General features: G+C 40.0%; 2 protein-coding genes and 2 long non-coding RNA genes across 4 annotated transcripts in view; 2 read left to right on the top strand and 2 right to left on the bottom strand.

Annotated features, from left to right (window-relative positions):
• On the bottom strand, positions 35,171–37,569 carry LOC109835483 (premnaspirodiene oxygenase-like). The gene is made up of 2 exons (XM_020403460.1): positions 36,673–37,569; positions 35,171–35,945 (listed from the first exon to the last, which is right to left on the bottom strand). The coding sequence occupies exons 1-2, from the start codon at positions 37,567–37,569 to the stop codon at positions 35,337–35,339; spliced, it is 1,506 nt and encodes a 501-aa protein (XP_020259049.1). The 3' UTR covers positions 35,171–35,336.
• On the top strand, positions 40,704–41,854 carry LOC109832408. Its single transcript, XR_002244755.1, has 3 exons — positions 40,704–41,308; positions 41,481–41,587; positions 41,664–41,854. It is a non-coding gene; the product is annotated as an uncharacterized LOC109832408 (long non-coding RNA).
• LOC109834904 lies at positions 56,448–63,636 on the bottom strand. The gene is made up of 4 exons (XR_002245605.1): positions 63,156–63,636; positions 62,751–62,855; positions 56,599–56,847; positions 56,448–56,466 (listed from the first exon to the last, which is right to left on the bottom strand). It is a non-coding gene; the product is annotated as an uncharacterized LOC109834904 (long non-coding RNA).
• The window catches only part of LOC109835482 (probable CCR4-associated factor 1 homolog 6), an 852-nt gene continuing 761 nt past the window's right edge, over positions 71,999–72,089 (top strand). Inside the window, exon 1 of the mRNA XM_020403459.1 lies at positions 71,999–72,089. This exon is cut by the window's right edge and continues 761 nt beyond it. Coding sequence (XP_020259048.1) covers positions 71,999–72,089 — 91 coding nt within the window.

Genomic DNA, 72,089 nt, shown 5'->3' with positions numbered 1-72,089 from the left:
TCGTCCAATTCCTTATTTCATTGCCCGAATCTTAGCCTATAATAATGTTTCCAAAAACTGGGAGTTTCCATTTTATTTTCCTAGATTGGGTTGAAGTTTATTATGACAATCTTTTGACAATACCAAAAGGATTTCTTTCTTATGGTGCTTTTTTAACAAAAGTCTTTGATGAATTTCATGTCGATCTTGAGTCTGAAAATTTTGTTGTTCTTTCCATTGAGTTCTTTGACTCCAATGCCCTAACTAGGATGAAGTCAATCAATTTTAAAATTCACCAAGATGAACCTCAATCTCAATCAAAACAACACCCCCAACATATACCACAAGCCATTGATGAAGCTGGACCCTCTTCTACTCACATTCCACCACCAATGCATGAATCTTCTTGTTTCTCCGATGCACAATACAATACAATGTCCACTAGAATACTTGATTTGGAATCGGGATAAAAAGCTTTGTATGATCAAAATGTGCTTATGCTGAAAATCAAGCATTAACCAACAAATTTGATATTCTGGAAATGAAGTTTGACACAATGAATATGAAGATTGATACCTTGGACACGAAGCTCAGTGCCTACTTCCAAGGAAATCAACTTCCTCCAAGACCTTCATATTAGAGGAACATGCATGCATCATGTAGTGTTTGGCTTTAGTTTCATGTTTATGTTAAAAACTATGTGTTAACTTGGTTTGTTTAAGTTTATGTGTTAAAAAAACTATGTGTTAGTTATTTGATTTAAGACTTATGTAATATGTGTCATTTGTTGCTATTATGTTTATGTTGCTTAAGACTATGTATGAATTTATGTTTCTTTTAATCATGTTTACAAGGTTTATTTCTCATATTTTGTGTTCATGAGATACTTCTATTACAAACAGATTGTGAAGATGGAAATCGTCGAAATGTTGATATTTATGGCAAGTCTTTCCTTACCCATATGGATGGGGGAAGTGATGGACTATGTTCACAAATTGGAAGATCTTTTTGAAGTATTAGCTCATGAAGAGGAAATCATGACATGCTTAAGATAGATGTGTATTTCTTTTTGTTAATGACAAAGGGGAGAATGATATTAGAATTATGTTATATAAACTCAAAAATATGAATTGAAGACTCTAATATGCTATTATGCAGGGGGAGTACGTATATTTGTTTATTAATGTCTATTTTTTTAAAAATATACTTACATATGCATAAATTGTTTGTCATCGTCAAAAAGGGGGAGAATGTTGGATATCATGTCCCTATGATGTACTTTTGATGATAACTATTTATTCATAATGTCAATCACTATGTGTATGTACAAACATTTCAATGTAGTTATCAACATGAACAAGTATAAGATGAGTTCAAGGCATCAAGAAGTAAAGAAGATGAAGAGCTTATGTATCAATGTAATTTTTTATATTTTCTTTACTTAGAAATATTGTACAAGCCTTGATCACTCACATATACACACACATAGAGATTAGAACACATTAGCACAAGCTTAATGTGTTGGTTAACATTAGAAATCCCCTATGTTAACCATTAGAGTATTTAGTTAATCATTGAGTCTAAAATATTTCATACATAACATTTTCACCCCTTAGTAGTTGACTAATTAGATTTGTAGTCAACTACTGAAGTCTAAGATCAAAATACAAGTTTCTGTAAAATTACAGAGTAGTCGACTACTAAAGATTATAGTCGACTACTCAGCTTTAAAATTTGATTTACAGAACTTTTGTTTTACAGAGTAGTCGACTACAACTGATTATAGTCGACTACTGAGCTTTAAATTTTTATTTCCAGAACTTCTGTTTTACAGAGTAGTCGACTATAACAATTTATAATTGACTACTCATCTTTGATTTTTGAATTCCAGACTTTCTGTTTTACATAGTAGGCGACAAATGATCATTGTAGTCGACTACTAAGATAGTTTTCTCACATATTTGAATTCAAATTAAAAATAGTTTATAGCCGTTTTGTGTATGTTTTGAGGGTTTGAAAACCTATCTTTTCAAGGCTATAAATAGGTTATATGTTCAGAATTTTGAGTCACATCTTTTCAAGGCTATAAATAGGTTATATGTTCAGAATTTTGAGTCACGAATTTATATACATAAGATTCAAGTTTTGTGCATATTTCAAAAGAAAATTTGAGTCACGAATTTATATACATAAGATTCAAGTTTTGTGCATATTTCAAAAGAAAAATTTCCAGATTTCACTAAGTGATGAGAAAAATCATTTTCTGATTTTGCCTTTGATCCTCATTCAAAATACAATCAAGATAGGTAATTTTTTAGAGATTCAAAACATTCCTAGCCACTGCTATACATTACAATACTATCAAGGCTTATAGGAATCAAGTTGTATCAAGACAAGTGTTCTCTCAAGTGCGAGAGGTGTAATCTCTTGGTGAAGAGATTGGTTGCAATTTACATGTTCTTGTAAATTGGTCAGGTTTGCATTTTGATTTTGTAAGTTTATTCAAAATCATAATGGAAACTCTCAAGCGGGATTTACTTCGGGACTGGATGTATACCTGGAAGGTGGAACCAGTATAAATCCTTGTGTTTGTATTGTTGATTTTCTGTGATTGTTATTTTTTCTTTGTAATTTATTATCTACTTTGCATAAAGTTTTATAAAACGATATTCACCCCCCTCTAGTGATTTTAGTGTGATTAGATCGGATCCTACAGATAGCCAGAGCACTTTGCCAAGAATCTAGTATATCATGTCAGAAAGAAGCACATCGACGTGCGTTACCACTTCATACGCTCGCTGGCTGAGGACGAAAAGTTATTGCTAGAGAAGATTTTGGGGAGTCAAAATCCTACGGATATGTTGACAAAAGCTGTGACCATCGACAAACTGGAGTTGTGCACAACTTTAGTTAGCCTTCAAGCGTAAGAGTCGAAGATGAAGCCAGGATCGGCGGGATCGCCGAGATGATGATGATTGAAGAATAGATTTTTTCGGATAGGAGAAGATGCTTGAGAAGATGACAGGAGTTCGGGAGAGCTCGTTAATGACAGTTTGATCTCCAAGTGGGAAATTGTTAGTCTTGAGAGTGTAGACCAAACCTGGAATCAAATCAATAAAGAAAACAAGCAAAATCCAGTTCGGATGACCGACAGGCTTGGTCCGGTCGACCACGACGCCTGCAAAAAAAAGCATGAGAAACTCGCTCTGCTGGTCGACCAATAGGGATGGTCTGTCGACCAAAAACCCTGTAGAGCCCAGAATCGAGCTCTGGTCGATCGACCGACACGAGGACTCCGGTCAACCGATAATGTGCACGAGCAAACCCTATAAAATTGACACTCTGGTGTCGACCGAAGTCATTGGTCCGGTAGACCTTGTCAGGATTTTTAGTTTCCTGATTCGCTTGGGATTTTGTTTTAGGCTGGGATCCTATATATACCTAAACATTCTTAGGGTTTATAGAATACGTGAAAAAGAGGGTTTTGTTTCAGAGAGATCTCGGAGAGATAAAAACCAATTTGTGGGCATTGTAATCTTCTTCAATTAATCAAAGAATTGTGTGGTGTAGCTCTCGAGGACGTAGGCACGTTGTCGAATCTTGTTAAATATGGTGTGTTCTTTCTTGTTTATCTTTCCTGTAATTTTTCTTTTATTTACGGTGATTTTTCCTACTTGCTAAACTCTTAGCACAAGGTCCAGAATGGCACGTAATTTTTCTTTTATTTACGGTGATTTTTCCTACTTGCTAAACTCTTAGCACAAGGTCCAGAATGGCACGAGTTCGATTGATTGTTTCGAATCCCTTTTCCTACTTGCTAAACTCTTAGCACAAGGTCCAGAATGGCACGAGTTCGATTGATTGTTTCGAATCCCTAACACAAGCAACGGGCTCATGGGACATATCTTTCTCATAAGCCCAAGTGCTTCCTCTTCCCTAATGGATGGAGATGATTAACTTCTTTGGTGTTCAACATCTCTATTACAAAGAGCTCGTGAAATAGTCTCCAGTATTCTCCATAAGGAGCAAAGGTTAAATCAGTATGGTCATAAAGCACGATTTCGGCAGAGAGGATGTTGGACCTGGATGAAAAGTTAATGTCATGGATTTTCGTTATCTCTCTAGTTATCTCCTTGTAATAGTTGAGACTTCTCCAAGCTTTAAGTGAATGAGAGGGCCACAGGTTTTGGCTATGTCTTGGAGGACATGATGGGGACAAGGATTCAATGAAATGGTGCATGCTACCGATAATAGGTTCCTTGGTCTAGGTGAGAGTTTAACATTTTGAGATTTAAGGGGTTTTAGGAAGTACAAGATGAAGCTGGTGATCAAGAGAAGGGAAACCTGGAATAGGAGTTCCATGATGATTATGACTCCTTAATTAGGAATGTGAACGCGCTGAAAGTTGGTTAATATTTATAGACTTACTGCCTTAGAATTAAAATGAGAAAAATCTAGATGATGTAGTGGTGATGGTTTAAATCACACAGTTGAAAGAGAAGATAATAGGTGTCGCGCGCCTATGCGGAAGCGTGCTCGCTCACCAAACAAGTTGTAAGCACGGGAGAAGAATAACCAATCATACACGAGCGCATTCCAAAACTAAAATATGACAGATCAATCACAAACACAAAGATATACGTGGTTCGGCAATTTGCCTACGTTCACGGGGAGAGGATGGGGAGATTTCACTAAATCAAGGAGAGTACAAAGGGTTACAATCTCACAAAACTCACAAACTAACCATCAACCAAAGTTCTCAACTTGCTCACAATATCTCTCTCTTGTAATGCTCAAAAGTCTCTCTAATCTCTAATTACAACTCTCCTATTTTTGATAATCCTAATCTCTTCTAAGATTTTCCATATATATAGAAAATCTAAAACCAAAATAGACTAGGAATTATAAAACCAAAAGCAAAACAAATTAGGAATCCTAATAACCTGTTACCAAAACAGGTTAAGAATCATGTTACCAAAATAGATTAGGAATCCCAATAACCTATTACTAAAACAGATTAGAAACCTGCTATCCAACAATTCTCCACCTCGGTAAAGTATTCCCAAAACTGAGCCAACACCAACATGACCACCAATACGTCGTCTCACCAAATTTGGCTGCACCAATATGGTTGTCTACGTACCCCCTCTCCCAAGGGATCAAGCCACTCACCAAATTTGGCTGCACCAATATGGTTGTCTACGTACCCCCTCTCCCAAGGGATCAAGCCACTCGTAGTTCATCCAAATGGCCGTCAACGGACTCAACAATCACGAATGTGCAACAAGCTTCTACAATGATCAAACTTGTTGTTCGAAACTACCTTAGTGAGCATATCCGTCGGATTATCCTTCGTGTGGACCTTCACAATCTCCACATCGCCATCTTCAAGAACATCTCGAATGAATTTATAACGAACATCAATGTGCTTTGTCCTCGCATGAAAAATCTGATTCTTCGCTAAATAGATAACACTCGTACTATCATAATAAATAGTGACAGACCGCTGCGATATACGAAGTTCCTCCATAAGTCCTTGAAGCCAAATAGCCTCCTTCACAGCCTCTGTTATCACTATATACTCTGCCTCCATTGTAGACAAAGTCATCATAGACTGTAAGGTGTATCTCCAACACACTGGTGCACGGATCAAAGTGAACACATACCCCGTAGTAGACCGGCATTTATCCAAATCGTCGGCATAATCCGAATCAACATAGCCAACGCACAACTGCCAACCTGTAGTGTCCCGCTCATAAACCAAACTAACATTGAGCGTACCTCGAATGTACCTCAAAATCCATCTCACGGCATCCCAATGACCCACACTCCTGGATCGTGGATATATATCGAAACCATGCTCACCGCCTGTGATAAATCTGGTCTCGTATATACCATCACGTACATCAAGCTCCCAACTGTGCTCGCATATGGAGTCTTTGACATTAACTCTCGATCTTCAACTGTCTTTGGTGAGAGGTCAGCTGAAAGCTTCAAATAGGCTCACAAAGTTACACTAACTGGCTTCGTATCCATGCTAACATAAAATCGCTGTAGAACCTTCTTCAAATAAGTCACTTGTGTCAAACAAATTATGTCTTTCTCTTTGTCTCTGCCGATCTCCATCTCCAAAATATGCTTAGCCTCACCCAAATCTTTCATCTCAAACTCCTTTGAAAGCTGTACCTTCAACTCATCTATAGAAGACCATTGTCGAGGAGACTGATTCAAATCGTATAACAATTTCTTCAATATGCAAACTAGGTTTTCGTTTCCTGCAGTTCAGAATCTCAATGGCTGAGTCATATATATTTCTTCATTAAGATCACCATGAAAAAATATCGTCTTCACATCCAACTGATCTAACTCCAATCCATACTGTGCCATCAAAGCTAGCAAAATCCGAATCGAAGAATGCTTCACCACCCGAGAGAAAACCTCATCATAATCAATATCTTCCTCCTGTGCATAGCTCTTCGCAACCAACCTAGCCTTAAACCTCAATGGAGTGCCCTCAATGCCCTCCTTCTTCGTGTATACCCACTTACAACCAATTGCATTCCGCCTCTTTGAAAGCTCAACAAGCTCCCATGTATCGTTCTTGTGAAGAAAGTCCATCTCCTCCTGCATAGCCACCTGCCACGAATCAGTCTCCGAACTCTGCTCGGCCTCTCTAAATGTAGTAGGTACCAACTCATTGATATTCTCCACCGAAAGTGCATATACAACTACTATATCGGTATACCATACTAGCATCTGTATGTCTCTCCTCTGTCTCTGAACCGTAAAATAGAATCCTGAACATAAGTCGTCGGTCCCTGATCCTACACAACTATACTTGTATCCTCCTCGTCATCATCGTACTCGCCTGACATCACCTCAGTTGGCACTCTAATGGATATTATACCATCTGGACAATGTGGAGCTGCATCGATCTCCATCACATGCGATATTTCCTCCGTCGGGTCGCTCTCCACCTGATGAGAGCTGGGAAGCTTCAAGATAGAATCCTCATCGAACGTGACGTCTCTACTCAGCACAATCTTCCTATCAACTGGATCCCAAAGCTTGTATCCCTTGACACCCCGCTTGAATCCTATAAATATGGCATTCCTAGCTCGAGATTTCAACTTATCAGTCTTCACATGATAGTATGCAGGGCACCTAAATACCTTGAGCTAGTCATAATCATATACTAGCTCTCCTAACCACATCTCCATAGGGGTCTTCCCCTCAATCGCAGATGAATACAGCCTGTTAATGAGGTGGGTCGCATATGAAAGTGCCTCAGCCCAAAAGATCTTCTCCAAACCACTATGCGCTAACAAACGTCGTATCTTCTCCAACAAAAACTGATTTAACCTCTCTACCATCCCATTCTACTGCGGTGTATGACTAATTGTGAAGTGTCTCTCTATGCCCTCGTCTTGACATAGCTGCTGAAAGGGGTTGATGTGTACTCACTACCGTTGTCGGATCATAATGTCTTGATCTTTCTCCTGGTCTGTAGTTCCAACCTCTTCTTTCACTCTATAAATATATCTAGGACTTCACTCTTCTTCGCTATGGTGTACACCCAATAACGTCTAGAATAGTCATCAACAAACGTGACGAACCAATGTCTACTACCAAGTGATGCAGTCTTGATGGGACCCCAAACATCTATGTGCACATAATCTAGGATGCTTCTCATCCTATGAATGGCTATCCCGAACTTCACATTCATCTTCTTATCAAGAACACAATGCTCACAGAACTTAACTTTTCCACTCTTTGCTCCCATCAATAGCCCCTGTTTGTACAGCGCCTATAGTGACTTCTCTCCTGCGTGCCCCAATCTATAATGCCAAAGTCTGCTAATGTCTATCTCTGAAATAGCTGAAGCAACCTGGCTAATCACAGTTCTCCCCTTCAGATAATACAATTTCCGACTGCGGACTCCCTTCATCACCACCAAAGACCCCTTAGTAACCTTTGCTACATTATCCTCAAATGTTACCTTGAATCCCTTCGCCTCCAAAGCTCCAACTGAGATAAAATTCTTCTTCAACTGAGGCACAAATCTCACCTTTTTTAATTCACGGACAACTCCATCATGCATCCGAATTCTCACAGTACTTATCCCACAAATGCCACAGGATTGATTATTTCCTATAACAACCACACCCCCATCGAGTCTCTCAAATGATGAAAACCAATCTCGCCTAGGAGTCACATGATAAGTAGCGCCAGAATCAAGCATCCAATTTGATGCATCCAAGTGGTTCACCTCTGGAGTAATCAATAGAGAAAAGCTCGAATCATCGGAATCATCACCTTTCGTAATATTCATCTCATTAGCCTTCAGGCTCTTCTTCTTGCTATTCTCCTTCTCCTTGATCTTTGGACAGTCTCTCTTCCAATATCACTGCTCCTTGCAGAATGCATATTAGTTCTTTCCTAGCTGGTAACAACCTCTTGACTTTGACCTTCCTCTATTACCACCTTTTAGATATGGGCTTCTACCTCTCGTCGACAAGGCCTCTCCTGAAGTATTAGCGTAGGAAATCTCTTTGTCATTCCTCCTCAAATCACAATTTGTCAAAGTCTTAGTAACTTTATTATAGCTAATAGAAGATCTCTTATTTAACAAAGTGAGCACAAATGTATCATACTCCTCATCCGGTAAGGAGCCCAACAAAATAATCGCCTTGTGCTCATCTGATATCTTCTCATCAACATTCGCCAAGTCTGACAACAACTTAGTATAGTTGTTCACATGAGCCGCTAGTGAGGTGCCTCGGGATATCTGAAATCTGAATAATCTTTAAAGCAAGTGCAAACAGTTCTCAATACTCTTCGTAAGGTAGTTATTGTTAAGAATTTCTCATATTTTTATTGCAGACGTCACCCCAATCATATCATACTTTAATTCTTATTCTAAATAAGATCTGATCACCCCACAAGCGTTTCTATTCATCATTTCTCATATTGCCTCTTCATATTTTGGTGGTCTCTCTTGGATCATGATGGTCTCCTCAAAATTCTGAGCATTGAGCACATCTTGAACGTTTCTCATCCACAAACAAAAGTTGATCTTGTCGTCATACTTCACCATACTAATTTTGGTGTTCTGAAAACCAACTTGGACTGTACTCGCCATCTTGCTGCTTTCACCAACTTCTTCACCCATACTCACAAACTCCAAATTATAAAAAAAGATTCAAACTTTAAAAGGAATAAGAAATTACCTAACTGAACCCTAGATTGGATTCCAAATAGAACTCCTAACCACACGAGGAAAGCGAGATCTCCAATGGTAACTTCAAATCCTATCTCCTAGCTTAGAACTCCAAGAACCAAGCTTTGACGACGAATCTTCCTCCACCTAATGTCAAAATCCTAGATCTAAAATCTGAGTTCTGATACTAATTGTCGTGTTCTGATACCAATTATCGCGCGCCTATGTGGAAGCGTGCTCGCTCACCAAACAAGTCGTAAGCACGGGAGAAGAATAACCAATCACACACGAGCATAATCCAAAATTAAAATACAACAGATCAATCACAAACATAGAGATATACATGGTTCGGTAATTTGTCTACGTCCACGGGGAGAGGATGAGGAGATTCCACTAAATCAAGGAGAGTACAAAGGGTTACAATCTCACAAAACTCACAAACTAACCCTCAATCAAAGCTCTCAACTTGCTTATAATATCTCCCTCTTGTAAAGATCAAAAGTCTCTCTAATCTCTGATTACAACTCTCCTTTTCTTTGATGATCCTAATCTCTTCTAAGGCGTTCCATATATATATATAAAACCTAAAACCAAAACAGACTAGGAATTCTAAAACTAAAAACAAAACAAATTAGAAATCCTAATAACCTGTTACCAAAGTCTTGTTACCAAAATAGATTAGGAATCCTAATAACCTATTACCAAAACAGATTAGGAACCTGCTATCCAACAATAGGGACTGGGTTGATATAAGGGCCGCTCACTTTTTCAAATATCCGATAGGGAGTTGGGTTGTTCGTCCCTGTATGTGTAACAACTCGTAAGAGGACGGGGACTAGTTCCCTCATTGTTCCTCCAACGATCAAGTCAGCTAGGTGCTTGAGTGGAAATATCAGAAAAATGTTGTGAGATGGAGAAAAATGCTGAGAAATTGCTTAGCCTTGTAGTTGGAATAATTTTTCTTTTTATAGCCAAGCAAGAGGGGAAGTCTGATCTTTTTGGCCGAGCTTGAGTTGGCGGCTAAGTTAGCATCTACTTTATAGGTGTCGATCGTGGATTGGCTACAGGATGGGCGATGCCATTTCTCCATTAATTAGATGAGATGAGCGATGCACGAAGCCGGCATGGTCCGATGTGTCATAAATAGTATCGGGGATGGAGAAATAATGATGCCTACCAAGCATTTAATGTGATGCCGACACGCTGTCAGCAGGGGGGTTCAAGATGGAAGTCGACTTTTGGCTTGTAGCGAGGGGTGTCGAGAAGTAAACCTTTCGAGTCGATCCCGCGAGGTGTCGAATAACTGATCGAGTGAGCTCGTAGAGAGTCGTCTTCAACAAGAGGACCGACAAGTACCGCCCTTCGAGTCGACCTAAGTAGATGTCGATGTTGTGCGCAGCGGAAATTTCGACAGAGTTTCTGGTGCACAATAAGAGAGAAAGATCGATAAGAATTCTTGTTTCTCAAAGGGAACAAGAATCTGAAGCCTAATATCTCATCAAAGTGAGATATTAGCTCTTCCTCTCGTCAGCTCTAGGACTGCGCGTCGAGGGATCCTAAAACTATTACAATGGCCACAAACTCAAACAACCAATTTTACGTGGTTCGGCAAACTGCCTACGTCCACGGGGCAATGAGGGGGATCTACTATTAAAGAGAAAAAGAATACAAATAGGTTTACAATTCTCACAATCTAAACCCTTAAATATTCTCTCAATTTCTCTCTCAAAATCGGCACAATAAATTACAAAAGCTGCCTCTTTTCTTCTGCTCTTAGCCGCTGCACTTGCACCCAGCCGTTTTCCCCCCTTAGCCTTCGCACACAGTTCGAAAAATACCCTAGCTATCGTATTTATAGGAGAAAAAATAATCCAGGCCGAAAACGAAACTGGGCCTCACTCGCACCGCTTGCCGAAATCGAAACTGGGCAACTCACGTGGGCGTGGCCCCACAAATTCCCACGAGTTCACAATTCTCCACCTCGGTGAAGTTTTCCCAAAACTGAGCCGACACCAACCAAACCAAATGTCTCACTTGTTGTGTCCAGTATACCGTGAAACAATTCACGATAACAGACTCAATCCATAACAAGTCGAGAGCCCAAATGAGAATGCAAACACTCTCCAAATATCGGTATCAACTTACCAAATCGATCTCACCCCCATCAAATAATCCAACCCGGCTGCATCATAAAGACTGCCTATGTATCCTCTTGCCCAAGGAATCAAGCCTTACGTAGTTCACCCAAATGGCCGCGAACGACCTCAAAACAATAGAAGAGTTCGTAACCCTTCTCCAATATCATCAACTCTGCGGCTGATAGCACCTCCAATGGCCTCAAACACCTCCACCTGAGGTGAACCAATGGTCATATCCAAACTGTATCTATCAGCTGCACTCGAGTCAAAACCTAACTCATCATCTGCATCCGAATCCAAATGACTTCCACGCTGTGTCACCTCAGCTGGAATCCCAACCAATACAGAATGATCTGGAGTAATCTTCACCCGATGTGGAGTAGCATCCATCTCCACCCGCTGCGATACCTCTAAGGTCTGTCCAAAACTCTCCACCTGCTGAGAGTCAATTGGCTTCCTCATCGAAGCCTCAACCAAAGTGACACTACCAGACCTATCTTCCAATGGAGTTTTACCTCCAATCACAGCAGTTGACAACTCTTTAATAGGATGACCCAAATATGTCGAAGCCTCTGTCCAGAAACTCTTCTGCAAACCATTGCTCGACCACAAACACCGACCCCCCTCCAGCAAGGTACGGTTCTCCAAATTTGTCACCCTATCTAGCTGCCCTAAGATTTCCTTTCCAACGAAGTGTCTCGAAATGCCGTGAGCTCGGCTCCAATACAGAAACAGGTCCATCATGGAGTACCTTCACCTTTCTGTTTATTACACACTTCTTCAATCTGTTAGAGACTACTAGGACTTTCTCCAATGGGGATTTGGTTGCAACCCAAACACGCCTAGAACAGCCACCAACAAAGGAAACCAAACGCCTATTACCTCCCAATGATGCCCCCTTGGAAGGCCCCCAAACATCCACGTGAACTCCTCCAGAACGACCCTTAGCACGGTGAATAGAGGTGCCACACTTCACCTCGGTCTTCTTGCTCACATCAACATGTTCACTGGACTTCAAACTGCAGGTCTTCACACCCTCTTTCAATTTATGCGAGGAATCAATACTGGAATGACCAAGCCCCAAATGCCGCAGTCTAGTCGAATCAATAGAAGTCGCCAGTTCTCCACCTGCCACTATACCTCCAGTCAAGTAATATAGGTTATTCCTCCTGACACCCTTCACCACAATCCGAGAGTCTTCCACAATCTCGAGAACCATGTCCTCAACACGAACCTTCAGACCCTCTCCAGCCAAAGCTCCAATCGAGATCAAGTTCTTCCTCAAAGAAGGAACATATCTCACATCATTTAACTCTCTAACAGTCCCGTCAAACATCTTTATGTGAATTCTTCCTATCCTAAGGATCTGGCATGCATGGTTATCAGCCATGTACACCACACCACTATCCACCAGCTTCTCAAAACTGGAGAACCATTCCCTTCTAGGGCACACATGATAGGTCGCACCACTATCCAACATCCATTCAGATTCCTCCGAATAGCTATCTGTAGGACTGATAGAAAGCGAATAAATAGAAGAGTCAGAATTATTACCATCCGATACGATGTTTGCTTCTGATGATGGTTGCTTCCCTTTTCCCTTCTGCTTATTCTTCATCCATTCGTCGAGCTTTGGGCAGTCTTTCTTCCAATGACCAGTCTCCTTGCACCAAGCACACTGATCTTTTCCTACTCTAGACTGTGACTTCCAATTCTTTCGGTTTGGACCCTTCCCTCTTGCGACCAACGCCTCCGCTACCGGCTCAACTGAAGCCTCCTTATCCTTCTTTCGAAGCTGATAATTCACAAGTGCAGCGGTGACCTCACTATACGAAAGTGATGCCTTCCCATTAATCAGAGTAAGAACGAAGGTCTCATATTCCTCGTCGGGCAAGGAACTCAACAACAGCAACGCCTTGTCCTCATCTTCAATCTTGACATCCACATTCGCCAAATCCGCAAGAAGCTTTGTGTAGTGGTTCATGTGATCTCTAATGGAGGTTCCCTTCTTCAACTGGAAACGATAAAGTCTCCTCTTCAAATGCAAGCGATTTTCCACACTCTTGGTCAAATACTTGCTTTCGAGAATCTCCCAAATCTTCTTCGCAGAAGTCTCATTCATCACATCATATTTTAGATCTTGAGTCAAACAAGACCTAATCACACCACACGCCGTTCGATTCATCTTCTTCCAAACCTTCTCTTCAATCTCATCTGGCTTGCCATCTAACTCCAATGTATCCTCCAAATTCTGCGCGTTCAGCGCATCCAAAACCTCGCATCTCCATAATCCAAAGTTGTTTGTGCCATTAAATTTCTCCACATCTATCTTCATAGAGTGGATATTCAAACTCTGAATAGTCTTCACGCCAGAAGAACCACCCTCGACTCCCGAAGCACCTTCTTTCCCCGACATCTTACGCACCAACGAACAAAGAATAGATCCAAAACTGAAAGATAGAGTCTTTACCAAAAGATCCCACCTTTATCACCAACGAAGTCCTAAACGGGCCTCCAAATTGATCTACTCCTCCAACCAAACCCTAGATCTGGAATCTGGGCTCTGATACCACTTGTTGTGCGCAGCGGAAATTTCGGCAGAGTTTCTGGTGCACAATAAGAGAGAAAGATCGATAAGAATTCTTGTTTCTCAAAGGGAACAAGAATCTGAAGCCTAATATCTCATCAAAGTGAGATATTAGCTCTTCCTCTCGTCAGCTCTAGGACTGCGCGTCGAGGGATCCTAAAACTATTACAATGGCCACAAACTCAAACAACCAATTTTACGTGGTTCGGCAAACTGCCTACGTCCACGGGGCAATGAGGGGGATCTACTATTAAAGAGAAAAAGAATACAAATAGGTTTACAATTCTCACAATCTAAACCCTTAAATATTCTCTCAATTTCTCTCTCAAAATCGACACAATAAATTGCAAAAGCCGCCTCTTTTCTTCTGCTCTTAGCCGCTGCACTTGCACCCAGCCGTTTTTCCCCCTTAGCCTTCGCACACAGTTCGAAAAATACCCTAGCTATCGTATTTATAGGAGAAAAAATAATCCAGGCCGAAAACGAAACTGGGCCTCACTCGCACCGCTTGCCGAAATCGAAACTGGGCAACTCACGTGGGCGTGGCCCCACAAATTCCCACGAGTTCATAGTCGACTCGGCGAGCTGGCTAAGTTGAGATCTTGGTGGTCCTGATCGTCAATTCGACTTGAGCGATGCATGTAGGGGGACATTTGTCTGTTGCCGGTAAAGGGCCACATTTTTGCGACTGAAAACACCATAACACGTGGATTGCTCAATTAAGCGGCCAGCTATATCTTTGATGAAATTAATAGGTTTTTTATGTCTTGTAAGGTAACTGATGGGGAATTGATACTTAGTGTTTCTTGAACGTGGGACTTGTTCCACTGATGCGAGAAGCTGCTCTATATATTATGTTAAATCGATGTTTTATTTTTTAACATCGGTAGTTTCATCTTCTTCGTAGATTCTGTATTTGACTAATTTAATTTTCTTTTAATTTCGTAACACATGTTGTGCGCGGCGGAAGCTTTCTAGGGCAACACGAACAATAACTAGAACTAAACCACAAACAATATGCAAACCACAATCACAGCAAGAACACACAATTTACGTGGTTCGGCAAGTTGCCTACGTCCACGGGGCAAGGAGGGGGGAGTTCTTTCTACTAGAAATCAAGAGAATACAAATAGGGTTACAAATCTCTCAGACCAAACCCTAAAACAAAGCTCTAGATCTCTCAAAGCTCTCTCACAATTGGATGCAATGATTCTCTCTCTTTGGCTGCTCAAATTCGTCCAACCTCACCCTAAACAAACAGGTTTAGGTATATATAGAACTTACAAAACGAACCGGGTCGAAAACCTAAAAAACTGATATCCGCTTCGTCGGTCGACCGGCCCGGTCGACCGCGATCAATTCCGGTCGACCGGCCCGGTCGACCGATCACCATTCAGCAGAAGCCCCAAAAATCCAGAGAGCCGTTCCTCAACAAGTCCAGGAACAATACTCGAGCTGAAACACGATCTCCCCCCATCTTGATCAACTGATCAAACCGGCTGCATCTAAAGACTGCCTACGTATCCTCTTGCCTAAGGAATCAAGCCGAACGTAGTTCACCTAAATGGCCGCCAATGGCCTCAGCACTGAAGGATGTTCAACAACTTCAAACAATGACCAAATTTCACTCCTGAAACAACTTTGGTCAACATATCTGCAGGGTTGTCATTTGTGTGGACCTTCTCTAATATGACATCTCCATCATCCAAGACGTCCCGTACAAAGTGGAATCTGACATCGATGTGCTTTGTGCGCGCATGATAAACCTGGTTCTTTGCCAAATAGATAGCCGACATACTATCACAATATATCCGAATAGTCTCCTGAGCAATCCCCAAGTCCTCCAATAATCCACGCAACCATAAAGCCTCCTTAATAGCTTCAGTAACTGCCATATACTCTGCCTCTGTAGTAGAGAGAGCCACTGTGGACTGAAGCGTGCAACGCCAACATACAGGTGCACCTGCCAATGTAAAAGCATAACCTGACGTAGACCGGCGTTTGTCAAGATCTCCAGCATAATCTGAATCCACATAACCAATACAAGCCTGCCCGTCCTTCTCATCCTTCTGAAACACTAAACCAACATCCACGGTGCCTCGAACATACCGTAGAATCCACTTCACGGCCTCCCAGTGACCCTTCCCGGGGTCATGCATGTATCTCGATACCATGCTCACGGCCTGTGACAAATCTGGCCTCGTACACACCATCGCATACATCAAGCTACCTACTGCACTAGCATATGGGACCTTCGACATATAATCTCTGTCCTTAACTGAAACAGGTGACATCAACGCTGAAAGCTTGAAGTGGGGAGCCAATGGTGTGCTAACTGCTTTTGCATTGCCATCAAAGCTGAATTTCTTCAACATCTTCTGCAAGTAGCTCTTCTGTGTAAGCTTCAATTTCCCCTTCACCCTGTCTCGCTCGATCTCCATACCCAATATCTTCTTTGCCTCTCCAAGATCCTTCATCTCAAACTCGGATGATAACTCCTCTTTCAGCTTTCGAATAGCTGAAGAATTCCTGGAAGCAATAAGCATATCATCAACATATAAAAGCAAATATATGAGCTCACCATCCTGTAGCTTGTGCATATAAACACATGGGTCATATGGGCTCCTCGTGTACCCTCGGCCAATCATAAAGCCGTCGAATCTCTTATACCACTGTCTTGGTGACTGCTTCAAACCATAAAGAGACTTCTTCAGCTTACAAACCAAATTTTCCTTTCCTGCAGCTTTGAAACCCTGTGGTTGTGTCATGTAGATCTCCTCATCTAAATCACCGTGTAGAAAGGCTGTCTTCACATCCATCTGGACCAAATCCAAATCCAACTGTGCCACCAACGCCAATAAAATCCGAATCGACGAATGCTTCACAACGGGTGAAAATACCTCGTTGTAATCAATGCCCTCAAGCTGTGCATATCCCTTGGCAACTAATCTGGCTTTGAACCGAATGTCCCCAATAGAAGATCCCTCCTTCTTCGCATATACCCACTTGCAACCAATAGCTTTCTTACCCTTAGGTAGATGTGCAAGTGTCCAAGTGTCGTTCTTCTGAAGAGACCGCATCTCCTCCTCCATAGCTTCCCTCCACCTGATCGAATCGGGGCTAGACTCTGCCTCCCTGAATGTGGCTGGAACCATATCATCAACGACCTCCACTGATAATGCATATGCGACCATGACATCATTATACCTAGCTGGCCGACGAATCTCTCTCCTCGGTCTATCTGCTGCAATGGTCCTCTGAACATGACCCTGTTCCTGAGTCCCATGATCTACTGTATCCTGTATCTGCCCATCTGTCATCTCATCTCCTCCCAGTGTCACCTCTGTAGGAGCCTCAATGGATACAGTGTTCTCTGGAGTGGGTGGAGTCACATCATCCTCCACCTGCTGCGATATCTCTCCTGTCTGGTCTCCCTCCACCTGCTGAGGGGCTCGAGGCCTCATCATGTACGCCTCGTCAAATGTGACATCTCTGCTAATAACTATCTTCTTGTCCTGTGGATCCCATAACTTGAAGCCTTTGACTCCATCCCTAAATCCCACAAAGACTGCTTTCCTCGCTCTCGGATTTAATTTGCCATCACTGACATGATAATAAGCTGGACACCCGAATATCCGAAGCGACTCATAGTCACTAGCCACCGAACCAAACCAACGCTCCAAAGGAGTCTTCCCGTCTATCGCAGTGCACGGCAACCTGTTCACAAGATGGCTCGCATAAACCAACGCCTCGGCCCAAAAAGATCTAGGCAATCCACTCTGCGTCATCATACACCGCACCTTCTCCAGCAAGGTACGGTTCAATCTCTCAGCCACCCCGTTCTGTTGCGGTGTCTCTCGAACTGTGAAGTGTCTTCTAATGCCGTGATCCCGGCAAAACTGCAGAAACGGATCACTCTTGTACTCTCCACCGTTATCTGAACGTAGAGTCTTCACCTTTCTACCTGTCTGCAGCTCCACTTTCTTTTTCCACTCCACAAAAATATCCAGGACCTGATGTTTATGCTTCATCGGGTATACCCAATTCCTCCTGGAATAATCATCAATGAAAGTGACAAAATAGTTGGCCCCACCAAGAGATGTGTTCTTGGAAGGACCCCAAACGTCCGTGTGAATATAATCCAATGTACCTTGGGTGTTATGAACAGCGGTGCCGAACTTCACTCTAGTCTTCTTCCCAAGTACACAATGCTCACACAATTCCATCTTGCAGGTCTTAGCACCTTTCAATAGCCCCTGTTTAGCCAATGACTGTAGGGACTTATCTCCTGTGTGTCCAAGTCTCATGTGCCATAAGGTGGTAGTGTCCTCCTCTGTAGTGATAGAAGCTGCCAGACCCCCTGTAACTGTCTTGCCCTTCAAGTAGTATAGGTAGTTTTCCCTGACACCTCGCATCACCACCATAGAACCCTTCGTGACCTTCACTGTAGCATCCTCTAAGATCACTCGATATCCTGCTGCCTCCAAAGTCCCAAGAGAAATGATGTTCTTCGTCAACTGCGGCACGAACCTCACTTCCTTCAATTCCCTCACTACACCATCATGCATCCTGATCCGGACTGAACCAATACCACCAATAGGGCATACGTGATCATTACCCATAAGCACGACATCCCCTCTTTCCAGCTCCTCAAAGCTAGAAAACCACTCCCTCTTAGGGCAGATGTGATATGTAGCTCCCGAATCCATCATCCACTCCGTGGAATCCGCATAGCAAACCGACGGTAAAGCAGGGCATGAATAGCCTGAAGAATCTGAATCTGAATGCTCACCAATAGCTTTTGCAACATTCACTTCTGAAGCTTGTGCAGCTTTCCCCTTATTCTTTCCGGCTTTTTCTTTCCACTTTGGGCAGTCAATCTTCCAATGTCCTTCTTCTTTACAATACCGACATTGATTTCTACCAACACTCTTATAGGCACTCCTATTCTTTGACTTTGAGCGGTTAAACTGACGACGGTTTGGATCTCGGCCTCGAACTGCTAACGCATCTCCCGATGCCTTCTCGGAGGGTTCACCATCACTCTTCCTCAACTCATAGTTCACCAAAGCTGAGGTCACCTCCTTGTAGCTAACTGTAGTTCTTCCATTGATCATAGTGAGAACGAACGTACCATAATCATCTTCGGGCAACGAACACAGAAGTAGCATCGCCTTGTCTTCATCCTCAACTATAATATCAACATTGGCCATATCTGAAAGTAGCTTAGTGAAATTGTTGACATGCTCCCTGATGGAAACCCCTCTCTTCATCTTGAACTGGTAAAATCTCTTCTTCAAGTGAAGCCGATTCTCAATGCTCTTCGTAAGATATTTCTCATTGAGTGTTTCCCACATCTTCTTCGCCGACGTCTCGTTCATAACATCATAAATAAGATCCGGCGTCAAGCATGACCTAATAACACCACAAGCTCTACTGTTCATCTTTCTCCAAACCTTATCCTCCAACTCAGCGGGTTTCTCTTTTAACTCAAGAGTCTCCTCCAAATTCTGTGCATCCAAAGCATCCATCACCTGACACCTCCACAATCCAAAATTGATCTTGCCATCGAACTTCGGAACATCAATCTTCGTGTTATTGATGCTCAGACTCTGTATCGCCTTTGTTAGAGACGAACCTGACGTGCTTGCATCTCCCATGTTGTCGATCTAGCTCTGATACCAATTGTTGTGCGCGGCGGAAGCTTTCTAGGGCAACACGAACAATAACTCGAACTAAACCACAAACAATATGCAAACCACAATCACAGCAAGAACACACAATTTACGTGGTTCGGCAAGTTGCCTACGTCCACGGGGCAAGGAGGGGGGAGTTCTTTCTACTAGAAATCAAGAGAATACAAATAGGGTTACAAATCTCTCAGACCAAACCCTAAAACAAAGCTCTAGATCTCTCAAAGCTCTCTCACAATTGGATGCAATGATTCTCTCTCTTTGGCTGCTCAAATTCGTCCAACCTCTACCCTAAACAAACAGGTTTAGGTATATATAGAACTTACAAAACGAATCGGGTCGAAAACCTGAAAGCCCAGCCCAAAACAGCGTCGGTCGACCGGACCGGTCGACCGCGATCAATTCCGGTCGACCGGCCCGGTCGACCGACCAGCTCTCAGTAGAAAACCCAAACTCCAGAGAACCGTCGGTCGACCGCACCGGTCGACCGATCTCCTTCCAGACGCACAGGAAGCCTTGTACACGAATGCGGTCGACCGGACCGGTCGACCGCCGCCTGTTTTTCCTGATTCTGCTGCTGATGCTGAAATTCCTTCAATTCTCCACCTCGGCGAATGTTTCCACCAAAACTGAGCCGACACCAAACCATCCAATAGTTCCTCAACAGGTCCAGGAACAATACTCGAGCTGAAACACGATCTCCCCCCATCTTGATCAACTGATCAAACCGGCTGCATCTAAAGACTGCCTACGTATCCTCTTGCCCAAGGAATCAAGCCGAACGTAGTTCATATTAATGGCCTCCAAAGGCCTCAGCACTGAAGGATGTTCAAAAGCTTCAAACAATGACCAAATTTCACTCCTGAAACAACTTTGGTCAACATATCTGCAGGGTTGTCATTTGTGTGGACCTTCTCCAATATGACATCTCCATCATCCAAGACGTCCCGTACAAAGTGGAATCTGACGTCGATGTGCTTCGTGCGCGCATGATAAACCTGGTTCTTCGCCAAATAGATAGCCGACATACTATCACAATATATCCGAATAGTCTCCTGTGCAATCCCCAAGTCCTCCAATAATCCACGCAACCATAAAGCCTCCTTAATAGCTTCAGTAACTGCCATATACTCTGCCTCTGTAGTAGAGAGAGCCACTGTGGACTGAAGCGTGCAACGCCAACATACAGGTGCACCTGCCAATGTAAAAGCATAACCTGACGTAGACCGGCGTTTGTCAAGATCTCCAGCATAATCTGAATCCACATAACCAATACAAGCCTGCCCGTCCTTCTCATCCTTCTGAAACACTAAACCAACATCCACGGTGCCTCGAACATACCGTAGAATCCACTTCACGGCCTCCCAGTGACCCTTCCCGGGGTCATGCATGTATCTCGATACCATGCTCACGGCCTGTGACAAATCTGGCCTCGTACACACCATCGCATACATCAAGCTACCTACTGCACTAGCATATGGGACCTTCGACATATAATCTCTGTCCTCAACTGAAACAGGTGACATCAACGCTGAAAGCTTGAAGTGGGGAGCCAATGGTGTGCTAACTGCTTTTGCATTGCCATCAAAGCTGAATTTCTTCAACATCTTCTGCAAGTAGCTCTTCTGTGTAAGCTTCAATTTCCCCTTCACCCTGTCTCGCTCGATCTCCATACCCAATATCTTCTTTGCCTCTCCAAGATCCTTCATCTCAAACTCGGATGATAACTCCTCTTTCAGCTTTCGAATAGCCGAAGAATTCCTGGAAGCAATAAGCATATCATCAACATATAAAAGCAAATATATGAGCTCACCATCCTGTAGCTTGTGCATATAAACACATGGGTCATATGGGCTCCTTGTGTACCCTCGGCCAATCATAAAGCCGTCGAATCTCTTATACCACTGTCTTGGTGACTGCTTCAAACCATAAAGAGACTTCTTCAGCTTACAAACCAAATTTTCCTTTCCTGCAGCTTTGAAACCCTGTGGTTGTGTCATGTAGATCTCCTCATCTAAATCACCGTGTAGAAAGGCTGTCTTCACATCCATCTGGACCAAATCCAAATCCAACTGTGCCACCAACGCCAATAAAATCCGAATCGACGAATGCTTCACAACGGGTGAAAATACCTCGTTGTAATCAATGCCCTCAAGCTGTGCATATCCCTTGGCAACTAATCTGGCTTTGAACCGAATGTCCCCAATAGAAGATCCCTCCTTCTTCGCATATACCCACTTGCAACCAATAGCTTTCTTACCCTTAGGTAGATGTGCAAGTGTCCAAGTGTCGTTCTTCTGAAGAGACCGCATCTCCTCCTCCATAGCTTCCCTCCACCTGATCGAATCGGGGCTAGACTCTGCCTCCCTGAATGTGGCTGGAACCATATCATCAACGACCTCCACTGATAATGCATATGCGACCATGACATCATTATACCTAGCTGGCCGACGAATCTCTCTCCTCGGTCTATCTGCTGCAATGGTCCTCTGAACATGACCCTGTTCCTGAGTCCCATGATCTACTGTATCCTGTATCTGCCCATCTGTCATCTCATCTCCTCCCAGTGTCACCTCTGTAGGAGCCTCAATGGATACAGTGTTCTCTGGAGTGGGTGGAGTCACATCATCCTCCACCTGCTGCGATATCTCTCCTGTCTGGTCTCCCTCCACCTGCTGAGGGGTTCGAGGCCTCATCATGTACGCCTCGTCAAATGTGACATCTCTGCTAATAACTATCTTCTTGTCCTGTGGATCCCATAACTTGAAGCCTTTGACTCCATCTCTAAATCCCACAAAGACTGCTTTCCTCGCTCTCGGATTTAATTTACCATCACTGACATGATAATAAGCTGGACACCCGAATATCCGAAGCGACTCATAGTCACTAGCCTCCGAACCAAACCAACGCTCCAAAGGAGTCTTCCCGTCTATCGCAGTGCACGGCAACCTGTTCACAAGATGGCTCGCATAAACCAACGCCTCGGCCCAAAAAGATCTAGGCAATCCACTCTGCGTCATCATACACCGCACCTTCTCCAGCAAGGTACGGTTCAATCTCTCAGCCACCCCGTTCTGTTGCGGTGTCTCTCGAACTGTGAAGTGTCTTCTAATGCCGTGATCCCGGCAAAACTGCAGAAACGGATCACTCTTGTACTCTCCACCGTTATCTGAACGTAGAGTCTTCACCTTTCTACCTGTCTGCAGCTCCACTTTCTTTTTCCACTCCACAAAAATATCCAGGACCTGATGTTTATGCTTCATCGGGTATACCCAATTCCTCCTGGAATAATCATCAATGAAAGTGACAAAATAGTTGGCCCCACCAAGAGATGTGTTCTTGGAAGGACCCCAAACGTCCGTGTGAATATAATCCAATGTACCTTGGGTGTTATGAACAGCGGTGCCGAACTTCACTCTAGTCTTCTTCCCAAGTACACAATGCTCACACAATTCCATCTTGCAGGTCTTAGCACCTTTCAATAGCCCCTGTTTAGCCAATGACTGTAGGGACTTATCTCCTGTGTGTCCAAGTCTCATGTGCCATAAGGTGGTAGTGTCCTCCTCTGTAGTGATAGAAGCTGCCAGACCCCCTGTAACTGTCTTGCCCTTCAAGTAGTATAGGTAGTTTTCCCTGACACCTCGCATCACCACCATAGAACCCTTCGTGACCTTCACTGTAGCATCCTCTAAGATCACTCGATATCCTGCTGCCTCCAAAGTCCCAAGAGAAATGATGTTCTTCGTCAACTGCGGCACGAACCTCACTTCCTTCAATTCCCTCACTACACCATCATGCATCCTGATCCGGACTGAACCAATACCACCAATAGGGCATACGTGATCATTACCCATAAGCACGACATCCCCTCTTTCCAGCTCCTCAAAGCTAGAAAACCACTCCCTCTTAGGGCAGATGTGATATGTAGCTCCCGAATCCATCATCCACTCCGTGGAATCCGCATAGCAAACCGACGGTAAAGCAGGGCATGAATAGCCTGAAGAATCTGAATCTGAATGCTCACCAATAGCTTTTGCAACATTCACTTCTGAAGCTTGTGCAGCTTTCCCCTTATTCTTTCCGGCTTTTTCTTTCCACTTTGGGCAGTCAATCTTCCAATGTCCTTCTTCTTTACAATACCGACATTGATTTCTACCAACACTCTTATAGGCACTCCTATTCTTTGACTTTGAGCGGTTGAACTGACGACGGTTTGGATCTCGGCCTCGAACTGCTAACGCATCTCCCGATGCCTTCTCGGAGGGTTCACCATCACTCTTCCTCAACTCATAGTTCACCAAAGCTGAGGTCACCTCCTTGTAGCTAACTGTAGTTCTTCCATTGATCATAGTGAGAACGAACGTACCATAATCATCTTCGGGCAACGAACACAGAAGTAGCATCGCCTTGTCTTCATCCTCAACTATAATATCAACATTGGCCATATCTGAAAGTAGCTTAGTGAAATTGTTGACATGCTCCCTGATGGAAACCCCTCTCTTCATCTTGAACTGGTAAAATCTCTTCTTCAAGTGAAGCCGATTCTCAATGCTCTTCGTAAGATATTTCTCATTGAGTGTTTCCCACATCTTCTTCGCCGACGTCTCGTTCATAACATCATAAATAAGATCCGGCGTCAAGCATGACCTAATAACACCACAAGCTCTACTGTTCATCTTTCTCCAAACCTTATCCTCCAACTCAGCGGGTTTCTCTTTTAACTCAAGAGTCTCCTCCAAATTCTGTGCATCCAAAGCATCCATCACCTGACACCTCCACAATCCAAAATTGATCTTGCCATCGAACTTCGGAACATCAATCTTCGTGTTATTGATGCTCAGACTCTGTATCGCCTTTGTTAGAGACGAACCTGACGTGCTTGCATCTCCCATGTTGTCGATCTAGCTCTGATACCAATTGTTGTGCGCGGCGGAAGCTTTCTAGGGCAACACGAACAATAACTCGAACTAAACCACAAATAATATGCAAACCACAATCACAGCAAGAACAAGAATTTACGTGGTTCGGCAAGTTGCCTACGTCCACGGGGCAAGGAGGGGGGAGTTCTTTCTACTAGAAATCAAGAGAATACAAATAGGGTTACAAATCTCTCAGACCAAACCCTAAAACAAAGCTCTAGATCTCTCAAAGCTCTCTCACAATTGGATGCAATGATTCTCTCTCTTTGGCTGCTCAAATTCGTCCAACCTATATCCTAAACAAACAGGTTTAGGTATATATAGAACTTACAAAACGAACCGGGTCAAAAACCTGGAAAAACTGATATCCGCTTCGTCGGTCGACCGTCCCGGTCGACCGCGATCAATTCCGGTCGACCGGCCCGGTCGACCGATCACCATCCAGCAGAAGCCCCAAAAATCCAGAGAGCCGTCGGTCGTCCGCACCGGTCGACCGAAACATCTGCGGTCGACCGGGCCGGTCGACCGACCTCCTTCCAGACGCACAGGAACCCTTGTGCACGAATGCGGTCGACCGGACCGGTCGACCGCCGCCTGTTTTTCCTGATTCTGCTGCTGATGCTGAAATTCCTTCAACACATGGGTCGTGCATACGTGATTGCTTCATTACTGCTTGTTACTCAAGTAAATACAAGCAGGAGCTTGCACCTGCAGCCTTCATAGGGTGAGGGGCAGCAATAAGATGCTCTGATCCTTAAAATATAATTACAGACTAATTCTAAATGACGAATTTTTCAGCATTCAGAAAGAGCAAGAATCTGTACTTGCTGCTGACCTTTATAATACAGACTGATTTGTTCCAACTTCCAATTGGTGACTCTAGCTGCAATTGAGGTAGCTGACATTTTCTTTATCAACATCTGGATTCAGAAAGCGGTAAGTTGGTCTAACGTCCAAGAGTTGACGAGTCCTAAGCGTGCTCCAAATGGCTTCATTTGAGCTACTGAGGTTTCTTTTTCATCTGTACCCTGTTATTATTTTTTTTTCTTAAGAACCTCAATTTTTTATGTCATTCATCTCTCACTTGCTAGGAATGTATATCCTTTTTTTTTTAATATGATATAGTATTAGAAGGGTTATGATAATGCCGAAGATTTCTCCTCCGAGTGAACATCAAATCCATACACGAACACATAAGCACAGTCTCAGAAATGATCAAAACAAGAGTAGACTAGTAGATACCCTCCAGGTCAAGGACCGCAGATAATGATGTTTGCCCGTAATTTCTTTTATTTTCTTTTGCATCCTGGGTATCTGATAACTTTTCATATGATGGCTCTAATTTTTGCGTTGACCTTAGTGTTACTGGGACTAGCAGGCTCACATATAATTTTTGGGAGGCATAAGAAGGTTGACATCTACATGTACTACATGAGAAAGGGATCAACTCAGCCAGAGGAAAAATTGCTCAATAGTTTCAACTTTTGGTCTAAAATTAAACTATAACTATCAGAAAAATGTTAACTGAAGTGTATTGTATCCTTCAAAGTTCTCACAGTTACCATTGCAATGTGGTTCTTGTCCATGAATCCAAGCACATGAATCCATCTAATCCTACTTCATGGTCTTTGGGGAGCTTCGCATTGACTCTATAGTGCTTTGGTCGGTCAGGTAGATCGTATCTGAAGATTTTTAATTTCCAAAAACATCAGAACAACAACTAGGTAATTGTAGTGAAGGTAACAGTTTCATCACCTTGATCTGAGCCCAATGCTTGAAAAATTAGGAACAAATTAAGGTAAGAGAACAGAAAGAGCCATTTTCAGCACCTTATGAGCCTTCTAACAAGCACTTTAGAAGAATCTATCGACATTGTTTGTTAACTGATGCAGGCTTGGAAGAAAAGGGTTCACCTGTATACAATTGACAAAGGATATGTTCCATGTCAAAGGTTTCAAATAGCTGGAAGACAGAGGTCAATATTTTTAACTAGGACAAATAAGCAATTTTGCTTAAATAGTATCAACCTTCCTCTGATTCTCATCCGAAGCCCCATAAGTCCACGAGTATGATTAACCTTCACTGATACTGGATCGTGGGGCGGCCTAATCCATTTGTGACAATATGTTAAAGCTTTTCTTATGAGAATCTTCTAACACCATGTCTCGAAAAAGTGACTCCTGCCTTCATACTCTATCGGTTCTTAAGCTAAATATCCAAGAGAGGCATGAGCACCACGACGAGAGAGAATAAAGGGAAATTTGTAAGATTAGTAGAAAATAACGGGTCAAGAAAAAATATACAAGAATTTAGAATATAAAGAACAGGAAATCAATATGTGTGAAATGACGACAAATAGGTTAAGGAGAATTGCATCTGTAAAATGAATGCTAACAAGTTACCATAATTGATAAGAAGATGCAAAATGATGCAAACTCGAATAAGGATGCCTCAAAACTTGAAAGCAGTCGGTATCAATGGGAATTTATAGTGTAGATAATGCAATTATACAAGAGCGAGTAAATTGTGTTGAAGGAGATGCACCTTAAGTACTCCTTGACTGAGTTCTCCAAGATAAGTTTGTGCCCCACAACAGGATGATGTGATTAATGTGAACACGGATGAAGGTGGGGGCCACAACACGTGAATAGCGCTCACGTGAATAGCTGTGAATGACAGCCTGGAAATGTGAACAATGCTCTACAGTCTGGAAAATTGTACCCGCGTAAAGAAACCGCATGATTGTGGCCCACCCGAATCAAAAGAATGATATAAATATCAACGTCTCATCAAACCTAGGTAAGCGTGCAAGGTGGGAGTTTCTTCTCTAGCGGCTACAGCAGTAGAGGGTTTCATTGGGAGCGGCTACAGCAGCGCGGCTGATTCAAGAGTACAGAGGATTCGAGCAAAACAGAGTGGGGAAAAGCATATTGCTTTTTTCGGCTGTTTTGAAGAGTAGCTTTTGTGCAGTTGTTTTAGGGTTTTGTGCTCCCCTTTTGAGAGAGATAATTGTGTGAGGGATCTGAGAGTTTGTGTGAGGGTTTAAATTGTGAGATTGTAAACCCAGTTGTATCTCTCCCTCTATTAGTAGATCTCCCCCCTCCTTGCCCCGTGGACGTAGGCAATTTGCCGAACCACGTAAAATTTGTGTTCTTACCGTGATTTGTAATAGCTTGTAGGTTCCCTCGACACGCAGTCTTAGAGCTGAATAGAGGAAGAGCTAATATCCCACTTTAATGGGATATTAGGCTTCAGATTCTTGTTCCCTTTGAGAAACAATAATTCTTATCGATCTTTCTCTCTTATCGCTGCGCACAACAAGTGGTATCAGAGCACGGGCTACGCTTGGGCTATTTGGAGGAGTAGATCAAATTAAAGGCTCGTCTAAGGCTTCGTTTGGTGATAAAGGTGGGATCTTTTGGTAAAGACTCTATCTTTCAGTTTTGGATCTATTCTTTGTTCGTTGGTGCGTAAGATGTCGGGGAAAGAAGGTGCTTCGGGTGTCGAGGGTGATTCTTCTGGCGCGAAGACCATTCAGAGTTTGAATATCTACTCTGTGAAGATAGATGTGGAGAAATTTAATGGCACAAACAACTTTGGATTATGGAGATGCGAGGTTTTGAATGCGCTGAACGCGTAGAATTTGGAGGATACCTTGGAGTTAGATGGCAAGCCAGATGAGATTGAAGAGAATGTTTGGAAGAAGATGAATCGAACGGCGTGTGGTGTGATTAGATCTTTTTTGACTCAAGATCTAAAATATGATGTGATGAATGAGACTTCTGCAAAGAAGATTTGGGAGATTCTCGAAAGCAAGTATTTGACCAAGAGTGTGGAAAATCGCTTGCATTTGAAGAGGAGACTTTATCGTTTCCAGTTAAAGAAGGGAACCTCCATTAGAGATCACATGAACCGGCGTTGGCCGCAAGAGGGAATGGTCCAAACCGAAAGAATTGGAAGTCACAGTCTAGAGTAGGAAAAGATCAGTGTGCTTGGTGCAAGGAGACTGGTCATTGGAAGAAAGACTGCCCAAAGCTCGACGAATGGATGAAGAATAAGCAGAAGGGAAAAGGGAAGCAACCATCATCAGAAGCAAACATCGTATCGGATGGTAATAATTCTGACTCTTCTATTTATTCGCTTTCTATCAGTCCTACAGATAGCTATTCGGAGGAATCTGAATGGATGTTGGATAGTGGTACGACCTATCATGTGTGCCCTAGAAGGGAATGGTTCTCCAGTTTTGAGAAGCTGGTGGATAGTGGTGTGGTGTACATGGCTGAGAACCGTGCATGCCAGATCCTTGGGATAAGAAGAATTCACATCAAGATGTTTGACGGGACTGTTAGGGAGATAAATGATGTGAGATATGTTCCTTCTTAGAGGAAGAACTTGATCTCGATTGGAGCTTTGGTTGGAGAGGGACTGAAGGTTCGTGTTGAGGACATGGTTCTCGAGATTGCGAGAGACTCTCGTATTTTGATGAAGGGCGTCAGGAGAAATAACATGTATTACTTGACTGGAGGTATAGTGGCAGGTGGAGAGCTGACGACTTCTGTTGATTCGACTAGACTGCGGCATTTGGGGCTTGGCCATTCCAGTATTGATTCCTCGCATAGATTGAAAGAGGGTGTGAAGACCTGCAGTTTGAAGTCCAGTGAACATGTTGATGTGAGCAAGAAGACCGAGGTGAAGTTTGGCACCTCTATTCACCGTGCTAAGGGTCATTATAGAGGAGTTCACGTGGATGTTTGGGGGCGTTCCAAGGGGGCATCATTGGGAGGTAATAGGCGTTTGGTTTCCTTTGTTGGTGACTGTTCTAGGCGTGTTTGGGTTACAACCAAATCCCCATTAGAGAAAGTCCTAGCTTGCTGGAGGAGGATCGGTGTTTATGGTCGAGCAATGGTTTGCAGAAGAGGTTCTGGACTGAGGCTTCGACATATTTGGGTTATCCTATTAAAGAGTTGTCAACTACTGTGATAGGAGGTAAAACTTAATTGGGTGTTAGGTCTGGTAGTGTCACTTTGGTTGAGGCTTTGATGAGGAAGCCAATTGACTCTCAGCAGGTGGAGGGTTTTGGACAGATCTTAGAGGTATCGCAGCGGATGGAGAGTGATGCTACTCCACATTGGGTGGAAACTCCAGATCATACTGCATTATTTGGGATTCCAGCTGATGTGACACAGATTGGGAATCGTGTGGATTTGGATGTAGATGATAGGTTGATTGATTCGAGTGTAGCTGATAGATGTAGTCTGGATATGGTCATTGGTTTATCTCAGGTTGGAGCTATTGGGAGTGCTATTAGTTGCAGATCGTTTGGTGATATTGAAGAAGAGTTGCAGACTTTTCTATTTGTTTGAGGGCCTTTGGAGGCCATTTGGGTGAACTACGTTCGGCTTGATTCATTGGGCAAGAGGATACGTAGGCAGTCTTTATGATGCAGCCAGGTTTGGATTAGTTGATGGGGGTGAGATCGATTTGGTGAGCGACATCGACATTTGGGGTGAGTGTTTGCACTCCCATTTGGGTCTCAGCAAGTGAGGTATTTGGTGTAGTCGGTGTAGGCTCAGTTTGATTGGTGAGTAGATACCGACGTTTGGGTTGAGTGTTCGCACTCCCGTTTGGGTCTCGACTTGTGTGGATGGAGTCCGTTGTCATGAGTCCGTTACCGTGGCGTACTGGATGCAACAAGTGAGGCATTTGTTTTGGTTGGTGTCGGCTCAGTTTTGGGAAAACTTCACCGAGGTGGAGAATTGTGAACACGGATGAAGGTGGGGGCCACAACACGTGAATAGCGCTCATGTGAATAGCTGTGAATGACAGTCTGGAAATGTGAACAATGCTCTACAGGCTGGAAAATTGTACCCGCGTAAAGAAACCGCATGATTGTGGCCCACCCGAATCAAAAGAATGATATAAATATCAACGTCTCATCAAACCTAGGTAAGCGTGCAAGGTGGGAGTTTCTTCTCTGGCGGAATGATATAAATATCAACGTCTCATCAAACCTAGGTAAGCGTGCAAGGTGGGAGTTTCTTCTCTGGCGGCTACAGCAGGAGAGGGTTTCATTAGGAGCGGCTACAGCAGCGCGGCTGATTCAAGAGTACAGAGGATTCGAGCAAAACAGAGGGGGGAAAAGCATATTGCTTTTTTCGGCTGTTTTGAAGAGTAGCTTTTGTGCAGTTGTTTTAGGGTTTTGTGCTCCCCTTTTGAGAGAGATAATTGTGTGAGGGATCTGAGAGTTTGTGTGAGGGTTTAAATTGTGAGATTGTAAACCCAGTTGTATCTCTCCCTCTATTAGTAGATCTCCCCCCTCCTTGCCCCGTGGACGTAGGCAATTTGCCGAACCACGTAAAATTTATGTTCTTGCCGTGATTTGTAATAGCTTGTAGGTTCCCTCGACGCGGAGTCTTAGAGCTGACGAGAGGAAGAGCTAATATCCCACTTTAATGGGATATTAGGCTTCAGATTCTTGTTCCCTTTGAGAAACAAGAATTCTTATCGATCTTTCTCTCTTATTGTGCACCAGAAACTCTGCCGAAATTTCCGCTGCGCACAACAAGTGGTATCAGAGCCCAGATTCCAGATCTAGGGTTTGGTTGGAGGAGTAGATCAATTTGGAGGCCGTTTAGGACTTCGTTGGTGATAAAGGTGGGGATCTTTTGGTAAAGACTCTATCTTTCAGTATTGGATCTATTCTTTGTTCGTTGGTGCGTAAGATGTCGGGGAAAGAAGGTGCTTCGGGTGTCGAGGGTGGTTCTTCTGGTGCGAAGACCATTCAGAGTTTGAATATCCACTCTGTGAAGATAGATGTGGAGAAATTTAATGGCACAAACAACTTTGGATTATGGAGATGCGAGGTTTTGGATGCGCTGAACGCGCAGAATTTGGAGGATACCTTGGAGTTAGATGGCAAGCCAGATGAGATTGAAGAGAATGTTTGGAAGAAGATGAATCGAACGGCGTGTGGTGTGATTAGGTCTTGTTTGACTCAAGATCTAAAATATGATGTGATGAATGAGACTTCTGCGAAGAAGATTTGGGAGATTCTCGAAAGCAAGTATTTGACCAAGAGTGTGGAAAATCGCTTGCATTTGAAGAGGAGACTTTATCGTTTCCAGTTGAAGAAGGGAACCTCCATTAGAGATCACATGAACCACTACACAAAGCTTCTTGCGGATTTGGCGAATGTGGATGTCAAGATTGAAGATGAGGACAAGGCGTTGCTGTTGTTGAGTTCCTTGCCCGACGAGGAATATGAGACCTTCGTTCTTACTCTGATTAATGGGAAGGCATCACTTTCGTATAGTGAGGTCACTGCTGCATTGGTGAATTATCAGCTTCGGAAGAAGGATAAGGAGAATTCGACTGAGTCGGTAGCAGAGGCGTTGGTCGCAAGAGGGAAGAATCCGAACCGGAAGAATTGGAAGTCACAGTCTAGAGTAGGGCATCCTACAATTGGAAAAGATCAGTGTGCTTGGTGCAAGGAGACTGGTCATTGGAAGAAAGACTGCCCAAAGCTCGACGAATGGATGAAGAATAAGCAGAAGGGAAAAGGGAAGCAACCATCATCAGAAGCAAACATCGTATCGGATGGTAATAATTCTGACTCTTCTATTTATTCGCTTTCTATGAGTCCTACAGATAGCTATTCGGAGGAATCTGAATGGATGTTGGATAGTGGTGCGACCTATCATGTGTGCCCTAGAAGGGAATGGTTCTCCAGTTTTGAGAAGCTGGTGGATAGTGGTGTGGTGTACATGGCTGAGAATCATGCATGCCAGATCCTTGGGATAGGAAGAATTCGCATCAAGATGTTTAACGGGACTGTTAGGGAGATAAATGATGTGAGATATGTTCCTTCTTTGAGGAAGAACTTGATCTCGATTGGAGCTTTGGTTGGAGAGGGTCTGAAGGTTCGTGTTGAGGACATGGTTCTCGAGATTGCGAGAGACTCTCGTATTTTGATGAAGGGCGTCAGGAGGAATAACCTGTATTACTTGACTGGAGGTATAGTGACAGGTGGAGAGCTGACGACTTCTGTTGATTCGACTAGACTGCGGCATTTGGGGCTTGGCCATTCCAGTATTGATTCCTCGCATAGATTGAAAGCGGGTGTGAAGACCTGCAGTTTGAAGTCCAGTGAACATGTTGATGTGAGCAAGAAGACCGAGGTAAAGTTTGGCACCTCTATTCACCATGCTAAGGGTCATTATAGAGGAGTTCACGTGGATGTTTGGGGGCCTTCCAAGGGGGCATCATTGGGAGGTAATAGGCGTTTGGTTTCCTTTGTTGGTGACTGTTCTAGGCGTGTTTAGATTGCAACCAAATCCCCTTTGGAGAAAGTCCTTGTAGTATACAACAGATTGAAGAAGTGTGTAATAGACAGAAAGGTGGAGGTACTCCATTCTGGTGGGAGGTACAAGATGGACCTATTTCTGTATTGGAGCTGAGCTCACGGCATTTCGAGACACTTCGTTGGAAAGGAAATCTTGGGGCAACTAGATAGGGTGAATAATTCGAAGAATCGTGCCTTGTTGGAGGAGGATCGGTGTTTGTGGTCGAGCAATGGTTTGCAGAAGAGTTTCTGGACAGAGGCTTCGACATATTTGGGTCATCCTATTAAAGAGTTGTCAACTGCTGTGATTGGAGGTAAAACTCCATTGGAAGATAGGTCTAGTAGTGTCACTTTGGTTGAGGCTTCGATGAGGAAGCCAATTGACTCTCAGCAGGTGGAGAGTTTTGGACAGACCTTAGAGGTATCACAACGGGTGGAGAGTGATGCTACTCCATATTGGGTGGAGATTACTCCACATACTCCAGGTCATTCTGCATTGGTTGGGATTCCAGCTGAGGTGACACAGCGTGGAAGTCATTTGGATTCGGATGCAGATGATGAGTTAGGTTTTGACTCGAGTGCAGCTGATAGATGCAGTTTGGATATGACCATTGGTTCACCTCAGGTGGAGGTGTTTGAGGCCATTGGAGGTGCTATCAGCCGCAGAGTTGATGATATTGGAGAAGGGTTGCGAACTCTTCTATTGGATTGAGGTCGTTAGCGGCCATTTGGGTGAACTACGTTCGGCTTGATTCCTTGGGCAAGAGGATACGTAGGCAGTCTTTATGATGCAGCCGGGTTTGGATTAGTTGATGGGGGTGAGATCGATTTGGTGAGCGACATCGACATTTGGGGTGAGTGTTTGCACTCCCATTTGGGTCTCAGCAAGTGAGGCATTTGGTGTAGTCGGTGTAGGCTCAGTTTGATTGGTGAGTAGATACCGACGTTTGGGTTGAGTGTTCACACTCCCGTTTGGGTCTCGACTTGTGTGGATGGAGTCCGTTGTCATGAGTCTGTTGCCGTGGCGTACTGGATGCAACAAGTGAGGCATTTATTTTGATTGGTGTCGGCTCAGTTTTGGGAAAACTTCACCGAGGTGGAGAATTGTGAACACGGATGAAGGTGGGGGCCACAAAACGTGAATAGCGTTCACGTGAATAGCTGTGAATGACAGCCTGGAAATGTGAACAATGCTCTACATGCTGGAAAATTGTACCCGCGTAAAGAAACCGCATGATTGTGGCCCACCCGAATCAAAAGAATGATATAAATATCAACGTCTCATCAAACCTAGGTAAGCGTGCAAGGTGGGAGTTTCTTCTCTGGCGGAATGATATAAATATCAACGTCTCATCAAACCTAGGTAAGCGTGCAAGGTGGGAGTTTCTTCTCTGGCGGGTACAGCAGGAGAGGGTTTCATTGGGAGTGGCTGCAGCAGCGCGGCTGATTCAAGAGTACAGAGGATTCGAGCAAAACAGAGGGGGGAAAAGCATATTGCTTTTTTCGGCTGTTTTGAAGATTTGCTTTTGTGCAGTTGTTTTAGGGTTTTGTGCTCCCCTTTTGAGAGAGATAATTGTGTGAGGGATCTGAGTGTTTGTGTGAGGGTTTAAATTGTGAGATTGTAAACCCAGTTGTATCTCTCCCTCTATTAGTAGATCTCCCCCCTCCTTGCCCCGTGGACGTAGGCAATTTGCCGAGCCACGTAAACTTTGTGTTCTTGCCGTGATTTGTAATAGCTTGTAGGTTCCCTCGACGCGCAGTCTTAGAGCTGACGAGAGGAAGAGCTGATATCTCACTTTGATGAGATATCTAGCTTTCGGTTCTTGTTTCCTTTTGAGAAACTAGAATTCCGTTGTGATCTAATCTCTTGTTGTGCACCTTGCGCACCGGAGGTGCTGCCGAAATTTTCGCTGCGCACAACAATTAACAACCAACAGACTGCAAAGAATTAAAACAAGTACTAATAGTATACAACACGAGTAACAGTAATACAAATTTCTGGCTATGGTCACTTCACATTTCTGATATGTTCATAGCTAGGAGGTGCATGTTGAAAAGTTGCATAAACAGTTCTCTGCAATTACAAATACACCGTAAGGAAAACAGCAATTAAGCTATAAATTATTTATCTGATACGCAGGATCCAACTTTCGGTAAAAAATACACAAAATTTTGAGCTCTGAATATCCCCCAAACAATACTTTTATATCAGGGGCATGTACTTATTTACTTTCTATTAGTGACAATTCTTAAGCATTCTGTTTTTATCGATCGATAAATAGATACTCTCAGTTGTCAAGCTAATGCCCAACAAAATTAGATTATTAAATTCCAAATAAACTCTTAAACAATACATTTGATATTGCAAAATATATGCATGTAAGAAGCAACATAGCTTGAGCATAACCTTCAATAATACTCAGGCTTTTGGAGAGAAATTGAAACCTTGAGAACACAATTTATAATGAAACATAAGGAGTCGCACACAAAATGAGATCATATTTGCGGCGAGCGCCTAATCCAAACTTCTCAGTCATATCAAGCTCCTTTATGCCCTCAGGCAAACTCCATTCAAAATAAAATAGAAGATTAGCAAGAACCAGCTCCATTGAAGCCATTCCAAATAAAATTCCTGGACAAATTCTTCTTCCAGCTCCAAAAGGTATGAATTCATAATCCGTTCCCTTCAAATCAACTGAGCTCCCTTCAAATCTCTCTGGCCTGAACATCTCAGGCTCATCCCAGTACATTGGATCCCTCCCCATCGCCCATGCATTGAACACGACACGGGTACCTGCAGGTATATCATAACCGTGTACCTGACATTGCTCTGAGCATTCTCTTGGGATCAGGAGGGGAGCTGAAGGGTGCAATCTTAAAGTTTCTTTTACTACTAGTTTTAAGTAGTTCAGTTTTTTTATGTGGACCTCTGTTACCTTGCCTTCGCAACCTACAACTTCTCTTACTTCGGCTTGGGCTTTCTTCAGAACTCGAGGGTTTTGTATCAGTTCGGACATAGTCCAAGTCATGGCTGCCGCAGTTGTTCCACTGCCTGCAGCAAATACATCCTGGAAGGCAAAGAAATTATCAGAAGAAAAAAACGGGAGTACTTGAAACATTCTTTAGGAGTCGAAAGCACAAGTGTGTTGATAACTTTTATATATTAGTGAGATTGTGAGAAGGTGACTAAGACACAGGTGAATCGCCAAGATGGCACTTGCGATAGTGGCCCCCTCGACAGCCCGAGGTTTGGAATTAAGAAGAGGGGATCCTAAGGTTATGAGCCTTGCTCCAGCACCATATCAAAGACTAGGAAAGAATTTCCTTACTAATGAATAACTGATACTGAAAAAGAGTGATATCATGTATATGGACGCACATTGTAGGCTATCTATAAAAATTCATAAGGAAAACTCTCCAAATAAAAGAAAACTGTAATAAAGAAAACTAGATATAACATTACATTTAATACAATGGCTTGAATCGTAAATTAAAGCTTCGCATATTGGATCTGAGCCTAGGACTAGTTCAAGTTTATATCATCTACCAACTTGTATGGTTTGACCTTTCAAATATTTAACTTTTAGTTCGTGATATGATCATCAGTTCAAAATGACAACCTCTTGAGCACATGAACTAGAGCCTTACAAAGAACTCAAAATGAGTAAACTTAAAGGTTATAAGATAAGATTATATAACTAGTTATTTCGCATTATCAATGCGTTAAAACACAAAGTTTAAGGTTTGGTGGAGGGTGCATAGGAGAAAAGGCTTTTAGTCAGTAAGATTACTTACAAAAATGATTGCCTTTATGTTGGTATCTGTAAGATATATTCCTAGCCCACCATGTGCTTGAAGATTAAAGAGAACATCCAGAAAATTCTCTTCCAGAGTTTCGGCATTTTTGAACTCCATACCCCTTTTATCCTTGTGATCTAGTATGATCCTTTCAAGAATCCTATCAACCTTATGGTGACATTTCTCAAGCTTAAACTTCAACCTAGTGACTGAACGAATCAATGTCGATGAAGGGAAAAGATCAGCCAAGCAGAATCCACTCGATAACTCCAATCCTTCTTTCATTGCTTTCAAATAAGTGCCAACATCTTTGCATTTGTTTCCAAAAGCAATTTGTGCAGTCATGTCATTTCCAAACGAATGGAGCAACTCGGTTAGATTAACAGGCAACGGGCTCATGGAACCGATCTTTCTCATGAGACCAAGTGCCTCCTCTTCTCTAATGGATCGAAATGACTGAACCCTTTTGGCGCTCAACAGCTCTACCACAAAGAGCTTGCGCAACTGCCTCCAGTATTCTCCGTAAGGAGCGAACACCAAGTCACGGTGGTCGTAAAGCATGATTTTGGCAGAGAGGATATTGGGCCTTGATGCAAATTTGATGTCATGATCTTTCATTATCTCTCTGGTCATTTCCTTGGAAGACACAACAATAGTTGAGATTTCACCAAGCTTTAGGTGCATGAGAGGGCCATAGGTTTTGGCCAAGTCACGGAGGATATGATGGGGTAAGGATCCAATTAGATGGTGCATGCTTCCGATGATGGGTAGCATTTTTGGTCCGGGGGGTAGTAATTTGAAATTTTGAGGTTTACGGGGTTTTACCAGCTTGATCAGGAATAGGAAGGCGAAGCTTATGATCAAGAGAAGGGAAGGCAGGCATGGGACTGTCATGATGGATGAAACTACTGGGATTGAGTGTCTGCATGCACAGAAACTTGGTTCATACTTATAGACTTGCTAACATAAAATTAAAGGTTAAGTAATGTGAAATGCCTCGAGTAGGGGGACCAGCTATATCTAGATTATGGTATCACAAGACTTTTTTTTTTTAATGTCTTGTAAACTAAGGTGAGTTGGAACGGATAGCTAGCTTTTGTTCATTGCAGGAAAGAAGGAAGATGCTCTGATTTTTACACCAAAATACTGACTTGTTCACCGCTGCAACGAGCTGAGCTGATCTTGACCAAGATTGAGGTTTTATTTCTTAACATGAGCTTTCAGAGGATGAGCTCAATGTCCATTTTCTCCATATGTCAGGTAATCATTTGATCCAATTTTCTCTAGTTTTTAAGATGTTGGGCATGCTGTCGCCATTTTCCCACAGTAGTCTTTAATAAACAAAATAGGAATCCACCTTCCTACTCAAAAATAAGGGAATTCAGTAATTAAGTAGGAGGATGGTTTTGCACTTGCGGTCTTTACAAGTTGAGGGACAGCAAGAAGATGCTTTGAATTTTATAAGACAACTGTTATTTGACTTGCTCTAATTGATGAACCTTTCAGCATTTGAGATATTTGAATTTTTTTTTAATTATCATCAGCATTTAGTAAGAGAGAGAATCTTTTACTTGCCGTTTAGACTGGAAGGGAAGCAATCAAAGACGCTCTAACCATTTTAATACAAATTAATGCTGATTTGTTCCAAATGGTGAATCTAGCTGCATTTGAGCTAGTTGATGTTTTCTTCAATGACATCAGCATCCAGTGGTCGCACAAAGAATAAGAACTTGGTTCCAGCTTTACAAGACGCGGGAAAACGAAAGGATGCTCAAATCATCATAAAATAGTGACTTGCTCTAAGTGAAGCATATGGCTGTATTTGAGTCACTGGCATTTCTTTAGCAGCTGTGTACTGTTTTTTCCTGTTATTTTCATCCAAGGTTTTCTATTCCTTATGAATGAGGGACTACAAGAGATTAGGTGATAATTGAAGCTCCCCATTATCTTTAACTAGAGTTGGAAGTTGACCCGAACGCAGTTGGGGTCAGCCTGAAGTAGAGATTGGATACAAGGCTCTCTTGTTGAGCGCCATTTTCATGGGCAGAAAAATAGGGACTCATGCATCAGAATATTTTAAAATCTGCTTTAAATACGTGGCCAATGGAATTTGAACCTGGATTGCACTATACACTGCACCAAAACCCTGAAGCTGTGTGAGGGTCGAGGGTTATAACCTTATAATTTTATATACACAAATTAAACAAATTCAAATTAAAGGGAATATCCTTTTAAGGTTCTCCCAAATTTTATTGTGGTATGGTGTATTTCCGAGAATCCAAGTTCATGAACCCCTCAAATTTCTAGCCTGCGGTTGTTGGTGATTGTTCGTGTTAACTCGTGGATAGTGCTTGCTTAAATGGATGCTTCGGGTAGCCATATAGCAGGTTGAAGTCACCATCTCTCGGAGTAAGTATCCTTCCCCATGAAAACAATGAGCTACACTGAAATTTGAAGACCTCTAATCTAATAGCATTTGGTTATTCAACATGGACTATGGGTCACCGTAGACTAAAACCTTTGAATTTCGTGAACCCCATCATGTTCATAATGGGGTTAATAGGCCATGGTTTGTGTCCAGTGATTTGAACTTACAAGAACGTTGGAAGAAAGGCTTGGTAGCGGAGCTAATCTGAATGACACAAATTTTTGATAGGCTCACATAAGAATGATATTTTATTGGTTTGTTGGTTGGGGGATTTTCTTAAACTTCATCCAACAAACTAGTTATTTCGTCATTTGCCAAATTGGATATGTTTGTTGAAAACCGCCAAGAAGAAAAAGAAGATATGCACAGAAGGAGGCTCATCGGTCGACTGATCGGGTATGATCAGTCGACCGCAAGAAGTTCTACAGGAGTTTCGGGTCGGTCAACTGATCGAACATGATCAGTCGACCGACAACATGCACGATTACAGGGTCCAAAATTGGTGTTCTGACCTGTTGACTGATGGACCCTCATCAGTCGACCGATGCACATTGATCAGTCGACTAATGAGGGACCATCAGTCAACTAATAGCAGGTTATTAGGCCGGTTTTGCTTTCCTAGCATGTTTTGGATTGGGTGTTTATATATATAGCAAACATATTTTCGAGGATTTTTAATCAGAGAATTTGGAGTTGTTTGAGCACTTTGAGAGGGAGATTAATATTATGAAGGAGTGAGAGATCATTGGTTAGGGTTATTTTGAGTGTTTGAGAGAGTTGTAACCCGTTGTTTTTCTCCTCCGTATAGTGAAATCTTCTCATCCTCTCCCCGTGAACGTAGGCAATTATCGAACCACCTAAATCTCTGTGTGTGTGTGATTTTGGCCGTTCTCTTATGAATTGCACTCGTTAGTTATTCTCCTCTCATTGCTCGACGACTTGTTTGGTTTGTGCGCACACTTCCGCCGACGCACAACAATGTTTTTTCCCCTAAATTGAAAAAATATTATGCATTTTCATTCTCTAAAGTATTACCCAACCATATCTTGATATCTCTTGATATCTCTTGATATTGGCACCTCTCTTGCTCCCCCTTGTCCATTCTAATTTGCGTAAATTTGGATTTCCCCAAAATGCTTATCTACCTTTGGAATTCCTTACGTCTGTCATATGCTGCTACGCAATTGGTATCTTCAGATTAAACAACTCAAGCAACAAGTCAAAGGTTTGCGCAAAATTCACTTCCATTATGTTAGTGATTGCTGCTTGGCTTCCATCGGTGACATTGATGCAGATCAAGAATCTAGGCATATGTATCACACATCATGTCTTATCCATGTCACACCCCCAAAATGCATAGCTTATTTTGAGATGCATGACAACGGTAACACGTGCACAAAGTACATGCTAAGCCTGCGGGATTACAATAAACTTCATTTTAAAAGAAACTTTATTGACAAATAGAGAAGTCTCAAAGCAAAACTATATCTACTTCTTTGTTACTAAAGGAGAATAATAGGGAAGCTAAAATGAATAGTAACCTAAGTTTATAAATAATTAAAATGAATAACCAACCCACGTTTCACACAACGATCGTTGTTGTACGTCCTCCTCTTTCTCTCTCCTCTCCGTCCTCCTCATCATCTCCCTCCTCTTGCTCCTCTCCTCCGTCGGCCACTGCAAGACCGTCTTCATCTCCTACTACACCACCACCATCACCACCTCGACCGCCATGTCATCCCTCTCTAACCACCACATGGGCCCCACCTCCCGCTTCTACGCCCATGACCCAAAACCTCCTTTTCTTTTCCCTTGAAGCGGAACGAAGACTTCTAAACCGCCATTGACTCTCAAATCTCTCTCTCAAGGCTCCAAATTTCCCTTTTTCCTTCTATTTTCGACATAAAATTTTAATCTTTTTTCCTAACAATTCGGTTTTCTTCTGAATCCAAGAGTAAAGATGCAGAACGAAGAGGGAACCATCGTCGATCTCTACATCCCAAGAAAATGACATGAATATAACATTCTTTGATTGATTTCTTTTGATTTAGGGTTTCATTTGTTGATTGTTTTTTGTTTTTTTTTCAATTTTACTCAGTTCTGCGACGAATCGATTGATTACTGCAAAGGATCGTGCCGCGGTCTAGATTTTGATGAATGGTTTGAATTTTGTTGGATTGCAGATGGTTATGATGTTAATGAGAGGTGTTCTTCGCTTCTTTCGCTAGTTAAGGCTTTTGATTCTGTTCTTGTTGTTTAGGATGGGTTTTGTAATCTGAAGTAGGTTCGGTTTTTCTTTTATGATTAAAGTCTGAATTATGATGTTTTTTCGGGGGGCAATTTGGTGATGATTTTGGGGATTTTCTGTTGATTTTAGATTGATTTGAAGCTGAAATTGTGTCTAAAGATTTTGGTTCGAGAGATGATGAGTTATGAAGCTAATAATCTCATTCTAGGGATCAAAAAGAATTGTCGAGGCATTAGGTGAGTAAAGGACCTTTTTGCAAATTTATTGAGATATAAATCATTCATTTTGTGATGAGATTGAATTTGATTATAGGTCTTCATGTACCTCGATCACGAAGTACTGTTCGAAGAAACTGCCGAAGGATTGCTCGGTTCTCACACTGAGCAATGGCAAGATTGTATTCCAGAGAGAATCCACAGGTTTAGTTTGATCTGGTTTGATACATTAAGTTTAGCTTTTGTTGATTGTCTACAATCTATGAAATGAAACCATATTTTTGTTACAAAAAACAGAAATTGTTCCAGAAACCTCAGTTGAAAACGAAGCAATCATGATTATATTTTCAATTCTCCTTGGCCATTTTTCAATTGTTTGCCAGTTATGGTAATGCTCAACTTGTGATCCATAGGGATGTTAAGTCCTCTAATATCCTTCTATCTGATGATTTTGATCCACAGGTTCGGTTTCTAAATTGTTAAAAAGTCTAAAACATGTCATTTAGTTAGTTTTTTGATCCACAGGTTCGCTTTGAAAGATTTTAGTTCTCATAGATTAGATTCTTGATACCTAAATTCTCCGATTTTTTTTTCTTTGAACAACTAGATTAGTAAATTATCTTAAATCACCTAGGTGTATGTGTTTGTATAATAGTATTCTGAACTTTTGCAGGGATTGCAATTGTGATCATAGGGGTCAGTGGCTCAGGAAAATCGTAAGTCTTCTAACTTTAAATCTACCAAAATGAAGAATTTAAAGTTAAATGGTAGCAAATAAACTACAGAGAAGTTTAAAAGAAAACTTTTTACAAAGAATGGGGATGCTTTAAAGAAGGTAATGAATATTAGATTACTGTAAAATGTCGTGTTTAACAATCTGGGCCTAAATATTTGTAGGCGTCTAAAAATATCCGTAGGTATCTACACGCAGCTCAAGACAAAGAGAAGATGATGGACATCATTTTCTAAGTCTAAACGGGATTATCCAAAGCCATAAAGAAGCCAACGAGCGCATGAAGCAAGTTGGCCAAGCGTACAAGTTAACAAATAGACAAAGTACGTAAAATGACGGAACAACAGAACAAGACCAACCCGGAGAATCCCCCGAGCCGCACCAAAAATCTTGGCCAAGGCCAGCTGACCTAACCAAAGCCGGGACAGCCTTGGCTGACCCGGCCAAAGCCGGGACAACCTTGGTTGTCCCACGCCCAGGCCGGGATAGCTTGGCTGTCCCGTGCCTAGGCCAGGATAGCTTGGTTGTCCCGTGCCCAGGCCAGGACAGCCTTGGTTGTCCCGCGCCAAAGGCGGGTAGAGACTGTCCCGCGCCCATGCGGGATACCGTGGTCTATCGTGCATCCAACTGCCCGAAACACATTTTTGACGGTTTTGTTGATATTTCTCGGGATTTGTTCGTTCCATAGCATCCCAACTGACTTGATATCATATCCAAATATGGTTACGCCATTGTTAACTAAAGATATGGTCAAATCCCTCATTCTCATCCAAATAACCGCATTCAATGCCTTATAAATACAAGCCTAGGGGCCCCATTCACAAGGGGCGAATTTTAATAAAAGAGGAGGAGGTGTTGCTTGTTTTGTGAGGGCATATCACAAAATTTCAGAGAGGACTAACAGATCTTAATGAATCTCGGCATAAAGAAGGAGCAATTCGAAGGATCTGAAGCCATGTTCCCCTATTCCTTACGATCAGGCTTGGACTTGATCTCGAGAAGAGTAGTGATCTCGTTTGGTCGAGATCATTTACTTCAACGATTAATTTATTTGTAAAGTAAGAGCTTTAATTAATCTTCTGTCAACCGGATCTGATCCGAGATGGTCCACGGATAAACCCCGTCATGGGCAAAGATTTCACGTAAACAGAGACTAATAAATAGGATCTGTGTGTTGTTTGAAAGAGATTGTAATTTTTATTTTCATTGTGTAAAAGTCTTATAAAAAGACCAATCTTTTTTTTGAACTTATTGTAACGATCAAAGTTGTAATAAGTTATACAATGAAGAAAATAATTCCCGACACGAACAATATCATGATTAAATATATTTTAAAGAAAGTAGCTTTTAAGTAGGTTTTATGCACGTCCAATGCACGTGGTCAAATATCATGATTAAGTATATTTGATTTATTTCTTTACTAAAACTTTATTTTGATAACATGTTTAATATTCGCAGAAAATCTTTTGGAAACCGTGCTTTACACGGGTCTAAATACTAGTTATAACAAGTTCACTCTAATGCGTCAAAAGATTCTTATTACATATGCATAGTAGCAAGACTCATATAACTTTAACTTTCAGCATAAAACACCCTAAAAGATCCGTCTCATGTTTCAAAGTTCTGAGATACAGATAGAGCTATCTAATTTTCATCTGAAAAAGATTAAAAAATAACGGGATGAGCTTACACTTAGTGAACAGAAAACTTATCATCAGCGGATCAGATAAGTTTAAGAATAGCTATCGTCAAAAAAATGATTAAGAAACACATAATATTTCGAATAAGAGGAATTTCCAAGAATAGATGTGATATTTCATAAAAGAATATTCACAAATTATGAAACAATACGAATGAACACTAAGTACTTTTAAAATCGTAATCATCCATCTAAATCCACACATGCAAAACTTCCTCAGTTGTCACACTAAAGCTATGCAAATTGAAGCCTAGTAGCATGGGAATGCGCATCAAATCACTATATGTTAACCCGGGGACAGAATGTACCTAATACTACCACAGGTTGCCCGAAGGCCACATCACTTTTACCAAAAAGGTCACTTTAACACTAGTCGGTACATTCAATATCATATGATAGACTTAAACAAATCACTTCACTATGACTACGATGAAACTTTTTCTCCAGTGGCTATGCTCAAGTCTATTCGGATCCTACTTGCTATAGCTGCTTCCAGTGGCTATGCTCAAGTCTATTCGGATCCTACTTGCTATAGCTGCTCACTATGACTATGAGATCTGACAAATGGACGTTAAAACTACATTTCTAAATGGTGATTTAGAAGAGTGCATATATATGACGCAACCAGAGGGTTTTGTAGTCAGTGGGAGTAGTAGAAAAGCATGTAGATTGCTTAAATCTATTTATGGACTGAAGCAAGCATCCGGAGATAGAACATTTGTTTTGATGATGCTATCAAAGAGTTTGGTTTCATCAAAAATCCAGATGAACCATATGTGTATAAAAGAATAATTGGGAGTATTATATCGTTTCTTATTTTATATGTAGACGATATACTCTTAATCGATAATGACATACCGTCATTACAAGCGGTTAAAATTTGGCTATCAAAAAGATTTTCCATGAAAGATTTAGGTGAAGCATCCTGTATACTGGGTATTCAGATCTATAGAGATAGATCTAAAAGGATGTTAGGATTATCGCAATCTAGATACATTGGCAAAGTGCTAAAACGGTTTAGCATGGAAAATTCCAAGAAAGGTTTTGTACCTGCATCTCCTGGAATCTCCCTCTCTAAAAAGATGTCTCCCCGGACTGATGAAGAGAGGAAACGCATGAGTCTAATTCCTTATGCCTCGGCAGTAGGATCGATCATGTATGCCATGTTATGTACTAGACCAGATATCGCTTATTCACTCAGTTTGGTAAGTAGATACCAATCTAATCATGGAGAAGAGCACTGGAAAGCGGTCAAGAATATACTTAAGTACCTTAAAAGGACTAAGGAGTTATTTTTGATATACGGTAAAAGTGACCTCCGAATGGAGGCTTTTTCTGACTCAAGCTTTCAGAGTGATATCGATGATAGTAAGTCTGTATCAGGATATGTTTTTACCCTCAATAGAGGGGCTGTCAGCTGGAAAAGTTCCAAGCAGGATAAAGTAGCAGAATCGACTATGGAAGCTGAATACATTGCAGCCAATGATGCAGCTAAAGAAGCTGTTTGGATGAGGAAGTTCCTTTTAGAGCTGGAAGTTGTTCCCACCATTAAAGATCCAGTACCTTTATACTGTGATAATAATGTTATAATAGCTCTGACAAATGAACCCCGATCTCACCATAAGCCCAGACACATTCTGAGGAAGTATCACTTGGTCAAGGAGATAGTTGATCGCCGGGAGATCAAGATTGAAAGAGTAGACACAAAAGATAATATAGCAGATCCATTCACAAAGGCAATTGCTCGTTCACAATTTGAGAAACTTGTTGAGCTATTGGGTATTAGATACTATAATAATTGGCCTTAGTGCAAGTGGGAGTTTGTTAGATATAGGTGTCCTACGGGCAATTATTGTATATTGTAATAGGACCTATATGTATATAACATCCTTGTTTAAAATGATAGTATGCTATTTTGGTCAGATTTATCTGATGTTCTAAAAATACAGATAATGTCCTTAGAATAAATACTAGACTATCAGACATTTCGAATAGTGATCGTAATGAAGAGATCTGATTAGTCGGTAACGTATATTCTAAAATGTTCCTAGTTGATGAAGTGTTGAGATAGGGCATCATCATTTTGGTTTAGACTAGTGTATGCTTTATTTCTCCTTTTGAAGGAGATTATCAATCTCTTAGATCATTGATGTGAGACATCAAGATATAGTATACAGGTGACTCATTAGTGAATGAGTTGACTGAACGACTCATCGAGAACATCTAGTTGGTAATATACTTAACTGTCAAATAGAAGTTCTCAAGTGATATAGTACATAGTAGTCTCTTGGCTTGAGGCATGAGTGCTATATCTTATATGTCAGTAAAGATGTATTTAGACTTTTACCTAACCACGATTCTTATTGAATTGTGCTTAACGGTTCTTGTTGGGTACATTCCGAGACATAAGTAGATATTGAGATGCCAAGAAGGGATTCGTCTCTCCCAGTATAGGGGTTGATGTCATAAGATTGTTTGATATAACTATAGCCTGGAAATCCTTGGCTAAGGTGAATAAGATAAACTGAGTGTCAGTTTGATCTTATAGGTTATGAGTTTAATATCAATAAACACTAATCAAGCTATTAGAGTTTGACGGTTTTTCATATCCTAGGCTCAACAGTTTGACATGGTTTGACGAAGTGACCGGACTGTACGGTATTATCATTGAGTGGTCCTGATAAAATTGGATAAGCATCTTGCAGACCTTTATCATAACTTATACCCGGATGGTCTTTATGTGTAGCTAGTACCTCTGTTTTTAAGTTAGGCCCTAGAGTCACACCAAGCGCATACTTGAATCCTATGAAACACAATTTATGGAGTGATGCGTATGATTGATACGCATATATGATTTTTTCCGGATACACATAAACGGTTATGTATATCGGTAAAATCAGAATGCTACGTGCTTAGGAAATGAATTCCAGTATTTTTCCCATAAAGTTAACTTTTTTGTCAACAGTTGACTTTTGATCAACTCTTGATTTATTTGGTCATATAGTGACTAATTAGTTAAAGATTAGAATAATACTATATACCGTATTTATGAAATACTATATTAGTAATATTGATTTGATATTTTTATTTATGAAAAACACATACCATGCATAATGAGTCATGAGATGAGTCATTTAGTGGTATGATTTGAGCACATGGTTTATTAGCACATAGTTTTGAAATGTAATGATTCATAAGATGATTCATTGCATGACTCACTAGATTAATCATTAATATTTAATGATTCATTACATGACTCATAGGATGAGTCATTCATGTCATGAACACATTTCACTCTATAAATATGAGTTCTCTCTCTTCATGAAAGGCTAATGAAAATTAAATTTCCATAAGAGAAAGAAAGAGAGCTATACCTCTTACTAAACTTTAGCAATCTTTGAGTAAGAGGAAGTAGTAGGATTTTAAGAACCCCGGGGTGGATATCTTGCCTCACGTCTTAAGCAGCATCCAATAGCTTTCGGGTTTACTTAAAGAGTTGGAGATCCACTACGAGGAGCTTTTTGCATCAAAGAGAGCAAGCTAAAGGTTGTTCGATTCACTATCGAATCACACTACAAAAGTATGACTTTCAAACCTTGTATGCTCACTTAATAATAAGGATCATGTTAGATTTAATTAGACGATCCATATGAATATTTCATGCTCTCTACATGCTTAGTATTTTTTGTACATACATGTCTTCCACTGTGTATTATGCATGTAGACATCGCACGATTTCCTTCATTGTATATCCAGAACGATGAGCCTCCTTCAAAATCTTATTCTTCAATTCTAGATTTGAAACACAAAGTCGATTTCTGAACCTAAGGGATCCATCACCGTGTATTAGAAAATCTGGTTGCTTACCATCTTCCACTCCTTTTTGGATGGCTTTCAAATCCAAGTCATCTTTTTGGATAATCTTAATCTCATCAACCAGAGCAGGCTATATCTGGATGTTATTTAATCTGGCTAATGGTTGTTGACGTCGGATCTCAATTCTCAACCGATACAAATCTTCTAATATATGCCTTTGTCGAGTAATGAGACAAGCTATGTTACTCTTTCGACTAAGGGCGTCAGCAACTACATTTGCTTTCCCTGGGTGATAATTAATACTAACATCATAATCTTTAAGTAGCTCTAACTATCTCCTTTGCCTCATGTTCAACTCTTTTTGAGTAAAAATATATTTAAAACTCTTGTGATCGGTATAAATTTCACAATGCACTCCACAAAGATAATGTCTCCAAATTTTCAAGGCAAAAATAATAGCCGCCAACTCTAAATCATGTGTTGGATAATTTTGCTCGTAAGATTTTAATTGTCGAGAACCATAAGCTACCACTTCTCCATTTAACATGAGCACACATCCCAAACCTTTATGAGAGGCATCTCTATACAAAGTAAAATCTTCTTCTGCAATTGGTATAGTGAGAATTGGTGCAAATACTAGTTTGCTCTTTAACTCTTGAAAACTCATTTCGCATCCTTCAGACCAAACAAATTTGATTCTCTTTTGAGTCAAACGAGTCAAAGGTGAGGCAATACGAGAAAATCCTTCTACAAACCTCCGATAATAACCCACCATGCTAAGAAAGCAGCGGATTTCATGAACATTTGTTGGTCTTTTCCAATTCACAGTTGTTTTAATTTTTGCTGAATTTACTGAGACTCCATCCTTCGAAATAATATGTCCTAGAAAAGAAACATTATCTAACCAAAACTTGCGCTTCTTAAATTTTGCATAGAGTTTTTTCTTTCTAAAAACACCAAGCACACGCCGTAGATGTTCCTCATGCTCCTTCTGGTTCTTCGAATATATAAAGATATCATCTATAAATATCACCACAAAATGATCTAAGAAGGGCTTGAACACCCTATTCATGAGATCTATGAAAAATACAAGTGCATTCGTTAACTCGAATGGTAATACAAGAAATTCATAATGACCATAACGGGTATGAAATGTAGTCTTTGGAATGTCTTCAGCCTTAATCTTCAATTGATGATAGCCTGATCGTAGATCAATCTTGGAAAACACTTGAGCTCCTTGCATTTGGTCGAACAAATCATCAATTCTTGGTAAGGGATATTTATTCCGTATAGTCACCTTATTGAGCTCTCATTAATCAATACATAACTGCATGCTACTATCTTTCTTCTTCACAAATAACACTGGTGCGTCACAAGGTGAAACATTAGGTCTAATAAACCCTTTATCCAGAAGTTCTTGCAACTGCTCCTTAAGTTCTTTTAGCTTTGTTGGAGCCATTCTATAAAGGGCCTTTGAGATCGGACTTGTCTCTACAACTAATTCAATAGAAAATTCTATTTCCCTATCAGGTAGCATTCCGGGGAGATCTTTTGAAAAGACATCAGGAAATTCACACACGATAGGAATTTGATCCAGACTAACTTCTTTCTGGCTTAAAACTTACACTGATGCTTAAAAACCAGTGCACCCGCTTCTCAACATATGATGAGCTTAAAGGGCTGACATAATGCGCATAGGCTTTTGCACCATACTGCCCTCAAAGAAAAACTTCGATTGATCAAGAATTCTAAACACCACTCTTTTCTCTCGACATAGAATAGATACATACTTTCTAGATAACTAATCCATTCCTAGAATGATGTCATAATCATGCATATTAAGGATGATCAGCACCGCTGGAAGCTCCATATCCACTATTTTTATCTTACATTTATAATACTTATTAGATATTAGTATGTTATTTCCTGGTGTGCTAACTTACATTTCATGCTCTGGTGTATCACATGATAACTCTTGCTGTCTAACAAATTGTGCAGCAATAAAAGAATGTGAAGCTCCAGAATCAAATAGTACTCGAGCAAAAGTAGAAAATATAGGTATAGTACCTGACATCACATCATTATTTTCCAGAGCCTCTTGCTCGATTAGAGAGTAAACTCGAGCCTTCACTTGAGGATGCTGATCACGTTGAGATGTCTTATGACCTAGAGTTTCATTCAACTTAGGACAATCTACAATCTTGTGATCCTTTTGGCAACACCTCAGACAAGCACCTTTAACTCTCTAGTAATTCTTCGCTTCATGGTTAGGCTTGTCACATATGGTGCATCTCATCGACGTCTGGTTCATAGTCTGCTTTCCTTTTGAATCCACATTTTGTCTTTTGTTTTACCAGTTCTTGTTGTGACCTCCACATCCGTCTGATCTGAACCTCTTCTTCATATCATCATTCTAGCAATCATCAACCATGAAAATTTCTTGTCATTCTTTTTCAATCACTAAAGCTTTCTTCAATAACGATGCATAAGTGAAGAGTTCAAATGAGCTCACTTGAAATCTTATCTTGGGTTGCAGACCCTCCTCAAAATAGCGTGCTCTATCCTCTTCAGTTGTGACAAACTGGGGTGCAAACTTGGATAAATAAGTAAATTCCTCCTCATACTCAGCCACAGTCTTACCATTTTTCTTCAGCTCACGGAATTCCTTCTCCTTCTACTGGCGAACATTCTTTGGGAAGTATTTCTCATAGAAGACTTTCTTAAATTCTTCCCAAGATATTTGGTCAGTACCATCTCCCATAATCATCTGCTGCATTTGCCACCAGCCATATGCACATCCTTTTAATATATATATTGCATAAGTCACATTTTCTTCATCAGGACACTTCATATAAGTAAAGATTTTCTCCATCTCTGTGATCTAGTCTTCAGCTACCATATGATCAACACTTCCTTTGAAGGTAGGAGGTGATAACCTCTTAAACTCTACTATACCTCTTCGCAATCGAGGATGATCATTGTCTCAAGAATTTTGTTGTTTGTTAAGTTGTTGCTGCTGATTTTGTATCATAATAGTGAGATTTTGCGTTATTTGCAACATAGCATTTGCATCCATTTAATTTCCTCCAGCATATCAACGTATATTTCTACCACCAAAAAATTACCCCAAAGTCTGGTACAAATCACTTTCTCGAGTTGAAGTAGTGTTGGTGTTGTTCCTAGCCATCTAGTTATAAAGCAAAAAAATAATATATCAATAATCCCTAAAAACAATTATAAAAATTTATTCCTAAATGTTGCTATCTATAAATTTATAAGCCTAGAACTTCTAAACCTAGGCTCTGATACCAAAACTTGTCACGCCCCCAAAATGCACAGCTTATTTTGAGATGCATGACAATGGCAACACGTGCACAAAGCACATGCTAAGCCTGCGGTGCACTTCCATATTACAATAAACTTTATTTTAAAAGAAACTTTATTGACAAATAAAGAAGTCTCAGAGAAAAACTACGCTATAACAAGTTCACTCTAATGAGTCAAAAGACTCTTATTACATATGCATAGTAGCGAAACTCATATAACTTTAACTTTCAGCATCAAACACCCTAAAAGATCCTTCACATGTTCCAAAGCTCTGAGATACAGATAGAGCTATCTAATTTTTATCTGAAAAAGATTGAAAAACAATGAGGTGAGTTTACACTCAGTGAGAAGAAAACTTATTATTAGCGGATCAGACAAGTTTAAGAATTTATCAATACTAAAATTTAAATAAGCTATCATCAAAAAATAATTAAGAAACGTATAATATTTTGAATAAGAGGAATTTTCAAGAATAGGTGTGATATTTCATAAAAGGTTATTCACAAATTATGAAACAATACGAATGAACACTAAATACTTTTAAAATCATAATTATCCATCTAAATCCACACATGCAAAATTGTGACACCAATGTTTTCACATATGGCTGCAGTCCAAGGTGAATCCAGAGATGTTAAACATGTCATGCACCCACACTGTGCAATAATACGTTTCACCAATCATAGTAATATCCTCTAGTGGAATCAAAAAGAAGTGTAGGTACAAAGCAGACAAAATAAGGTAAATAAATACAATAGACATGGTATATAAGAATAAATCCCATAAATGAAACCATGTCTCAAATAAATAAAACTGTAAACACCTGATCTCTGAAATAATATAAAATATCTCGACATGAATCAACTAGAAATGTAATTAAGGCTCATAACCTTTACAAAATGAAATACAACTCAAATAACTGAATGGAAACATAAATCTACTATGGAGCCTCTACTGATAACTCATGCGACGGTGACTATGCAAGAACTCTGTCATCCTGCGGCTCTCTAAAACTTTGAGCTACCTAAAAAGAAATTTTAAAATAAAAAGAACAACAACAAGAACGTCAGAGCGCTACAGCAAGATCACCTCCATCCGCCCCCAGGAGAAGGGCTGCTAGATAAAGTAGAGACTCTACCTATTAAGCATAGTCTACCTAGATCATTTTCCTCGTATCTAATAGAGTTAATATTTAGACACCTACAAGACGAGACGTAGTACGTCGAGCGAAATAATCCAAACAATGAAACTCTCATGTATATACCATATGTCTCAAATTGTAGACGCCTAAACATTAACACCAAACTAAAGATAAATAATCTAAATAAAATTAATAATTAGAAACCCACAACATGAGACTGGTACGTCAAGTGAAATAATCCAAACAAGGAAACTCTCATGTATATATCATATGTCTCAAATTGTGAATCGCTAATCATTGATCCTAACCTAAGAATAAAATAAAGTAATATAGAAAGTAAAGACATTTATAATATCATATTTATAATATCTTCCACTATCACTGGTAAGATAATATAAATATCAGTATATAACCCCGTGTACTTTTAATGGTAAAGTACCTCGGTAATATATCTCAGCAATGAGTCATATACATAACTAGCATACGCCAAAGACTCAGGCTATCAACAATCGTCTCAATGCAAATCCTTAAAAGATTCTAATTTATGGCATCATCATGTGGGACAGACTACCTCAGTCAGTATCCTAATAGTGTACACGACCCATTAGTCTCATCGCATCTTTGTACGTAACACAAGTGCGGGACGGACTACCAAGTAGGCATCCTAGAAATACGACTCACAAGCATCATCGCATCCTAGTGCGGGACAGACTGCTAGATAAAGCATCCTAAACCTAACTCAATAGCCTGTACTAATGGTATATCGACGTACTACTCCACGTAGTACTGAGCGGTGCTCATCAACGATATCCAACATGTATATAAATGTGTAATCAACATTTATCTCAAGTGTAATTGAAACAAAATTCATCATAATCTCCTTTCGGGATACTTGTGGTGTGCTACGACACTTTTCAGGTGTACCCATGACTGTACATGTATCATCGTGTGACTCGATCCCCGCGATCGCATTCAAAAAACACAAGAAACAAAACTACATGTCAAAAATATCTCAGGTCGGTCGACCGCCCCAAGGGTGTCAGTCGACCGAATAGAGCATTGTGCACAATATGCATACACACATGACTTTACCGGTCGACTGCCCCTAGGGTGCCGGTCGACCGGCCAGAGCAATATCTGGTTCTTAGGTTTTCGGGTTTGCATAATTTGTAACTATATTTAAACACTTATTTATATCATCATGATACATATAACAATATTAAAACTTGAACATTAAATAACAGAAGACTATCTCCATAAAAATTAAACTTTTGATTTAATCTAATTAGGGTTAACATCCTAATTAATCAATTCTCGAATAAAACATGAAATTTGTCCACAGGATTAACTGAACATGATTAATTCTACATAACTAACAGAGATAAAAAATTATTTAAACATGTTTATAGAACTTAGGTATCACAAACCTAGGGTTTAAACATCTCTCTTTTACATGAAAACTTAATTAATAATAAATCTAGGGTTTAAACATGATTAACAAGTTAAAAACAAAAATTAAAAGTAACCCTAATGATCATGATCATGTTACTAACATAAACAGCAAGAAATAAACTTTATATCTATCATTAGATTAAGATTTAACCTCAAAAATCATGTTTTTAAAGCATGGGGTTAAACTTCAATATGAGATTCATCATTATAATTAATAAAAACTTAATCTTTACTAATGGAAGGGTTTGGAGGAAGATGATTTTGTCTCAAACGTTGTTGTATAAACTCAATGATGCAAGAAAACAAGTTCTCCCTCGCCAAAAGCCGACAAACTCGCCCTCTTCTCGGTATTTGTTTCACAAAGCTCTCAAAATTCACCAAAACGTGATCTATGGTTTTTGAGGGGAGACGGTGGCTGCTAGGGTTTAGAAATTTGATAAAAAGAGAATTTTTATAAAAAAAAACACAAGTATTTATAGAGGCAAACCTGAAATAAACCTGTTTGATCCGAACAAGGAAACCTAGTCTGACTAGGATAATAACATTCGGTATTTTGGTTATAACTTTCTCGTCCGACCTCAGAATAAGGTGATCTAAAATTTTTTGGAAATCTATTGAAAATTCCTACAACTTTTATATTTTGAGTATTTCCAAATTATTACTGTATCAGAGTGTAAAATATAAAAACTTTTAACTGATCGTTTTTCCAAATTCAAGCTCGTGCATGTCGTGCATGATTTCACTCCTATATTCATATATATACATTAGATTGATCTCAAATCAATCACTAGCATACTCAAATATCAAAATATGTTATTTATCACCATATGACATATTTATTATTATTTTTTATATAATATTCAAATTTTACGGGGTTTTACAAAAACTTCTTTAGTTGTCACATTAGTCTCACATAGACTAGTGTGAAGAAATATTAGTGGCTTAAATAGATAAGCTCAAGGCCCAAGAACAACTAATGTTAGCATTTTGACGGTTGATTTAAACTAACATCGAGTTGCTCTTGGTGGGTCTCACGGCTTGCACACGCCAACGGGCCCGGGGCTTGACAATCCATGCACTCGAAGAACCACCAGCCTTGAAACAATTATGCCGAAATAATCAGGCTCAAGGTGGATATCCACTACTGCTCTCTATCGAGCAGTTCCTTACTCTCAAATTTTCCTTGGCCTAATGATCTCACAGGCCTCTATTATGTCGTTAGCACTCTCATCCTTGGCCCTCGATAATAGAGTAGCATTGATCAATCTCAAACTAATCGTTTATGGTCTTGAACAACTACATGGATTAAATATTAGCGTCCACAAATCTTAGCGCTTATTTGGATATGAGGCCTGAAGTGACATGTACATACTCTCAATTGTTTAACTCGGTGCTTTATAGCGCTTATTTGGATATGAGGCCTGAAGTGACATGTACATACTCTCAATTGTTTAACTCGGTGCTTTACCATCATCTTACTTGAGCCCACTACCACATAATTGATCTGTTGTAGCGGTTAAAGCGCAACGGTTTTAACTGTTACGTTAGATATGTATCGTAACGGTTTGCAGTGCCTAATACAACATTTAATAAAAACGATATCATAGGCCAAATAATTGTTTCTGGGCTTAATAATTGTTCGTGGGTTTGGGAGTTAAGTTTGTAAAGACCATGGTCTGACCGCTTAAACAAAATCCTTCTCTCTCTCTCTCTCTCTCTCTCTCTCTCTCTCTCTCTCTCTCTAAAAATCCCTAAAATTTCCGCCAAAATTTTCAACTCCCTAAAATCGTCATGGCCAAGATCTCATCTCCAATCTCATCACTGAACTCGTTGTTGTTTTCCTCTCCGATCTCATCTCCAATCTCCTCTCTGATCTCATCTTCGAGGCCAAGATCTCATCTTCAATCCACTACAAGAAATTACGTATTTAACGAAGGGATTTCCCTTCGTTAAAGAACTGAAAACCTTCGTTATTGTATGCTAACGACGGGAAAAAATCCCTTCGTCACCCGTCGTTGAAGCTCTCTTCGCTAAAGGGTCACGAAGGGATATACTACCCGTCGTTGTAGAGTCTATAACGACAAAACATATTACCGTCGTTAATATTTACGACGGTAATTATCACCGTCGTTACCATCAGTGACGGGATATTTTCCCGTCGTTACCATCAATGACGGGATATTTTCCCGTCGTTACTATTAGTTACGGGGATATTTTTCCGTCATTACTATTAGTTACGGGGATATTTTCCCATCGTTAAAGAGTAATTAATGACGATTGGATATCGTCGTAAAAGTCCTCATAATTGGTAGTTAGTAACCCATCAACGACGGTGCTTTCTCTTAATTAATAAAATACAATTTTTAAAACCGTTATTGTAGATTACAAATTTCTAATATACATTAATAATAATTTTTCCATTCATAGATAACTATCAGATTATTCTCAATCTGGCACTAAGATTCACAACAAAAATATATTAAAAATACACAATAATGAATAAGAGGGAAAATAAAAATTTCATTCATTAATAACATCAATAAATAAAATTTCACCATCATCAAATATTCAATACTAATAACAAGAATTAATATCCTAATTGTTCCAAAGAAAAATACATGAAACTATCTAAAACAAAATAAAATAAAAGTTTGGGGAAGACACATTCTTTCATCTCTAATCATCGTCAAAAGAAGACTCGAGCTACCACCTCCTAATCTTGCATGGATAGCCTGGAAAATTAAAAAAAACACATAATTAAGAAATATTAATTAAGAAAATATTATCTTATTAAGTAAATTATATTTTTTAGTGCAAATAGTCAATCATAAAAGTATACAAGAGAATTTACAAAAAATAATTACCTAGTCTTGCACATGTTCTCGAGTTTGAGGAGTCAATGAAGGTGATTGCCTAAAAAAAATTCTTGCATAACTTTCACTTGTCACTCTAACTCAGACATCCTTAATGGATCTATCCAATCTCCTTTCAGTCAGCATCATGAAGGAAAGTGATCCTTATCTCGGTGGTCCTTGAGGTTTTACCATTGATGAAGGAAAATATTGTCGCTGCAGCTCTTCGCAAAATTGAGAACCAAAATGCATATACATCTCCTACAGGGGAAAAAAAACCAATAACATGGATCAGAAAACAAATTCCCAAAATAATATTGTTAGCATGATGTAACATACAAAGGGAACAGATTTTCAAATTGACAAGGGTAGTTTTATAAAGTTCTGTAGAAGAAAAACTACGTTTAATGTAAGGAACATTTTTACCAGGTAACATGACAACAACATAAAAAAAAACTAGACAAGGCAAAATATTCATTAATCAAACAAAATTCAGTTTGGATTAATAATCCAAGAATATGAATTCAAATCAAAAAAAATCCAGCTGACATGACAACAACCGTAAGAAAGGTACTATGTAGTTTCCATTTGTTATTGTTAATTAAGATTGAAAACCTAAAATAATAGTCTATACACAGAACATATATACATGTATAATTAACATACATATGTTGTATGTTGTATCGTTACATGTACATATATGATAAATCAAAATACATATGAATACCTGGATGTGCACATGCAATACACCATGATGCAAAAAATGACAAGGTAAGAGAAAATGGATTCAAAAAGATTGGTTCAAAGGGAAAACCAGTTTTCCTTCCGAAGTCACATGCCAGCTTATCTTAAGGAGAAGATGCTGTCTGCACTCTTCGGTGAAACGTCAGGCCTCGGCATGACATTGTTGCGATATGGGTCTGACGACGTGCCCCTTTTCTAAAGGGTCAGATTCGTTGCCCCCCGTGGCGAAGAAAAAGTCTACCATCCCACCCGGCCCCCGGGGGGTTAAGGTTCCTCTCGGAGACTGCCAGTCTACAAGAAGCTGGCAGAGCTTTAGCCATTGGACCACATCCATCCTCCTACCTAAACTGTAACCCTTTTCTTGTTTGTTCGGGTACCTATCCTTTTCTTAGTGATATAATCAAGAATTATTGTACGAGGACTAAGGAAGCGAATCCAAGCCCTTTGGTTCTTAATTCAATCTGCACCTATTCCTGAGCTTAAAAAAGATCCTATAAAAGACTTGAATCATATTTTGCATATGCTGAAAAATGATTCCATTTTCTATGGTAGTTTAACTCCAATTCAGGAAGATAAACTTAGGGAAGTTCGGATAGGAAACCACGCCTAGAGGCCGAGCCCTTTGAGAGCACCCCTTGTTCTTCTTCCGGTTCTCAAGCTAGGAATGAAGGCAGTGAGCATCAATATGGTCTTTACTTCTGAAAAATCTCAATCAATCAGTAAATCGTTGAAGTTCGGATGCTCGATTCATGCTTTCCGAAGGAAGAGTCTCTTTTGTTGCGGCTCCCCTCCTGGGAGGTAATTACCGTTAGCGTACAGCACCCCTCGTAAGCAACTCGGCTACCCCGTAGGCCTCCGGCGCTCCGGACCCTAGATTCGATTGTTTTCCAAGAATGCTTGAAAGAGAGGGGTGCCTTCGGGAACGCGGACACAGGTGGTGCATGGCTGTCGTCAGCTCGTGCCGTAAGGTGTTGGGTTAAGTCCCTTGAGAGAAGCATAAGGAATTGAAACCCTGAGAGCTCGTAAGCCAATGAGGTGAAGACTGAGCGTTTACCACGCGCAGCCCCTTTCCTCTTGACAACACGTAGTTCAAGGATTCTTTCAGTAATCTTTTGTCTCGCCTCGAATCTATTTTTCCTCTTCATTATAATAAAATGATTGAGACAATTGAAAATAGTGTTTGTCTCGCCTCGAATCTATTTTTCCTCTTCATTATAATAAAATGATTGAGACAATTGAAAATAGTGTTTCGTTTACCTGTAACTATTCAATATCCTTATGAAAAATCGATCACATCAGAACGTTTCTGTGGTCGAATCCACTTCGAATTTGATAAATGTATTGCTTGTGAAGTATGTGTTCGTGTATGTCCCATAGATCTACCCGTTGTTGATTGGAGATTTGAAAAAGATATTAAAAAGAAACAATTGCTTATATAGTAAGTTAGTTAGAAAAGTGACACTCACTGATCTTACTGTGACGGATTCTAGGGGGAAGGAAGGACGCTTTCGAGTTAGTTAGAAAAGTGACACTCACTGATCTTACTGTGACGGATTCTAGGGGGAAGGAAGGACGCTTTCAAAATGGCTAAACAATCAAGGGGCGATTTGCGCCCAGTGACAACAGAGGGAATGGAATAAAGTGGGCTATAGTGTAAATCGATCATCAGAAGAAGAATTAGGCCAAAAATTAGGATACATGAGGATAAAGAAGCACTGATAGAGAAAGCACAAAAGTGGAGGGAGGCACTCAGTATAATTGAGAATCCAGTACGGGAGAGAAAGCACCGCGAGGAACTTGAATTTTTAAAAGAAACCGGAAAATATTCTATCTCCGAGACGTCGTAGAGAATTGAGAATTCTAATTTGTTTCAATTCCCAGAATTGGAATGTTATGGATAGAAATCCAAACTTCTAGTACTTAAAGCTCTTAATTTTGGGGGCGTATATGATACCTGGGCCCCTGGGGGTGGAGATGTAAGAAAAATTACCAACTTGACCCTTAGCCCAAGTGTTATATTTGGTTATTTACTAAAATCTCCTTTTGGGCCCCACTGATTTGTTTTCGATCGGAGCATCAAGCAGCGCAACCCGGTTCTACTTGACTAAGCCCCGTGCTCGTCCAAGGAGGGAGTTTGCTTTACCCAACTCCCCTTTTTGATAACAAGGCAATGCGGATCAAATTACGATCTTCTAATCTAATAAGAACAAGAGATCTTTCTCGATCAATCCCTTTGCCCCTCATTCTTCGAGAATCAGAAAGATCCTTTTCGGGTTTGAATTTGTTCATTTGGAATCTGGGCTCTTCTATTTTCTACTTATTTTTTTTTTGTTTTATTCTTTATTTCATTTCGATTTTCTTTCCCTCTCTTTTCTTTATCATTAAGAATTTCATCTTTGGACCAAAAACAAGCAAGAGGTGGAATATCACAAAGAGAGAGTGTACCTAATAAAAAAGTAATTCTTGTAATTGGAACATATTTTGCTAAACCGCCCATAAGAACCATATTTTGACTTTTTTCTGGAGGTTAAGGGGAAGAGAGAAGGAGCTTTTATTTTATTGCAGTACCGGCACGACCGGGGTTCCATAAGAATAAAAAATGTTTTTCAAATTTCATATTTATCAACAACAACTTCTCTTATCATCTATCCCATAGATCTATTACAAATTCTTCATTAAAAGTTTGATTTATTCATTCTGTCTTTCTCTAAAAACCTTCCAATTTATGTATAAACTAGTTAATAAACAAACGGGACAGTGGGAGCCTAGCCATCATACTCAAGACAAAAGAGAGAGAGGTCGTCAGCCTACGCGGATAGATGCCCCCAAAAAGTCTAAACTTTAACAGCCCCTTTTTTCAAAGAGCCTTCTTCGGGTTTCACTTAACCCCTTTTCGTACTCTATTTTGTCGGTATGCCCCTTGGACATTCGGGATTCCCATGAATATGGGGTTCAAGTGGTTACCTCTTTGGTCAGCTGGCGCGGTGTCTTGAAGGTGTGGTGGCCTTGCAGGCCGGTGGGGAAATAGTACAATATTCATGTGAAAATGAAAGAAGCCGCTATAAAGGGAAGAAGAACATCTTGCGCCTTCACCTGCGAAGCGCTATGCTCCTGCTTACGAAAAAAGACTTTCGGCTCCTCTCTTCTCGAGAATCCATACATCCCTTATCAGTGTATGGACAGCTATCTCTCGAGCACAGGCTTAGGTTCGGCCTCAATGGGAGACAGGATTTGAACCCGTGACATCAAGGTTATGAGCCTTGCGAGCTACCAAACTGCTCTACTCCGCGCTGAAGAACTAGAATTAATGAGCGAGGTGCTCTACCTAACTGAGCTATAGCCCTTGTCATATTGACATAGATATCTTAGCATATAGATAATTTCTTGTCAAGATAGGATCCCACATGATAGCTTTATGATCCGTTTACTGTTAGTGAATTGGTATTGCTTAGAAATAATATTCCACCTATAATCTCCGAGGAGATGGGTCCTTTTTTTTTATGATAAATAACCTACTTAACTCAGTGGTTAGAGTATTGCTTTCATACGGCGGGAGTCATTGGTTCAAATCTTCTCCCGCTTCTCTAAAACTACCCATAGGTGGAAGGGGCCGAGTTATTGATGTGCGATGGATCCAGAAAAAGGGGGGTTCCAGTTATAATCCAGAAAGGATTCGTGTATATATTTCACAGAAACGTGAAATCAAAGTGGGTGATAAGCTCGTGCTTTCCGGGAAGGCAGGTCCGGTAAGTCCTTCTCCAATTAGCATCTCGCTTGATCGTCTGCTGAGTGAATAGCAGCAAGTGCTAGTTCAAGTCAGTAATCATTTGATGCGCGGGATCTGTACTGTGACGAGTAAGTGAGCTTTCACGTGGAAATCCAGCTTCTATTGCCGCGAAGGGGTTTGTCATTACATATAGTAACCCCTTCGAAGTACCATTTGTACAAATAAGAATCTCCTTCCTTACATGATTTCTTCTTCATATAGATAGATATAGGATCTATAGGGCAATTACTTAGAAGTACATTTTGTGCAACAGCCCTTCCTATCTGATAGAAAAGAATCAACTTCTACTATTATAATAGAAAGCATTCAGTTAAGATCTTCTCTTTCTGTCTTCAAGCTTTTGTCTAGGAGCTCGGATTCCAGTCCTACCGTTAGAGGGAAGCATAGTTGGAATCTCTCCCAAGTTAACTTCTGTTTTTTACTTAAATCCTTAGGTATAAACCTTTCTAAGATATGCTTAAGTCCATCTAATGGAATTGGTTCATTAATGTTATAGTATGAGGACATGAAATTTTTTCGGCGAATATTTTTATAATAGAAAGTCAATGTATCTAACCAATTACTCCTAATGGTTCATATCAGACTAGTGCTAGTTGATGAAAGTTACTTCGGCATCAAGAAAAGTCAATTTTTTTTTCTCAATTCCAATCGAATGCAACTGGATCTAGTATAGTATGAACTGGCGATCAGAACATATATGGATAGAGCTTATACGAGGGTCTCGAAAAGCAAGTAATTTTTTCTGGGCTTGTATCCTTTTTTTAGGTTCACTGAGAAACCAGATATGAAGATGGCGACTAGGGTTGCTGTTTCCATTTTTAGATAATTTCAAGATCACAATATATCTACGATAAGATAGTTTATTTACAACTACAACGGACCCGATCTGGTTCACCTTACCCGCTGACTTGGACGAGTACAGTTCACTGATTTGAATCACTTAAACTAAAGCTCTGATATCCGTAGCTTAGCCTATCCAATATCCGATTCAAAAAGAGCTTATTCGATAAATTATCTAAAATCTTTCTTTTGGACATATGTCTCGCATTTGAAATCGTCTGGGTTATCAGCTATAACAACCAAACCCAATTTTCAAAACCTCAAAATATTGATTAGAACTACAAAGTGCTAACCAAACATAAGCAATCAAAAATTGACTGAAAACATGATTAAATACAAATAAAATGCACATAGCAAATTAACAATGAACGGATGCTCATATTACTTGCACACCAATTAATATTACAAGTAAGAAATATATATACCAACTAGAGCAGAAATGCACAAAAAATGGAACACAATAATACCAAACTAACACAAAGAAGTTCAGCTGCAAGCTAAATATCAGAAAACCCGCTTAACTTTGCACAATTATGGGAAAACCCCCCTTAACTTTCAAAATATCAGAAACGAAATCAAAAGTAGATCACTTAAAAACGGCATAAAAAGGATTAATCTTAGATGCAACATGTAATGGCATGAAACAACATTTAGAATTGTTATTTCGCATACACAATCAAGCATAGCTAAATGAAAATAATAATAAAAAGAGATACAGTTTAACTCTTTGCAACAGGATAGCGGTATCTTCTGTAAATAAAAATCAAAATATCTCGCAGGAATGAGAAGTTACCTCCAACACAAAAGTTTACGGCGTAGCAAGAAATCCCTGAGCTCACGGAACAGAATGCTTCCATCTTTCAAATCATAAGCTCTCGTCTCGCTGACCCACTTAGCTCTATCAATTTATCAAACAAAATAATCCTCCGTAAGATAAATACGATCTGGATTAACAAAATCATGGGGCAGAGCGACACATAGCGATCAGAGGCCAAGAAAATAGAAGCATCTCCCACACTCCCAGACCTGGTTACACTCATAACTACTTTGATACAAATTTCTACTGTATTTTCTCATAAACAATCACCCCGAGATAAAAAGGAAACGGAGATAAAATTTCAATTTTCGCCCCAGGATAGTGATATGTCGCCCTACAAATAGAAAATCGCAAACATCATATGCAAGAATGAGGATTTACCTCCATAAATAAGCACACCATCAGGGGTTTGGGTGACTTTGATCAGGATCTCGCGGTTCAATCCGATCTTTCTTCCCATCTTAATAATCTCCGGCGCCGACGAGGTCGGAACAGATAACAGCACTAGGGTTTTGTTTCTGATGGGGTTTTTGTTGATATCTAGGGATTTCAGTAGTTAGGGTATGGGTTTTGAGGTAACCTGGAAGAAATTGGGAATTTCTTCATAGGGAATTAGGGTTATGGTTCAAAGGAAATCAAGCGCTATTATGAAGAGGGGCTTGGAGGGTTCTCCGACTCGAGGAAGAGGAGCTGGGCCACGACGATGGCGGTCGTGTCGTCAAAGATGGGGACGTTGATGCAGACCACGCGCTCCTTCAGGAGTTGGGCGAAGATGTCGTAGGCGCTCTCGCTCTGGGAGGTGTGCGCGATCACCATCGGGATCAGGCCGTAGGACCGCGAGAGGGCGGCGGCGGAGCGAGCACGGGGAGGAGTAATGAAGAGAGGCGCAACATGGCTGGCGTTAGGGTTAGGGTTAGGGAGGGCGGCGGCAAGGGAGCAGCGATTTAGGGGTTTTTGATAGAGGGGGAATGAAGAAATGAGGTTCACGGGGCCTTTTGTCATTTTTTTTTCTTTTTTTTGGGTTAAAAAAGTGAGGGAAAATTCCCTCCTTTGTAAAAAGATGGGTGCGAAAAGTTGCCCTAACAGTTCCAACCACCTATTGGGAATTTGAGACTGAGCATTTTTATACTAGTATCATCAATGAAGGTAATGGACCCCTTTATTTTTAAGGAGACCCAATAACGACGGTAGTAGGATCAAATCAATGAAGGGATTAGAAATCCGTTATCCCATGTCACATTATTTCTTTATTATTTGAAATCACTTCACGAAGGGTTTAAAACCCGTCATTATTATATACTCATTAATGACGGTCAACCGGCCCCTTCACTAATTTTGGTCGCTAAATATCAGATTTCTTGTAGTGATCTCATCACTGAACTCTCGTTGGTTTCAGGTATTTTCTTCTTCCCTATTTTCTAGGGTTTGCTCCATAAATCGAGCCCAAATCTCGCTAACGGGAGCTTTCTAGGGTTTACTCCACCTATCTCTTCTCATGATATCTGATCAAATAAGGAGGTTTGATCTTTCGTACTGGAGATCGAAAGACCCCTCCCTTGATTTTAGGTATTTTTTTTTATGCCTTCGTTATTTTGATTCTAAATTTTACTATTATTGTCACCTTCTCTCCTATTTTCGTAAATACATAACACAAGAAAAGAGGTCAAGTTTTTTTTGACTTGTCTAAGTTTCACCAGCTTAGCACATTAACAGGTGTATGCATGGCATCTGACATTGTTTAATAAATTTTGCTATCACATTTAAGGACTACACTTGATGTTTAATTAACAATGTTTAAGGACTACACTTGATGTTTATTGCAATTATTAAACATATTATATGTTTTGACTAACTCATATACGATGATAACTTTACCAAACCATGTTGATTTGTTTCTATTTTAACTATGCACAGGAAGGTATGTTTGATTCTAAATTTCTACAACACAATCGCTAAAACATTTCTGCAACACAATCGCTAAAATATCTGATTGTTCACATTATTATTATTATTAACTTCTTTTTTATTTTATAAATTGCAATATTTATATGTATTTATTAATAGTGTTAGTCAATTTTTTTTTTCTCCAGACCATATAATAAATGGCGGAAAACAGAGATTGGATGTATAATGCTCCTAGAGTGAGTGTGGAGTTCATTAATAATGTCAATGACTTTCTTGAGAGAGCATTTGCTAATGGAGCAGTAGGGGATGAAATATGTTGCCTTGTGGCATTTGCTGTAATCGTTTTTGGTATAGTCGTCATGTTGTTTATGATCACCTTATTGTCAAAGGATTTGTAGAAAATTATTATGATTGGTTCTTTCACGGAGAGGGTGTGTCATCAAGGATGGATGTTGATGACGATAATAAAGAAGCTGATGATGTTGTTAACGATGCTCAAGACAACCTGGATGGATTATTGCATGATGTATTTAGAGATGTAGCAGAAAAGTCTCCAGTGAACCAAGAAGATGGCCTAAGTGGCCATGAAGAAAGGTTAACTAAGGAGGCAAAGAAGTTTTATAAGTTAGTTGATGAAGGTAAGCAGCAGCTGTCTCCGGGATGTAAAAATTTTTCTAAACTCTCTTTTATCATTTGGTTGTATCTTCACAAGTGCATCCATGGCCTAAGCAACGAGTCATTTGATGATTATCTAGACATATGGAGAGAGACAATTCCTGAAATAAATCTACCAAAGTCTTATTATGAGGCCAAAAGAATTATGAAGGATTTGGGCCTTGATTACAAGAAGATAATACTTGCCCTAATGATTGCATGCTATACCGTGGAGAAGATGGAGAAAAAGTTGCTTGCAGTAAATGTGGTGAAAGTAGATGGAAGGCAAATAAGCAGGGTGTTCCAGCCAAGGTTTTAAGATATTTTTCTTTAAAACCTATAGTTCAAAGACTATTCATGTGTTCTTAGACTGCTAAATCCATGAGCTGACATGCAAAAGAGCGCCTCCAGGATGGGAATCTAAGGCACCCAGCATATGGCAAAGCATGGAAGGATTTTGATTCCAATCATCCTAATTTTGCACTAGACCCTCGTAATGTGAGGCTGGGCTTGGCTAGTGACAGGTTTAATCCATTTTGGACTATGAGCATTTCGCATAGCACATGGCCGGTGATCTTGATAAATTATAATTTACCACCCTGGATGTCTCTAAAGCCATAATATTTCATATTGTCTTTGCTTATTCCAGGGCCTCAGTCCCCGGGAAATAATATCGATGTTTACTTGTAACCGTTGATTGATGACTTGAAAGAGTTATGGGAAGTCAGGTTGCTTACTTATAATGCTTTACTTTGGACTATAAGTGACTTTCCAGCATTTGCAATGTTGTCCGGATAGAGTACTAAAGGAAAGTTGGCTTGTCCTTGCTGCAACTATGGCACTTGTTCGCAATATTTAAAATACAGTAGGAAAAAATATGTTACATGGGTCATCGTCGATTGTTGAGTGATAATCATCCATGGTGGTTAAATAGAAGAAAATTTAATGGCCATGTTGAGTTAGGAAAAAACCAGAATCATTATCCGGGATAGAGATTATGGAGAAATTGTGTGGCTTTGTTAATGACTTTGGGAAGAAACAGAAGAAAAAATTAGAAAAGGGATGTACATGGGAAAAAACGGTCAATATTTTTTTATTTGCCTTATTGGGAGCAAAATACATGTCGGCACTTGCTGAATTTAATGTACATAGAGAAAAATATGTGTGATAATATAATTGGGACATTATTAGACATTCCTGAAAAGATGAACGATCATGTCAGAGCTCGTTTTGATTTGCAGCATATAGGCATAAGAAGAGATCTACACCCAACCAAGTCAGCTGATGGTCGGCATTTTACATTCGCTAAAGCATGCTTTTCAATGATGATGGAGGAGAAAAAGATATTTTGTGGTGTGTTAAAAAATGATAAAATGCCGCATGGTTGTGCATCAAATATCTCGAGGTGTGTCAATGTTAATGAGAAAAAAAATATCAAGGTATAAGACACATGATGCTCATTTTCTCGTGCAGTATTTGCTTTCAATTGCTCTGAGAAGGACTATGCCTAGACGTGTTTCTATTCCATTAATCAGATTAGGGGCTTTCTTCAAGGGCTTATGTAGCAAAGTTCTTCATTTAAATGTTCTTTATAAATGGCAGTCAAAAAATATGGAGATACTTTGTCAACTAGAGAAAATATTTTTACCTAGCTTTTTTGATATTATGGTGCATTTGTCGATTCATTTAGTTCAACAAATTTTAGATTATAGGCCAGTTAACTATTGTTGGATGTATCCGGTAGAGAGATATCTCTGTAAATTAAAGTCATATGTTCACAATAGAAGTTCTCCTGAAGGTTCCATAGCGGAGGGGTATTTGGCTGAAGAGTCGCTAACTTTTTGCTCGTTATATCTACATGATGGTGTGAAGACAAAATTTAATAGATATACAAGAAAGTATGATGAAGTCATTGATGATGATGAGCCATCACCTATTTTTCCAAAGATAGGTCATCCAGTGCGCGGAAAGAGGAAAAGGAAAGGCAAAGTATTTGCATTGGATAATGTAGATTGGGTTAATGCACATAGATATGCTTTATTCAATTGCGGTAATAGGGAAGTTGGGGAGTATATTAGGTATACTTTATTTATTAAATCTTTATATATTATTTTTGGTGTTCTTTAAATTCCACTATATAACATATTATGTTTGTTTCTTATTAATACAGAGAGCACAAACTCTTGATTGAGAATCAACCGAGCAAAAGAGGTAGAAGAAGAAAATGGGTGGAATCTCAAAGGCATAGTAAGGATTTTCTTATATGGTTTAAAGACACCGTGGCTGAATCTCAATCAATACCCAAATACATAAAGTTTTTTTTGATGGGTCCCAAGAGATGTAAAGGATTATATTAATGGCTATACTTTCTACATCAAAGCACGTGATGATACATGCAAAACTTAAAATAGTTGTATTTCTTTGTTAAGTGAAGTGGACCAAGAAGCTTGCAGCATGATGCGAGGGTGAGATATCTGCTTTGTGTTCAATGGAATAGAAGCTTGCAGCATGCAAGCGTTGGGATGAAAAAGCATAACTTTCAAATTTCGCTATTTTAATCCTAGTCTTAGGCAACTGTCGATTTGGTTAGGTACTGGACCAAGAAGCACTAAATGTTCATCATGAGAAATGGTTTTTTTTTCTTTTTATTTCCATGTCAAACTGTTCAGCATTGGCATGTCTCTTCTCACTAGTACAAAACAGAATAGTCCAAACGGTTATTAGAACCGTTTGGACAAGTGAAAATAGCCCAAACGGTTGAAACCGATTGAGATAACAAAACCCAAACGACTGTTAGGAGATCCCAAACGCAATCGGCAAATGGTTTAAACCGTTTGGGATGTTTAGCAACAATCCGAAGCGCTCGGCGGCCTTGACGACAAAGAGGTCATCTGCAACTATTGCAACAACACTGGCTTCCAGCGCTGGCGCAAGATCTACGGCGAATCCACAGCGTGAACAAGGTCCAGCTCGACATCCTCCTCGGCCACTCCAAAAACGTTGAGAAAACCCTAGAGGTGCTCAAGGATGACAGGCCCCTCGCCGGCGTCTCCGTCGGTGACGCTAGGTGTGGCACCGACAACCTCTCCATCTCCCTCGCCCTCGAGGGCGTCATTGTCTCCGCCAGCGACATCTCGTTCGCAATGGTCGCCGAAGGTGAAACCAAAGCGGCCAAATCCTTGAGCTCCTCCGCTGAAGCCACGATGCCGAGATGCAAGGTGAAGAAGTTGGACCAGCAGCTGGAGTCCATGGTAGAGAGAGAACTGACCCAAGAACCAAAATCGATGAGGCCCCATTCCCCTTATGTTGGTACTTGAATTTATTTGGATTTATGACCCATTTGTGTTCTTTTCCTTAACAATGAAGAATAAGTGTTCAACATTTTGACATGGGTGCTTTTATATATAAGATAATCTTTGTGAAAATTTATTGTTACGTGTTGGAAAGTAAGAGTTCAAGGTTAAATGGAATATCTTGAAAAAAAATTTGTCTTGGTAGAGCATTTCGCTACAGACAGGCTTTATTTATAATGAGGGTTTCCAAAATTGATGTTTGAATTTTTTATTTAATTCAAAACAATCTTGCTTCGCTTGGGTCTTTAAAATATGCTTCAAGCAGTTCAAATTAGGTTGATAATTGTATAAAATGATTGACATGTGGCTAGGTTCTGAGGTAAGCTGCAATAAATAAAGTAAATAAATTAACCATGTCTTTTTATGCTAGAATTCTGAATGCAATTTTTTTTTCAATTGAGGGTAAGTATATTGCACAAAATAGAGAAATATTTGCTAGTGATCACTTTTTGATGCTCAGATTAAGTAAGCGTCCAGCTCTCAATATGTCGGTGATCCAATGTTGAATTTAAGGAATCATAAAACATAAAGTAATGCCTTTGATATCCTTCGCAATTATTGTTTGGGAAAGTAGTCTTGTTTATTTGTGTTTTGACTTGGATTTATTTCTTCAAGTTCATATTGACTTGTATAATTTTGTGGGTCTTTTAGCGATTTTGTTCAGTGTTGGATTTTCTTCTTTGCGCTCGATTTTCTAATATTTTTTTTATAAAAGAAATTCAATGCATTTGAATTTCAAGCCGGCTATTTTGTTATTGTGTTCATGAATGTTGATCTAATACAATATGATCCCACTTTATCTTTGTGTGTTGTATAGTTATACAAAAGTTCTAGAGGTTATAAAAAAAGCTTCACAAGGATCACACGAGATAAAAACTTACAAGTTGAAATTAGAGAATCTTCAAACTCTGAAGGATGCAGCTCATAAGGTTGTATTCCTTTCTGACCTGTTATTTCTTTTATATCTTTTTATTCTCCCATATCTATGACCTTAGTTTTCAAGTTTATCATCCATTTGCAAGATCAACTAACAAGTGAGGTATTGCCAAAACAACAAATGGAAGGGAAGATTGAAATATCTACATCAACAACAAATGGAAGTTTTATTTAGCACACACAATAAGCCTTTAAACTGCTAGGATCCTAGAGAACGAGTTATAGTCTTGTAAGGGTTTTAAAGCGAATATACCCATAAAATTCAGTCATCTTTCTAATTTGTATAAGTCAATATATACTTAACTTGTTGATATTTCTAAACAATCTAATTAGAGATAGTTTGTTCTTAAGAAAATATCTATATGCATAACTCCAAAGTAAATTTCTTAGAAAATCTTTTCATTATAGTTATACAATACCAAGTCTAAGTTATTCAATTAAAAGTTTTGAAAAGAACATAAACACAACCATAGTTAAAAGATATGGATAGCTTGTCTAATGGAAGGGCAAATATCAATATATCAAGATGATTTGGAGATTAAGTATCAAAATTTGAAGATTTGTAGGACTAATATCAAATGATTTAGGGAATTGATGTCTAAAAACCCTTGTATCTTTCTGTCACGCAGACGTGATTCTCTTAAATATTCTCATGTTTTGGATGTATGGTAATTTTTAATTTTCTTTTATCCTAATATTTATACTTTCACATTCGCCTTCCTAATTGACGTTTGTTGATTGCTTATTCCTTAAATCATAAGTTACCTTTTTCTCCTCTATTTCTTATAAATCGTCTTTTTTTGTTGATTGCTTATTCCTTAAATCATAAGTTACCTTTTTCTCCTCTATTTCTTATAAATCGTCTTTTTTTATCACTGTTTCTAGTTCGGAGAAAATAGAATAATTAAAAAGTAGCATGAAAGTTGTAGCTTCACTCTCCAACTTCAATTAAAGTTCTACCAATCACATACAAAGGGTAAACAGCTTAGCAATTATTTGGAAACAATAAATATAATTTAGATAAAATTTGCTCATTGGATAACACTCGTTAAGTTGGATGATAATCACATGATTTATAAATTTTGGATCAATTGTAAGTTGTCTAAGAACTCCAATCCTTCGCTTTAATTGGTTGTCCAAGATCTCAACTATAATCTCAACTTTTTCCTCAATATATTGCAAGATTAGGGTATTGTTGATTTAGTAAAAGTTAAGGGAAATAATTGAAATAAGGCTGGGTTTTACCCTATAGCTTGTTAGTTTTAATAGTGGAGAAATTTTACCTTTTGGCAAGATTTTAAATGTTGTTTAGCAAATTCCAACAGTAAACAAGTTAGGTATATAAATGATACTAAATTCAACATAGAGTATCTAAATGCCAAAAAAAAAGGATTTCTTTTGTCATATCAACCCCAAGTCTTTGTTAATTTTATATTAAACCGTAAAGATTTTCTATATAAGACCCGTAAATCTTAATAATGGCCTGAAGAGGTCTTATTTAAAATAAAATAATTTGATAGGTTTTCGAGAGGAAAAGAAAAGGCTAACTTTGGGCGATTATCAAATAATCCCCAACAACTTTCAAAATATAAGATGTAACTTTTAAGTTTAGATGTTATTAGGAAACCCTTTTAACTTCAATATATTTTCATAAACCGCCCTCGAAACATGAATCTTAATTTTCACTTGCAAAAATATTTCGAGGTGTAATCTTACTAACCCATGTGAAAATTCTAATTAATGATATTTAGGGAGTTTCCTTACATACACTTATTGGGGGGTTTCTAACAACCCCTCTAAACTTAAGGGGGTTCTTTTGATATTTTTAAAGTTATGAAGTGTTATTTGATCACGATCCAGGGTTAAAAAAAAGGAGTTTTCTCTTATTTTGGCAATAGTCAATCTGAAGTGAACTCGCTTCCAAAAATTAAACGAAACGTATTTTGTCATATTAGACCCCCAGATCCTTGTTGATTTATATCCAGCCCTTAATCTTTAATTTCCGAATTGGACCCATATTGAAATCTTCGTCTTGGTTTGAAGTAGGGGTCCTATATATTGACAACAACTTAATAGTTTGTTGGTGTCAATCCAAAAAGCCGGGTGGAATTTATAAATAATAGGTATCTAGGGGCCCAATATAGGATTAAGAAGATATGGGGTCTAAGATGACAAAAACCCAATATAGGCCCCAGTTCTAGTGAGAAAAATCAATTCCTTTCCTTAACCTATCAGGATTCGAGTTGGCAAATTAACAAATAGGAAACGCTGCAATTGAAGATTTTAAACCCGATCTGATTAGGACTAAGTTTAACGGCCACTAATTAAATTTCCGAAGAGGAAATCTACAGCGCTCTCAAGTACAACGTCGACAGGATGAAGCTGATACAGCTGGGAATCACCCTGACTAACGAAGAGAGCTACGCCTCCTGGCAGTTCAACATGAAGGACTTCGATCCTCGGGTCG

The sequence above is a fragment of the Asparagus officinalis genome, chromosome 3 (genome assembly GCF_001876935.1).
Source record: "Asparagus officinalis chromosome 3, Aspof.V1, whole genome shotgun sequence".
In the NCBI taxonomy this organism is placed as follows: Eukaryota; Viridiplantae; Streptophyta; class Magnoliopsida; order Asparagales; family Asparagaceae; genus Asparagus; species Asparagus officinalis.
This window is presented reverse-complemented; position numbering and strand designations above follow the sequence as displayed.

What these genes read in the sequence shown, in the direction of transcription:
- LOC109835483 (XM_020403460.1), bottom strand. Translation starts at nt 37,569, where the DNA reads ATGACAGTCCCATGCCTGCCTTCCCTTCTCTTGATCATAAGCTTCGCC. An exon ending in ACATAAAGGCAATCATTTTT is followed by an intron (nt 35,946 to 36,672) that starts GTAAGTAATCTT and finishes TTTGCCTTCCAG; the next exon opens with GATGTATTTGCTGCAGGCAG.